This window comes from Lagenorhynchus albirostris, chromosome 1 (genome assembly GCF_949774975.1).
Source record: "Lagenorhynchus albirostris chromosome 1, mLagAlb1.1, whole genome shotgun sequence".
Taxonomy (NCBI): Eukaryota; Metazoa; Chordata; class Mammalia; order Artiodactyla; family Delphinidae; genus Lagenorhynchus; species Lagenorhynchus albirostris.
Genome location: NC_083095.1, coordinates 100,797,736 through 100,869,824, shown reverse-complemented (window position 1 = coordinate 100,869,824; position 72,089 = coordinate 100,797,736).

Below are 72,089 nucleotides of genomic sequence, written 5' to 3'. Positions count from 1 at the left end.
CAGCTCACAAGAAAGCGAGTTGAACAAAGTAGCTCAGGGGCACTGTCATTCACAAACATGCAGAGTTATAAATGACAGCTATCGTCCAAAAATATATTGAAGTAAGGCTGCCAAGAGCACTTGAAAGCGGGGCAGAATTGCAGGAAACCAATTTCAGGAGGTAGACTGGAATTGCATGAAAAGCATAGGAAAAGAGGCAGAACGTCCACAATGATGCACTTGGCCAAAAAGGGCTTATGCGTTTTTTCCTGAATATATTCAGGAAAAAACGAATACGCACTTTTTGGCCAACCAAGCAAGCTTGCAAAGGAAATCTGCACTACAATGAAGTCTCACTGACCCCCGGGCAAAAGGGCCATCAGAAAAAAGTGTAAAATCCAGAAAGGCAGGACAGGCCATGGAGAACTGGGAGCCTTGTTATGCTGATGGGCGGGATGTAAATTGCCAACAGCCACTCTGGAGAAGTGTATGGTGTTTCCTGAAACATCTAAAAAACAAAGCAACAGAGCCTAGGGCACTTCCACTTATGGTCCTATAGCTTAGGGAAATTCAAATCAAAAAGTCACAGCCACCCCAAAGTTTGGGACGGCTCTGTTTACAAGATCCTCGTTTATGGTACAAGTTCAATATCACAGAAAGCGAAAAATGAATAAAGAATTTGTGGTATTTACGTACAATGCAATATCACTCAGCAATGAAATCTATGTCAACAGGCCCGTAGCACCATAATGAGTCGATTCAGATACGATGATTCTAAGTGAAATAAGTCACACAGAAAAGAAACATCATAAGATATCACTAATACACGGAATGTAAACTTGGCTACACAGGAACTGAATTACAAAACAGAACAGGGTCTGAAATGCAGAAAACCAACTTATGCTTGCTTAAGGGGAATGGTGAGATGGGGTGCTGCATAAAACCAGAGATTGAAATTAGCACAGATACCGTTCCATAAGCCAAATATGTAATAGACAAGAGCTACTCCTTGCTCAACGAAGTGGACTCAACACCCCTTATTAAACGCCTAAGAATATAACTGACTAGTAAGAATCTTAAAACCTATGGATTTATATGTCTCCGAAAAGGAATCAAGTATGTGTACAGCAGCATAAACGCAGCAGTGATAGGATTGGTGAGTTTCGGTGAGGAAATGCAGACCCTTTGAAGTCATATAGCATGGTACCCATTCCATGGGTCTCAACTCTCAAGCTTTAAGGGATTCTTCCTTCAGCTAAAACATGCATGTGGAACCCAGAGTATGATCCACCGTGTGATCGGGAAACGTGTTCAAATGTGTCTCAGTTTTCATCCCCTGGTACTCGGGTGCAACATTCCAGACGCTTTACTAACACTCTCCCCACTTGGAGAGTCAGTGCCTTTAACGTCGTGTTTGGACCAGTTTGCAATTTCTGCGGAAAATGAACAGGAATAGGGAGAACCAATGAGAGACTAGCTGGAGGTGTCTGGACGGGCAAATTTAACTCTCATTTCCCACCAGGAAGAGGAATTAACCAAAGGCTCAGCTTGCCGTGCCGGAACCACACTAGGGCCTGAAGCAATCCTGCGGTGTTGCGGCCAGCTCACAATAAAGAGAGTTGAAGAAAGGAGCTAAGGGGCACTGTCATTCACAAACCTGCAGAGTTATAAATGACAGCTATCGTCCAAAAATATATTGAAGTAAGGCTGCCAAGAGCACTTGAAAGCGGGGCAGAATTGCAGGAAACCGATTTCAGGAGGTAGACTGGAATTGCATGAAAAGCAGAGGAAAAGAGGCAGAACGTCCACAATGATGCACTTGGCCAAAAAGGGCGTATGCGTTTTTTCCTGAATATATTCAGGAAAAAACGCATACGCCCTTCTAGGCCAACCAAGCAAGCTGCAAAGGAAATCTGCACTACAATGAAGTCTCACAGCCCGCCGGGCAAAAGGGCCATCTGATAAAAGTGTAAAATCCAGAAAGGCAGGACAGGCCATGGAGAACTGGGAGCCTTGTTTTGCTGATGGGCGGGATGTAAATTGCCAACAGCCACTCTGGAGAAGTGTATGGTGTTTCCTGAAACATCTAAAAAACAAAGCAACAGAGCCTAGGGCACTTCCACTTATGCTCCTATAGCTTAGGGAAATTAAAATCAAAAAGACACAGCCACCCCAAAATTTGGGATGGCTCTGTTTACAAGAACCTCGTTTATGGTACAAGTTCATTATCACAGAAAGCGAAAAATGAATAAAGAATTTGTGGTACTTACGTACAATGCAATATCACTCAGCAATGAAATCTATGTCATCAGACCCGTAGCAGCATAATGAGTGGACTCAGGTACGATGATTCTAAGAGAAATAAGTCACACAGAAAAAGAAATATCATAAGGTATCACTAATACACGGAATGTAAACTTGGCTACCCAGGAACTGAATTACAAAACAGAACAGGGTCTCAAATGTAGAAAACCAACTTATGCTTGCTTAAGGGGAAAGGTGAGTTGGGGTGCTGCATAAAACCAGAGATTGAAATTAGCACAGATACCGTTCCATAAGCCAAATATGTAATAGACAAGAGCTACTCCTTGCTCAACGAAGTGGACACAACACCCCATATTAAACACCTAAGAATATACCTGACTAGTAAAAATCTTAAAACCTATGGATTTATATGTCTCCGAAAAAAAATCAAGCGTGTGTACAGCAGCATAAACGCAGCAGTGATAGCATTGGTGAGTTTCGGTGAGCAAATGCATACCCTTTGAAGTCATATTGCATGGTACCCATTCCATGGGTCTCAACTCTCCAGGTTTAATGGATTCCTCCTTCAGCTAAAACATGCATGTGGAAACCAGAGTATGATCCACCATGTGATCGGGAAACGTGTTCAAATGTGTCTCAGTTTTCGTCCCCTGGTACTCGGGTTCAACATTCCAGACGCTTTACTAACACTCTCCCCACTTGGAGAGTCAGTGCCTTTAACGTCGTGTTTGGCCCAGTTTGCAATTTCTGCGGGAAATGAACAGGAATAGGGAGAACCAATGAGAGACTAGCTGGAGGTGTCTGGACGGGCAAATTTAACTCTCATTTCCCACCAGGAAGAGGAATTAACCAAAGGCTCAGCTTGCCGTGCCGGAACCACACTAGGGCCTGAAGCAATCCTTCGGTGTTGCGGCCAGCTCACAATAAAGAGAGTTGAAGAAAGGATCTCAGGGGAACTGTCATTCACAAAACTGCAGAGATATAAATGACAGCTATCGTCCAAATATATTGAAGTAAGGCTGCCAAGAGCACTTGAAAGCGGGGCAGAATTGCAGGAAACCGATTTCAGGAGGCAGACTGGAATTGCATGAAAAGCATAGGAAAAGAGGCAGAACGTCCACAATGATGCACTTGGCCAAAAAGGGCGTATGCGTTTTTTCCTGAATATATTCAGGAAAAAACGCATACGCCCTTTTTGGTCAACCAAGCAAGCTTGCAAAGGAAATCTGCACTACAATGAAGTCTCACTGCCCCCCGGTCAAAAGGGCCATCTGAAAAAAGTGTAAAATCCAGAAAGGCAGGACAGGCCATGGAGAACTGGGAGCCTTGTTATGCTGATGGGCGGGATGTAAATTGCCAACAGCCACTCTGGAGAAGTGTATGGTGTTTCCTGAAACATCTAAAAAACAAAGCAACAGAGCCTAGGGCACTTCCACTTATGCTCCTATAGCTTTGGGAAATTAAAATCAAAAAGACACAGCCAACCCAAAATTTGGGACGGCTCTGTTTACAAGAACCTCGTTTATGATACAAGTTCATTATCACAGAAAGCGAAAAATGAATAAAGAATTTGTGGTACTTACGTACAATGCAATATCACTCAGCAATGAAATCTATGTCATCAGGCCCGTAGCAGCATAATGAGTGGATTCAGGTACGATGATTCTAAGTGAAATATGTCACACAGAAAAAGAAATATCATAAGGTATCACTAATACACGGAATGTAAACTTGGCTACCCAGGAACTGAATTACAAAACAGAACAGGGTCTCAAATGTAGAAAACCAACTTATGCTTGCTTAAGGGAAAGGTGAGTTGGGGTGCTGCATAAAACCAGAGATTGAAATTAGCACAGATACCATTCCATAAGCCAAATATGTAATAGACAAGAGCTACTCCTTACTCAACGAAGTGGACTCAACACCCCATATTAAACGCCTAAGAATATACCTGACTAGTAAGAATCTTAAAACCTATGGATTTACATGTCTCCGAAAAGTTATCAAGCGTGTGTACAGCAGCATAAACGCAGCAGTGATAGGATTGGTGAGTTTCGGTGAGCAAATGCAGACCCTTTGAAGTCATATTGCATGGTACCCATTTCATGGGTCACAACTCTCCAGGTTTAAGGGATTCCTCCTTCAGCTAAAACATGCATGTGGAACCCAGAGTATGATCCACCGTGTGATCGGGAAACGTGTTCAAATGTGTCTCAGTTTTCGTCCCCTGGTACTCGGGTGCAACATTCCAGACGCTTTACTAACACTCTCCCCACTTGGAGAGTCAGTGCCTTTAACCTCCTGTTTGGCCCAGTTTGCAATTTCTGCGGGAAATGAACAGGAATAGGGAGAACCAATGAGAGACTAGCTGGAGGTGTCTGGACGGGCAAATTTAACTCTCATTTCCCACCAGGAAGAGAAATTAACCAAAGGCTCAGCTTGCCGTGCCGGAACCACACTAGGGCCTGAAGCAATCCTGCGGTGTTGCGGCCAGCTCACAATAAAGAGAGTTGAAGAAAGGATCTCAGGGGCACTGTCATTCACAAACATGCAGAGTTATAAATGACAGCTATCGTCCAAAAATATATTGAAGTAAGGCTGCCAAGAGCACTTGTAAGCGGGGCAGAATTGCAGGAAACCGATTTCAGGAGGTAGACTGGAATTGCATGAAAAGCATAGGAAAAGAGGCAGAACGTCCACAATGATGCACTTGGCCAAAAAGGGCGTATGCGTTTTTTCCTGAATATATTCAGGAAAAAACGCATACGCCCTTTTTGGCCAACCAAGCAAGCTTGCAAAGGAAATCTGCACTACAATGAAGTCTCACTGCCCCACTGGCAAAAGGGCCATCTGAAAAAAGTGTAAAATCCAGAAAGGCAGGACAGGCCATGGAGAACTGGGAGCCTTGTTATGCTGATGGGCGGGATGTAAATTGCCAACAGCCAATCTGGAGAAGTGTATGGTGTTTCCTGAAACATCTAAAAAACAAAGCAACAGAGCCTAGGGCATTTCCACTTATGCTCCTATAGCTTAGGGAAATTAAAATCAAAAAGACACAGCCACCCCAAAATTTGGGACGGCTCTGTTTACAAGAACCTCGTTTATGATACAAGTTCATTATCACAGAAAGCGAAAAATGAATAAAGAATTTGTGGTACTTACGTACAATGCAATATCACTCAGCAATGAAATCTATGTCATCAGGCCCGTAGCAGCATAATGAGTGGATTCAGTTACGATGATTCTAAGTGAAATATGTCACACAGAAAAAGAAATATCATAAGGTATCACTAATACACGGAATGTAAACTTGGCTACACAGGAACTGAATTACAAAACAGAACAGGGTCTCAAATGTAGAAAACCAACTTATGCTTGCTTAAGGGAAAGGTGAGTTGGGGTGCTGCATAAAACCAGAGATTGAAATTAGCACAGATACCGTTCCATAAGCCAAATATGTAATAGAAAAGAGCTACTCCTTGCTCAACGAAGTGGACTCAACACCCCATATTAAACGCCTAAGAATATACCTGACTAGTAAGAATATTAAAACCTATGGATTTACATGTCTCCGAAAAGTTATCAAGCGTGTGTACAGCAGCATAAACGCAGCAGTGATAGGATTAGTGAGGTTCGGTGAGCAAATGCAGACCCTTTGATGTCATATTGCATGGTACCCATTTCATGGGTCACAACTCTCCAGGTTTAAGGGATTCCTCCTTCAGCTAAAACATGCATGTGGAACCCAGAGTATGATCCACCGTGTGATCGGGAAACGTGTTCAAATGTGTCTCAGTTTTCGTCCCCTGGTACTCGGGTGCAACATTCCAGACGCTTTACTAACACTCTCCCCACTTGGAGAGTCAGTGCCTTTAACCTCCTGTTTGGCCCAGTTTGCAATTTCTGCGGGAAATGAACAGGAATAGGGAGAACCAATGAGAGACTAGCTGGAGGTGTCTGGACGGGCAAATTTAACTCTCATTTCCCACCAGGAAGAGAAATTAACCAAAGGCTCAGCTTGCCGTGCCGGAACCACACTAGGGCCTGAAGCAATCCTGCGGTGTTGCGGCCAGCTCACAATAAAGAGAGTTGAAGAAAGGAGCTCAGGGGCACTGTCATTCACAAACCTGCAGAGTTATAAATGACAGCTATCGTCCAAAAATATATTGAAGTAAGGCTGCCAAGAGCACTTGTAAGCGGGGCAGAATTGCAGGAAACCGATTTCAGGAGGTAGACTGGAATTGCATGAAAAGCATAGGAAAAGAGGCAGAACGTCCACAATGATGCACTTGGCCAAAAAGGGCGTATGCGTTTTTTCCTGAATATATTCAGGAAAAAACGCATACGCCCTTGTTGGCCAACCAAGCAAGCTTGCAAAGAAATCTGCACTACAATGAAGTCTCACTGCCCCACTGGCAAAAGGGTCATCTGAAAAAAGTGTAAAATCCAGAAAGGCAGGACAGGCCATGGAGAACTGGGAGCCTTGTTATGCTGATGGGCGGGATGTAAATTGCCAACAGCCACTCTGGAGAAGTGTATGGTGTTTCCTGAAACATCTAAAAAACAAAGCAACAGAGCCTAGGGCACTTCCACTTATGCTCCTAGAGCTTAGGGAAATTCAAATCAAAAAGACACAGCCACCCAAAAGTTTGGGACGGCTCTGTTTACAAGATCCTCGTTATGGTACAAGTTCAATATCACAGAAAGCGAAAAATGAATAAAGAATTTGTGGTATTTACGTACAATGCAATACAACTCAGCAATGAAATCTATGTCATCAGGCCCGTAGCACCATAATGAGTGGATTCAGATTAGATGATTGTAAGAGAAATAAGTCACACAGAAAAAGAAACATCATAAGATATCACTAATACACGGAATGTAAACTTGGCTACCCAGGAACTGAATTACAAAACAGAACAGGGTCTCAAATGTAGAAAACCAACTTATGCTTGCTTAAGGGCAAAGGTGAGTTGGGGTGCTGCATAAACAAGAGATTGAAATTAGCACAGATACCGTTCCATAAGCCAAATATGTAATAGACAAGAGCTACTCCTTGCTCAACGAAGTGGACTCAACACCCCATATTAAACGCCTAAAAATATACCTGAATAGTAAGAATCTTAAAACCTATGGATTTACATGTCTCCAAAAGAGAATCAAGCGTGTGTACAGCAGCATAAACGCAGCAGTGATAGGATTAGTGAGGTTCGGTGAGCAAATGCAGACCCTTTGAAGTCATATTGCATGGTACCCATTCCATGGGTCTCAACTCTCCAGGTTTAAGGGATTCTTCCTTCAGCTAAAACATGCATGTGGAACCCAGAGTATGATCCACCGTGTGATTGGGAAACGTGTTCAAATATGTCTCAGTTTAAGTCCCCTGGTACTCGGGTGCAACATTCCAGACGCTTTACTAACACTCTCCCCACTTGGAGAGTCAGTGCCTTTAACGTCCTGTTTGGCCCAGCTTGCAATTTCTGCGGGAAATGAACAGGAATAGGGAGAACCAATGAGAGACTAGCTGGAGGTGTCTGGACGGGCAAATTTAACTCTCATTTCCCACCAGGAAGAGGAATTAACCAAAGGCTCAGCTTGCCGTGCCGGAACCACACTAGCGCCTGAAGCAATCCTGCGGTGTTGCGGCCAGCTCACAATAAAGAGAGTTGAAGAAAGGATCTCAGGGGCACTGTCATTAACAAACCTGCAGAGTTATAAATGACAGCTATTGTCCAAAAATATATTGAAGTAAGGCTGCCAAGAGCACTTGAAAGCGGGGCAGAATTGCAGGAAACCAATTTCAGGAGGTAGACTGGAATTGCATGAAAAGCATAGGAAAAGAGGGAGAACGTCCACAATGATGCACTTGGCCAAAAAGGGCGTATGCGTTTTTTCCTGAATATATTCAGGAAAAAACGCATACGCCCTTTTTGGCCAACCAAGCAAGCTTGCTAAGAAATCTGCACTACAATGAAGTCTCACTGCCCCACTGGCAAAGGGGTCATCTGAAAAAAGTGTAAAATCCAGAAAGGCAGGACAGGCCATGGAGAACTGGGAGCCTTGTTATGCTGATGGGCGGGATGTAAATTGCCAACAGCCACTCTGGAGAAGTGTATGGTGTTTCCTGAAACATCTAAAAAACAAAGCAACAGAGCCTAGGGCACTTCCACTTATGCTCCTATAGCTTAGGGAAATTCAAATCAAAAAGACACAGCCACCCCAAAGTTTGGGACGGCTCTGTTTACAAGATCCTCGTTTATGGTACAAGTTCAATATCACAGAAAGCGAAAAATGAATAATGAATTTGTGGTATTTACGTACAATGCAATACAACTCAGCAATGAAATCTATGTCATCAGGTCCGTAGCACCATAATGAGTGGATTCAGATATGACGATTCTAAGAGAAATAAGTCACACAGAAAAAGAAACATCATAAGATATCACTAATACACGGAATGTAAACTTGGCTACCCAGGAACTGAATTACAAAACAGAACAGGGTCTCAAATGTAGAAAACCAACTTATGCTTGCTTAAGGGCAAAGGTGAGTTGGGGTGCTGCATAAACAAGAGATTGAAATTAGCACAGATACCGTTCCATAAGCCAAATATGTAATAGACAAGAGCTACTCCTTGCTCAACGAAGTGGACTCAACACCCCATATTAAACGCCTAAAAATATACCTGAATAGTAAGAATCTTAAAACCTATGGATTTACATGTCTCCAAAAGAGAATCAAGCGTGTGTACAGCAGCATAAACGCAGCAGTGATAGGATTAGTGAGGTTCGGTGAGCAAATGCAGACCCTTTGAAGTCATATTGCATGGTACCCATTCCATGGGTCTCAACTCTCCAGGTTTAAGGGATTCTTCCTTCAGCTAAAACATGCATGTGGAACCCAGAGTATGATCCACCGTGTGATTGGGAAACGTGTTCAAATATGTCTCAGTTTAAGTCCCCTGGTACTCGGGTGCAACATTCCAGACGCTTTACTAACACTCTCCCCACTTGGAGAGTCAGTGCCTTTAACCTCCTGTTTGGCCCAGCTTGCAATTTCTGCGGGAAATGAACAGGAATAGGGAGAACCAATGGGAGACTAGCTGGAGGTGTCTGGACGGGCAAATTTAACTCTCATTTCCCACCAGGAAGAGGAATTAACCAAAGGCTCAGCTTGCCGTGCCGGAACCACACTAGGGCCTGAAGCAATCCTGCGGTGTTGCGGCCAGCTCACAATAAAGAGAGTTGAAGAAAGGATCTCAGGGGCACTGTCATTCACAAACCTGCAGAGTTATAAATGACAGCTATCGTCCAAAAATATATTGAAGTAAGGCTGCCAAGAGGACTTGAAAGCGGGGCAGAATTGCAGGAAACCGATTTCAGGAGGTAGACTGGAATTGCATGAAAAGCATAGGAAAAGAGGCAGAACGTCCACAATGATGCACTTGGCCAAAAAGGGTGTATGCGTTTTTTCCTGAATATATTCAGGAAAAAACGCATACGCCTTTTTGGCCAACCAAGCAAGCTTGCAAAGAAAATCTGCACTACAATGAAGTCTCACTGCCCCCCGGGCAAAAGGGCCATCTGAAAAAAGTGTAAAATCCAGAAAGGCAGGACAGGCCATGGAGAACTGGGAGCCTTGTTATGCTGATGGGCGGGATGTAAATTGCCAACAGCCACTCTGGAGAAGTGTATGGTGTTTCCTGAAACATCTAAAAAACAAAGCAACAGAGCCTAGGGCACTTCCACTTATGCTCCTATAGCTTAGGGAAATTAAAATCAAAAAGACACAGCCACCCCAAAGTTTGGGACGGCTCTGTTTACAAGAACCTCGTTTATGATACAAGTTCATTATCACAGAAAGCGAAAAATGAATAAAGAATTTGTGGTACTTACGTACAATGCCATATCACTCAGCAATGAAATCTATGTCATCAGGCCCATAGCAGCATAATGAGTGGATTCAGGAACGATGATTCTAAGTGAAATATGTCACACAGAAAAAGAAATATCATAAGGTATCACTAATACACGGAATGTAAACTTGGCTACCCAGGAACTGAATTACAAAACAGAACAGGGTCTCAAATGTAGAAAACCAACTTATGCTTGCTTAAGGGAAAGGTGAGTTGGGGTGCTGCATAAAACCAGAGATTGAAATTAGCACAGATACCATTCCATAAGCCAAATATGTAATAGACAAGAGCTACTCCTTCCTCAACGAAGTGGACTCAACACCCCATATTAAACGCCTAAAAATATACCTGACTAGTAAGAATCTTAAAACCTATGGATTTACATGTCTCCGAAAAGTTATCAAGCGTGTGTACAGCAGCATAAACGCAGCAGTGATAGGATTGGTGAGTTTCGGTGAGCAAATGCAGACCCTTTGAAGTCATATTGCATGGTACCCATTTCATGGGTCACAACTCTCCAGGTTTAAGGGATTCCTCCTTCAGCTAAAACATGCATGTGGAACCCAGAGTATGATCCACCGTGTGATCGGGAAACGTGTTCAAATGTGTCTCAGTTTTCGTCCCCTGGTACTCGGGTGCAACATTCCAGACGCTTTACTAACACTCTCCCCACTTGGAGAGTCAGTGCCTTTAACCTCCTGTTTGGCCCAGTTTGCAATTTCTGCGGGAAATGAACAGGAATAGGGAGAACCAATGAGAGACTAGCTGGAGGTGTCTGGACGGGCAAATTTAACTCTCATTTCCCACCAGGAAGAGAAATTAACCAAAGGCTCAGCTTGCCGTGCCGGAACCACACTAGGGCCTGAAGCAATCCTGCGGTGTTGCGGCCAGCTCACAATAAAGAGAGTTGAAGAAAGGATCTCAGGGGCACTGTCATTCACAAAACTGCAGAGTTATAAATGACAGCTATCGTCCAAAAATATATTGAAGTAAGGCTGCCAAGAGCACTTGAAAGCGGGGCAGAATTGCAGGAAACCGATTTCAGGAGGTAGACTGGAATTGCATGAAAAGCATAGGAAAAGAGGCAGAACGTCCACAATGATGCACTTGGCCAAAAAGGGCGTATGCGTTTTTTCCTGAATATATTCAGGAAAAAACGCATACGCCCTTTTTGGCCAACCAAGCAAGCTTGCAAAGGAAATCTGCACTACAATGAAGTCTCACTGCCCCCCGGGCAAAAGGGCCATCTGAAAAAAGTGTAAAATCCAGAAAGGCAGGACAGGCCATGGAGAACTGGGAGCCTTGTTATGCTGATGGGCGGGATGTAAATTGCCAACAGCCACTCTGGAGAAGTGTATGGTATTTCCTGAAACATCTAAAAACAAAGCAACAGAGCCTAGGGCACTTCCACTTATGCTCCTATAGCTTAGGGAAATTCAAATCAAAAAGACACAGCCACCCCAAAAGTTTGGGACGGCTCTGTTTACAAGATCCTCGTTTATGGTACAAGTTCAATATCACAGAAAGCGAAAAATGAATAAAGAATTTGTGGTACTTACGTACAATGCCATATCACTCAGCAATGAAATCTATGTCATCAGGCCCGTAGCAGCATAATGAGTGGATTCAGGTACGATGATTCTAAGTGAAATATGTCACACAGAAAAAGAAATATCATAAGGTATCACTAATACACGGAATGTAAACTTGGCTACACAGGAACTGAATTACAAAACAGAACAGGGTCTCAAATGTAGAAAACCAACTTATGCTTGCTTAAGGGAAAGGTGAGTTGGGGTGCTGCATAAAACCAGAGATTGAAATTAGCACAGATACCGTTCCATAAGCCAAATATGTAATAGACAAGAGCTACTCCTTGCTCAACGAAGTGGACTCAACACCCCATATTAAACGCCTAAGAATATACCTGACTGGTAAGAATCTTAAAACCTATGGACTTACATGTCTCTGAAAGAGAATCAAGCGTGTGTACAGCAGCATAAACGCAGCAGTGATAGGATTGGTGAGGTTCGGTGAGCAAATGCAGACCCTTTGAAGTCATATAGCATGGTACCCATTCCATGGGTCACAACTCTCCAGGTTTAAGGGATTCCTCCTTCAGCTAAAACATGCATGTGGAACCCAGAGTATGATCCACCGTGTGATCGGGAAACGTGTTCAAATGTGTCTCAGTTTTCGTCCCCTGGTACTCGGGTGCAACATTCCAGACGCTTTACTAACACTCTCCCCACTTGGAGAGTCAGTGCCTTTAACGTCCTGTTTGGCCCAGTTTGCAATTTCTGCGGGAAATGAACAGGAATAGGGAGAACCAATGAGAAACTAGCTGGAGGTGTCTGGACGGGCAAATTTAACTCTCATTTCCCACCAGGAAGAGGAATTAACCAAAGGCTCAGCTTGCCGTGCCGGAACCACACTAGGGCCTGAAGCAATCTTGCGGTGTTGCAGCCAGCTCACAATAAAGAGAGTTGAAGAAAGGATCTCAGGGGCACTGTCATTCACAAACCTGCAGAGTTATAAATGACAGCTATCGTCCAAAAATATATTGAAGTAAGGCTGCCAAGAGCACTTGAAAGCGGGGCAGAATTGCAGGACACCGATTTCAGGAGGTAGACTGGAATTGCATGAAAAGCATAGGAAAAGAGGCAGAACGTCCACAATGATGCACTGGGCCAAAAAGGGCGTATGCGTTTTTCCTGAATATATTCAGGAAAAAACGCATGCGCCCTTATTGGCCAACCAAGCAAGCTTGCAAAGGAAATCTGCACTACAATGAAGTCTCACTGCCCCCCGGGCAAAAGGGCCATCTGAAAAAAGTGTAAAATCCAGAAAGGCAGGACAGGCCATGGAGAACTGGGAGCCTTGTTATGCTGATGGGCGGGATGTAAATTGCCAACAGCCACTCTGGAGAAGTGTATGGTGTTTCCTGAAACATCTAAAAAACAAAGCAACAGAGCCTAGGGCACTTCCACTTATGCTCCTATAGCTTAGGGAAATTAAAATCAAAAAGACACAGCCACCCCAAAGTTTGGGACGGCTCTGTTTACAAGATCCTCGTTTATGGTACAAGTTCAATATCACAGAAAGCGAAAAATGAATAAAGAATTTGTGGTATTTACGTACAATGCAATATCACTCAGCAATGAAATCTATGTCATCAGGCCCGTAGCACCATAATGAGTGGATTAAGATTCGATGATTCTAAGTGAAATAAGTCACACAGAAAAAGAAACATCATAAGATATCACTAATACACGGAATGTAAACTTGGCTACACAGGACCTGAATTACAAAACAGAACATGGTCTCAAATGTAGAAAACCAACTTATGCTTACTTAAGGGGAAAGGTGAGTTGGGGTGCTGCATAAAACCAGAGATTGAAATTAGCACAGATACCGTTCCATAAGCCAAATATGTAATAGACAGGAGCTACTCCTTGCTCAACGAAGTGGACTCCACACCCCATATTAAACGCCTGAGAATATACCTGACTGGTAAGAATCTTAAAACCTATGGATTTATATGTCTCCGAAAAGGAATCAAGCGTGTGTACAGCAACATAAACGCAGCAGTGATAGGATTGGTGAGTTTCAGTGAGCAAATGCAGACCCTTTGAAGTCATATTGCATGGTACCCATTCCATGGGTCACAACTCTCCAGGTAAGGGATTCTTCCTTCAGCTAAAACATGCATGTGGAACCCAGAGTATGATCCACTATGTGATCGGGAAACGTGTTCAAATGTGTCTCAGTTTTCGTCCCCTGCTACACAGGTGCAACATTCCAGACGCTTTACTAACACTCTCCCCACTTGGAGAGTCAGTGCCTTTAACGTCCTGTTGGCCCAGTTTGCAATTTCTGCGGGAAATGAACAGGAATAGGGAGAACCAATGAGAGACTAGCTGGAGGTGTCTGGACGGGCAAATTTAACTCTCATTTCCCACCAGGAAGAGGAATTAACCAAAGGCTCAGCTTGCCGTGCCGGAACCACACTAGGGCCTGAAGCAATCCTGCGGCTTTGCGGCCAGCTCACAATAAAGAGAGTTGAAGAAAGGAGCTCAGGGGCACTGTAATTCACAAACCTGCAGAGTTATAAATGACAGCTATCGTCGAAAAATATATTGAAGTAAGGCTGCCAAGAGCACTTGAAAGCGGGGCAGAATTGCAGGAAACCGATTTCAGGAGGTAGACTGGAATTGCATGAAAAGCATAGGAAAAGAGGCAGAATGTCCACAATGATGCACTTGGCCAAAAAGGGCGTATGCGTTTTTTCCTGAATATATTCAGGAAAAAACGCATACGCCCTTTTTGGCCAACCAAGCAAGCTTGCAAATGAAATCTGCACTACAATGAAGTCTCACTGCCCCACAGGCAAAAGGGCCATCTGAAAAAAGTGTAAAATCCAGAAAGGCAGGACAGGCCTGGAGAACTGGGAGCCTTGTTATGCTGATGGGTGGGATGTAAATTGCCAACAGCCACTCTGGAGAAGTGTATGGTGTTTCCTGAAACATCTAAAAAACAAAGCAACAGAGCCTAGGGCACTTCCACTTATGCTCCTATAGCTTAGGGAAATTAAAATCAAAAAGACACAGCCACCCCAACGTTTGGGACGGCTCTGTTTACAAGATCCTCGTTTACGGTACAAGTTCAATATCACAGAAAGCGAAAAATGAATAAAGAATTTGTGGTATTTACGTACAATGCAATATCACTCAGCAATGAAATCTATGTCATCAGGCCCATAGCAGCATAATGAGTGGATTCAGGTACGATGATTCTAAGTGAAATATGTCACACAGAAAAAGAAATATCATAAGGTATCACTAATACACGGAATGTAAACTTGGCTACACAGGAACTGAATTACAAAACAGAACAGGGTCTCAAATGTAGAAAACCAACTTATGCTTGCTTAAGGGAAAGGTGAGTTGGGGTGCTGCATAAAACCAGAGATTGAAATTAGCACAGATACCGTTCCATAAGCCAATTATGTAATAGACAAGAGCTACTCCTTGCTCAACGAAGTGGACTCAACACCCCATATTAAACGCCTAAGAATATACCTGACTGGTAAGAATCTTAAAACCTATGGACTTACATGTCTCTGAAAGAGAATCAAGCGTGTGTACAGCAGCATAAACGCAGCAGTGATAGGATTGGTGAGGTTCGGTGAGCAAATGCAGACCCTTTGAAGTCATATAGCATGGTACCCATTCCATGGGTCACAACTCTCCAGGTTTAAGGGATTCCTCCTTCAGCTAAAACATGCATGTGGAACCCAGAGTATGATCCACCGTGTGATCGGGAAACGTGTTCAAATGTGTCTCAGTTTTCGTCCCCTGGTACTCGGGTGCAACATTCCAGACGCTTTACTAACACTCTCCCCACTTGGAGAGTCAGTGCCTTTAACGTCCTGTTTGGCCCAGTTTGCAATTTCTGCGGGAAATGAACAGGAATAGGGAGAACCAATGAGAAACTAGCTGGAGGTGTCTGGACGGGCAAATTTAACTCTCATTTCCCACCAGGAAGAGGAATTAACCAAAGGCTCAGCTTGCCGTGCCGGAACCACACTAGGGCCTGAAGCAATCTTGCGGTGTTGCAGCCAGCTCACAATAAAGAGAGTTGAAGAAAGGATCTCAGGGGCACTGTCATTCACAAACCTGCAGAGTTATAAATGACAGCTATCGTCCAAAAATATATTGAAGTAAGGCTGCCAAGAGGACTTGAAAGCGGGGCAGAATTGCAGGAAACCGATTTCAGGAGGTAGACTGGAATTGCATGAAAAGCATAGGAAAAGAGGCAGAACGTCCACAATGATGCACTTGGCCAAAAAGGGCGTATGCGTTTTTTCCTGAATATATTCAGGAAAAAACGCATACGCCCTTTTTGGCCAACCAAGCAAGCTTGCAAAGGAAATCTGCACTACAATGAAGTCTCACTGCCCCACGGGCAAAAGGGCCATCTGAAAAAAGTGTAAAATCCAGAAAGGCAGGACAGGCCATGGAGAACTGGGAGCCTTGTTATGCTGATGGGCGGGATGTAAATTGCCAACAGCCACTCTGGAGAACTGTATGGTGTTTCCTGAAACATCTAAAAAACAAAGCAACAGAGCCTAGGGCACTTCCACTTATGCTCCTATAGCTTAGGGAAATTCAAATCAAAAAGACACAGCCACCCCAACGTTTGGGACGGCTCTGTTTACAAGATCCTCGTTTATGGTACAAGTTCAATATCACAAGAAAGCAAAAAATGAATAAAGAATTTGTGGTATTTACATACAATGCAATATCACTCAGCAATGAAATCTATGTCACCAGGCCCATAGCAGCATAATGAGTGGACTCAGGTACGATGATTCTAAGAGAAATAAGTCACACAGAAAAAGAAATATCATAAGGTATCACTAAAACACGGAATGTAAACTTGGCTACCCAGGAACTGAATTACAAAACAGAACAGGGTCTCAAATGTAGAAAACCAACTTATGCTTGCTTAAGGGAAAGGTGAGTTGGGGTGCTGCATAAAACCAGAGATTGAAATTAGCACAGATACCATTCCATAAGCCAAATATGTAATAGACAAGAGCTACTCCTTCCTCAACGAAGTGGACTCAACACACCATATTAAACGCCTAAGAATATACCTGACTAGTAAGAATCTTAAAACCTATGGATTTACATGTCTCCGAAAGAGAATCAAGCGTGTGTACAGCAGCATAAACGCAGCAGTGATAGGATTAGTGAGGTTCTGAGCAAATGCAGACCCTTTGAAGTCATATTGCATGGTACCCATTCCATGGGTCTCAACTCTCCAGGTTTAAGGGATTCTTCATTCAGCTAAAACATGCATGTGGAACCCAGAGTATGACCCACCGTGTGATCGGGAAACGTGTTCTAATATGTCTCAGTGTAAGTCCCCTGGTACTCGGGTGCAACATTCCAGACGCTTTACTAACACTCTCCCCACTTGGAGAGTCAGTGCCTTTAACCTCCTGTTTGGCCCAGTTTGCAATTTCTGCGGGAAATGAACAGGAATAGGGAGAACCAATGAGAGACTAGCTGGAGGTGTCTGGACGGGCAAATTTAACTCTCATTTCCCACCAGGAAGAGGAATTAACCAAAGGCTCAGCTTGCCGTGCCGGAACCACACTAGGGCCTGAAGCAATCCTGCGGTGTTGCGGCCAGCTCACAATAAAGAGAGTTGAAGAAAGGATCTCAGGGGCACTGTCATTCACAAAACTGCAGAGTTATAAATGACAGCTATCGTCCAAAAATATATTGAAGTAAGGCTGCCAAGAGGACTTGAAAGCGGGGCAGAATTGCAGGACACCGATTTCAGGAGGTAGACTGGAATTGCATGAAAAGCATAGGAAAAGAGGCAGAACGTCCACAATGATGCACTTGGCCAAAAAGTGCGTATGCGTTTTTTCCTGAATATATTCAGGAAAAAACGCATACGCCCTTTTTGGCCAATCAAGCAAGCTTGCAAAGGAAATCTGCACTACAATGACGTCTCACTGCCCCACGGGCAAAAGGGCCATCTGAAAAAAGTGTAAAATCCAGAAAGGCAGGACAGGCCATGGAGAACAGGGAGCCTTGTTATGCTGATGGGCGGGATGTAAATTGCCAAAAGCCACTCTGGAGAACTGTATGGTGTTTCCTGAAACATCTAAAAAACAAAGCAACAGAGCCTAGGGCACTTCCACTTATGCTCCTATAGCTTAGGGAAATTCAAATCAAAAAGACACAGCCACCCCAACGTTTGGGACGGCTCTGTTTACAAGATCCTCGTTTACGGTACAAGTTCAATATCACAGAAAGCGAAAAATGAATAAAGAATTTGTGGTATTTACGTACAATGCAATATCACTCAGCAATGAAATCTATGTCATCAGGCCCGTAGCAGCATAATGAGTGGATTCAGATACAATGATTCTAAGTGAAATAAGTCACACAGAAAAAGAAACATCATAAGATATCACTAATACACGGAATGTAAACTTGGCTACACAGGAACTGAATTACAAAACAGAACAGGGTCTCAAATGTAGAAAACCAACTTATGCTTGCTTAAGGGGAAAGGTGAGTTGGGGTGCTGCATAAAACCAGATATTGAAATTAACACAGATACCGTTCCATAAGCCAAATATGTAATAGACAACAACTACACCTTGCTCAACGAAGTGGACTCAACACCTCATATTAAACGCCTAAAAATATACCTGAATAGTAAGAATCTTAAAACCTATGGATTTATATGTCTCCGAAAAGGAATCAAGCGTGTGTACAGCAACATAAACGCAGCAGTGATAGGATTGGTGAGTTTCAGTGAGCAAATGCAGACCCTTTGAAGTCATATTGCATGGTACCCATTCCATGGGTCACAACTCTCCAGGTAAGGGATTCTTCCTTCAGCTAAAACATGCATTTGGAACCCAGATAATGATCCACCATGTGATCGGGAAACGTGTTCAAATGTGTCTCAGTTTTCGTCCCCTGGTACTCGGGTGCAACATTCCAGACGCTTTACTAACACTCTCCCCACTTGGAGAGTCAGTGCCTTTAACGTCCTGTTTGGCCCAGTTTGCAATTTCTGCGGGAAATGAACAGGAATAGGGAGAACCAATGAGAGACTAGCTGGAGGTGTCTGGACGGGCAAATTTAACTCTCATTTCCCACCAGGAAGAGGAATTAACCAAAGGCTCATCTTGCCGTGCCGGAACCACACTAGGGCCTGAAGCAATCCTGCGGTGTTGCGGCCAGCTCACAATAAAGAGAGTTGAAGAAAGGATCTCAGGGGCACTGTCATTCACAAACCTGCAGAGTTATAAATGACAGCTATCGTCCAAAAATATATGGAAGTAAGGCTGCCAAGAGGACTTGAAAGCGGGGCAGAATTGCAGGAAACCGATTTCAGGAGGTAGACTGGAATTGCATGAAAAGCATAGGAAAAGAGGCAGAACGTCCACAATGATGCACTTGGCCAAAAAGGGCGTATGCGTTTTTTCCTGAATATATTCAGGGAAAAACGCATACGCCCTTTTTGGCCAACCAAGCAAGCTTGCAAAGGAAATCTGCACTACTATGAAGTCTCACAGCCTTCTGGTCAAAAGGGCCATCTGAAAAAAGTGTAAAATCCAGAAAGGCAGGACAGGCCATGGAGAACTGGGAGCCTTGTTATGCTGATGGGCGGGATGTAAATTGCCAACAGCCACTCTGGAGAAATGTATGGTGTTTCCTGAAACATCTAAAAAACAAAGCAACAGAGCCTAGGGCACTTCCACTTATGCTCCTATAGCTTAGGGAAATTCAAATCAAAAAGACACAGCCACCCCAACGTTTGGGACGGCTCTGTTTACAAGATCCTCGTTTACGGTACAAGTTCAATATCACAGAAAGCAAAAAATGAATAAAGAATTTGTGGTATTTACGTACAATGCAATATCACTCAGCAATGAAATCTATGTCATCAGGCCCGTAGCACCATAATGAGTGGATTCAGATACAATGATTCTAAGTGAAATAAGTCACACAGAAAAAGAAACATCATAACATATCACTAATACACGGAATGTAAACTTGGCTACCCAGGAACTGAATTACAAAACAGAACAGGGTCTCAAATGTAGAAAACCAGCTTATGCTTGCTTAAGGGGAAAGGTGAGTTGGGGTGCTGCATAAAACAAGAGATTGAAATTAGCACAGATACCGTTCAATAAGCCAAATATGTAATAGACAAGAGCTACTCCTTGCTCAACGAAGTGGACTCAACACCCCATATTAAACGCCTAAAAATATACCTGAATAGTAAGAATCTTAAAACCTATGGATTTATATGTCTCCGAAAAGGAATCAAGCGTGTGTACAGCAGCATAAACGCAGCAGTGATAGGATTGGTGAGTTTTGGTGAGCAAATGCAGACCCTTTGAAGTCATATTGCATGGTACCCATTCCATGGGTCACAACTCTCCAGGTTTAAGGGATTCCTCCTTCAGCTAAAACATGCATGTGGAACCCAGAGTATGATCCACCGTGTGATCGGGAAACGTGTTCAAATGTGTCTCAGTTTTCGTCCCCTGGTACTCGGGTGCAACATTCCAGACGCTTTACTAACACTCTCCCCACTTGGAGAGTGAGTGCCTTTAACCTCCTGTTTGGCCCAGTTTGCAATTTCTGTGGGAAATGAACATGAATAGGGAGAACAAATGAGAGACTAGCTGGAGGTGTCTGGACGGGCAAATTTAACTCTCATTTCCCACCAGGAAGAGGAATTAACCAAAGGCTCAGCTTGCCGTCCGGGAACCACACTAGGGCCTGAAGCAATCCTGCGGTGTTGCGGCCAGCTCACAATAAAGAGAGTTGAAGAAAGGTTCTCAGGGGCCCTGTCATTCACAAACCTGCAGAGTTATAAATGACAGCTATCGTCCAAAAATATATTGAAGTAAGGCTGCCAAGAGGACTTGAAAGCGGGGCAGAATTGCAGGAAACAGATTTCAGGAGGTAGACTGGAATTGCATGAAAAGCATAGGAAAAGAGGCAGAACGTCCACAATGATGCACTTGGCCAAAAAGGGCGTATGCGTTTTTTCCTGAATATATTCAGGAGAAAACGCATACGCCCTTTTTGGCCAACCAAGCAAGCTTGCAAAGGAAATCTGCACTACAATGAAGTCTCACTGCCCCACAGGCAAAAGGGCCATCTGAAAAAAGTGTAAAATCCAGAAAGGCAGGACAGGCCATGGAGAATTGGGAGCCTTGTTATGCTGATGGGCGGGATGTAAATTGCCAACAGCCACTCTGGAGAACTGTATGGTGTTTCCTGAAACATCTAAAAAACAAAGCAACAGAGCCTAGGGCACTTCCACTTATGCTCCTATAGCTTAGGGAAATTAAAATAAAAAAGACACAGCCACCCCAAAGTTTGGGACGGCTCTGTTTACAAGAACCTCGTTTATGGTACAAATTCAATATCACAGAAAGCGAAAAATGAATAAAGAATTTGTGGTACTTACGTACAATGCAATATCACTCAGCAATGAAATCTATGTCATCAGACCCGTAGCAGCATAATGAGTGGACTCAGGTACGATGATTCTAAGAGAAATAAGTCACACAGAAAAAGAAATATCATAAGGTATCACTAATACACGGAATGTAAACTTGGCTACCCAGGAACTGAATTACAAAACACAACAGGGTCTCAAATGTAGAAAACCAACTTATGCTTGCTTTAGGGGAAAGGTGAGTTGGGGTGCTGCATAAAACCAGAGATTGAAATTAGCACAGATACCATTCCATAAGCCAAATATGTAATAGACAAGAGCTACTCCTTCCTCAACGAAGTGGACTCAACACACCATATTAAACGCCTAAGAATATACCTGACTAGTAAGAATCTTAAAACCTATGGATTTACATATCTCCGAAAGAGAATCAAGCGTGTGTACAGCAGCATAAACGCAGCAGTGATAGGATTAGTGAGGTTCTGAGCAAATACAGACCCTTTGAAGTCATATTGCATGGTACCCATTCCATGGGTCTCAACTCTCCAGGTTTAAGGAATTGTACCTTCAGCTAAAACATGCATGTGGAACCCAGAGTATGATCCACCATGTGATTGGGAAACGTGTTCAAATGTGTCTCAGTTTTCGTCCCCTGGTACTCGGGTGCAACATTCCAGACGCTTTACTAACACTCTCCCCACTTGGAGAGTCAGTGCCTTTAACCTCCTGTTTGGCCCAGTTTGCAATTTCTGCGGGAAATGAACAGGAATAGGGAGAACCAATGAGAGACTAGCTGGAGGTGTCTGGACGTGCAAATTTAACTCTCATTTCCCACCAGGAAGAGGAATTAACCAAAGGCTCAGCTTGCCGTGCTGGAACCACACTAGGGCCTGAAGCAATCCTGCGGTGTTGCGGCCAGCTCACAATAAAGAGAGTTGAAGAAAGGATCTCAGGGGCACTGTCATTCACAAACCTGCAGAGTTATAAATGACAGCTATCGTCCAAAAATATATTGAAGTAAGGCTGCCAAGAGGACTTGAAAGCGGGGCAGAATTGCAGGAAACCGATTTCAGGAGGTAGACTGGAATTGCATGAAAAGCATAGGAAAAGAGGCAGAACGTCCACAATGATGCACTTGGCCAAAAAGTGCGTATGCGTTTTTTCCTGAATATATTCAGGAAAAAACGCATACGCCCTTTTTGGCCAACCAAGCAAGCTTGCAAAGGAAATCTGCACTACAATGAAGTCTCACTGCCTTCTGGTCAAAAGGGCCATCTGAAAAAAGTGTAAAATCCAGAAAGGCAGGACAGGCCATGGAGAACTGGGAGCCTTGTTATGCTGATGGGCGGGATGTAAATTGCCAACAGCCACTCTGGAGAAATGTATGGTGTTTCCTGAAACATCTGAAAAACAAAGCAACAGAGCCTAGGGCACTTCCACTTATGCTCCGATAGCTTAGGGAAATTCAAATCAAAAAGACACAGCCACCCCAATGTTTGGGACGGCTCTGTTTACAAGATCCTCGTTTACGGTACAAGTTCAATATCACAGAAAGCGAAAAATGGATAAAGAAGTTTTGGTACTTACGTACAATGCAATATCACTCAGCAATGAAATCTATGTCATCAGGCCCGTAGCACCATAATGAGTGGATTCAGATACAATGATTCTAAGTGAAATAAGTCACACAGAAAAAGAAACATCATAAGATATCACTAATACACGGAATGTAAACTTGGCTACACAGGAACTGAATTACAAAACAGAACAGGGTCTCAAATGTAGAAAACCAGCTTATGCTTGCTTAAGGGGAAAGGTGAGTTGGGGTGCTGCATAAAACAAGAGATTGAAATTAGCACAGATACCGTTCCATAAGCCAAATATGTAATAGACAAGAGCTACTCCTTGCTCAACGAAGTGGACTCAACACCCCATATTAAACGCCTAAAAATATACCTGAATAGTAAGAATCTTAAAACCTATGGATTTATATGTCTCCGAAAAGGAATCAAGCGTGTGTACAGCAGCATAAACGCAGCAGTGATAGGATTGGTGAGTTTCGGTGAGCAAATGCATACCCTTTGAAGTCATATTGCATGGTACCCATTCCATGGGTCACAACTCTCCAGGTTTAAGGGATTCCTCCTTCAGCTAAAACATGCATGTGGAACCCAGAGTATGATCCACCATGTGATCGGGAAACGTGTTCAAATGTGTCTCAGTTTTCGTCCCCTGGTACTCGGGTGCAACATTCCAGACGCTTTACTAACACTCTCCCCACTTGGAGAGTCAGTGCCTTTAACGTCCTGTATGGCCCAGTTTGCAATTTCTGCGGGAAATGAACAGGAATAGGGAGAACCAATGAGAGACTAGCTGGAGGTGTCTGGACGTGCAAATTTAACTCTCATTTCCCACCAGGAAGAGGAATTAAACAAAGGCTCAGCTTGCCGTGCTGGAACCACACTAGGGCCTGAAGCAATCCTGCGGTGTTGCGGCCAGCTCACAATAAAGAGAGTTGAAGAAAGGATCTCAGGGGCACTGTCATTCACAAACCTGCAGAGTTATAAATGACAGCTATCGTCCAAAAATATATTGAAGTAAGGCTGCCAAGAGGACTTGAAAGCGGGGCAGAATTGTAGGAAACCGATTTCAGGAGGTAGACTGGAATTGCATGAAAAGCATAGGAAAAGAGGCAGAACGTCCACAATGATGCACTTGGCCAAAAAGGGCATATGCGATTTTTCCTGAATATATTCAGGAAAAAACGCATACGCCCTTTTTGGCCAACCAAGCAAGCTTGCAAAGGAAATCTGCACTACAATGAAGTCTCACTGCCTTCTGGTCAAAAGGGCCATCTGCAAAAAGTGTAAAATCCAGAAAGGCAGGACAGGCCATGGAGAACTGGGAGCCTTGTTATGCTGATGGGCGGGATGTAAATTGCCAACAGCCACTCTGGAGAAATGTATGGTGTTTCCTGAAACATCTAAAAAACAAAGCAACAGAGCCTAGGGCACTTCCACTTATGCTCCTATAGCTTAGGGAAATTAAAATCAAAAAGACACAGCCACCCCAACGTTTGGGACGGCTCTGTTTACAAGATCCTCGTTTATGGTACAAGTTCAATATCACAGAAAGCGAAAAATGAATAAAGAATTTGTGGTATTTACGTACAATGCAATATCACTCAGCAATGAAATCTATGTCATCAGGCCCGTAGCAGCCTAATGAGTGGATTCAGGTACGATGATTCTAAGTGAAATAAGTCACACAGAAAAAGAAACATCATAAGATATCACTAATACACGGAATGTAAACTTGGCTACACAGGAACTGAATTACAAAACAGAACAGGGTCTCAAATTTAGAAAACCAACTTATGCTTGCTTAAGGGGAAAGGTGAGTTGGGGTGCTGCATAAAACCAGAGATTGAAATTAGTACAGATACCGTTCCATAAGCCAAATATGTAATAGACAAGAGCTACTCCTTCCTCAACGAAGTGGACTCAACACCCCATATTCAACGCCTAAGGATATACCTGACTAGTAAGAATCTTAAAACCTATGGATTTACATGTCTCCAAAAGAGAATCAAGCGTGTGTACAGCAGCATAAACGCAGCAGTGATAGGATTAGTGAGATTCGGTGAGCAAATGCAGACCCTTTGAAGTCATATTGCATGGTACCCATTCCATGGGTCTCAACTCTCCAGGTTTAAGGGATTCTTCCTTCAGCTAAAACATGCATGTGGAACCCAGAGTATGATCCACCGTGTGATCGGGAAACGTGTTCAAATATGTCTCAGTTTTCGTTCCCTGGTACTCGGGTGCAACATTCCAGACGCTTTACTAACACTCTCCCCACTTGGAGAGTCAGTGCCTTTAACGTCCTGTTTGGCCCAGTTTGCAATTTCTGCGGGAAATGAACAGGAATAGGGAGAACCAATGAGAGACTAGCTGGAGGTGTCTGGACGGGCAAATTTAACTCTCATTTCCCACCAGGAAGAGGAATTAACCAAAGGCTCAGCTTGCCGTGCCGGAACCACACTAGGGCCTGAAGCAATCCTGCGGTGTTGCGGCCAGCTCACAATAAAGAGAGTTGAAGAAAGGATCTCAGTGGCCCTGTCATTCACAAAACTGCAGAGTTATAAATGACAGCTATCGTCCAAAAATATATTGAAGTAAGTCTGCCAAGAGGACTTGAAAGCGGGGCAGAATTGAAGGAAACCGATTTCAAGAGGTAGACTGGAATTGCATGAAAAGCATAGGAAAAGAGGCAGAACGTCCACAATGATGCACTTGGCCAAAAAGGGCGTATGCGTTTTTTCCTGAATATATTCAGGAAAAAACGCATACGCCCTTTTTGGCCAACCAAGCAAGCTTGCAAAGGAAATCTGCACTACAATGAAGTCTCACTGCCCCACGGGCAAAAGGGCAATCTGAAAAAAGTGTAAAATCCAGAAAGGCAGGACAGGCCATGGAGAACTGGGAGCCTTGTTATGCTGATGGGCGGGATGTAAATTGCCAACAGCCACTCTGGAGAAGTGTATGGTGTTTCCTGAAACATCTAAAAAACAAAGCAACAGAGCCTAGGGCACTTCCACTTATGCTCCTATAGCTTAGGGAAATTCAAATCAAAAAGACACAGCCACCCCAACGTTTGGGAAGGCTCTGTTTACAAGATCCTCGTTTACGGTACAAGTTCAATATCACAGAAAGCGAAAAATGAATAAAGAATTTGTGGTATTTACGTACAATGCAATATCACTCAGCAATGAAATCTATGTCATCAGGCCCGTAGCAGCATAATGAGTGGATTCAGATACAATGATTCTAAGTGAAATAAGTCACACAGAAAAAGAAACATCATAAGATATCACTAATACACGGAATGTAAACTTGGCTACCCAGGAACTGAATTACAAAACAGAACAGGGTCTCAAATGTAGAAAACCAACTTATGCTTGCTTAAGGGGAAAGGTGAGTTGGGGTGCTGCATAAAACCAGATATTGAAATTAACACAGATACCGTTCCATAAGCCAAATATGTAATAGACAAGAGCTACTCCTTGCTCAACGAAGTGGACTCAACACCCCATATTAAACGCCTAAAAATATACCTGAATAGTAAGAATCTTAAAACCTATGGATTTATATGTCTCCGAAAAGGAATCAAGCGTGTGTACAGCAACATAAACGCAGCAGTGATAGGATTGGTGAGTTTCAGTGAGCAAATGCAGACCCTTTGAAGTCATATTGCATGGTACCCATTCCATGGGTCACAACTCTCCAGGTAAGGGATTCTTCCTTCAGCTAAAACATGCATGTGGAACCCAGAGTATGATCCACCATGTGATCGGGAAACGTGTTCAAATGTGTCTCAGTTTTCGTCCCCTGGTACTCGGGTGCAACATTCCAGACGCTTTACTAACACTCTCCCCACTTGGAGAGTGAGTGCCTTTAACCTCCTGTTTGGCCCAGTTTGCAATTTCTGTGGGAAATGAACAGGAATAGAGAGAACCAATGAGAGACTAGCTGGAGGTTTCTGGACGTGAAAATTTAACTCTCATTTCCCACCAGGAAGAGGAATTAACCAAAGGCTCAGCTTGCCGTGCCGGAACCACACTAGGGCCTGAAGCAATCCTGCGGTGTTGCGGCCAGCTCACAATAAAGAGAGTTGAAGAAAGGATCTCAGGGGCCCTGTCATTCACAAACCTGCAGAGTTATAAATGACAGCTATCGTCCAAAAATATATTGAAGTAAGGCTGCCAAGAGCACTTGAAAGCGGGGCAGAATTGCAGGAAACCGATTTCAGGAGGTAGACTGGAATTGCATGAAAAGCATAGGAAAAGAGGCAGAACGTCCACAATGATGCACTTGGCCAAAAAGGGTGTATGCGTTTTTTCCTGAATATATTCAGGTGAAAACGCATACGCCCTTTTTGGCCAACCAAGCAAGCTTGCAAAGGAAATCTGCACTACAATGAAGTCTCACTGCCCCACGGGTAAAAGGGCCATCTGAAAAAAGTGTAAAATCCAGAAAGGCAGGACAGGCCATGGAGAACTGGGAGCCTTGTTATGCTGATGGGCGGGATGTAAATTGCCAACAGCCACTCTGGAGAAGTGTATGGTGTTTCCTGAAACATCTAAAAAACAAAGCAACAGAGCCTAGGGCACTTCCACTTATGCTCCTATAGCTTAGGGAAATTAAAATCAAAAAGACACAGCCACCCCAAAGTTTGGGACGGCTCTGTTTACAAGAACCTCGTTTATGGTACAAGTTCAATATCACAGAAAGCGAAAAATGAATAAAGAATTTGTGGTACTTACGTACAATGCAATATCACTCAGCAATGAAATCTATGTCATCAGACCCGTAGCAGCATAATGAGTGGACTCAGGTACGATGATTCTAAAAGAAATAAGTCACACAGAAAAAGAAATATCAGAAGGTATCACTAATACACGGAATGTAAACTTGGCTACCCAGGAACTGAATTACAAAACAGAACAGGGTCTCAAATGTAGAAAACCAACTTATGCTTGCTTAAGGGGAAAGGTGAGTTGGGGTGCTGCATAAAACCAGAGATTGAAATTAGCACAGATACCGTTCCATAAGCCAAATATGTAATAGACAAGAGCTACTCCTTCCTCAACGAAGTGGACTCAACACCCCATATTAAACGCCTAAGGATATACCTGACTAGTAAGAATCTTAAAACCTATGGATTTACATGTCTCCAAAAGAGAATCAAGCGTGTGTACAGCAGCATAAATGCAGCAGTGATAGGATTAGTGAGGTTCAGTGAGCAAATGCAGAGCCTTTGAAGTCATATTGCATGGTACCCATTCCATGGGTCTCAACCCTCCAGGTTTAAGGGATTCTTCCTTCAGCTAAATCATGCATGTGGAACCCAGAGTATGATCCACCGTGTGATCGGGAAACGTGTTCAAATGTGTCTCAGTTTTCGTCCCCTGCTACTCGGGTGCAACATTCCAGACGCTTTACTAACACTCTCTCCACTTGGAGAGTCAGTGCCTTTAACCTCCTGTTTGGCCCAGTTTGCAATTTCTGCGGGAAATGAACAGGAATAGGGAGAACCAATGAGAGACTAGCTGGAGGTGTCTGGACGTGCAAATTTAACTCTCATTTCCCACCAGGAAGAGGAATTAACCAAAGGCTCAGCTTTCCGTGCCGGAACCACACTAGGGCCTGAATCAATCTTGCGGTGTTGCGGCCAGCTCACAAGAAAGCGAGTTGAACAAAGGAGCTCAGGGGCACTGTCATTCACAAACCTGCAGAGTTATAAATGACAGCTATCGTCCAAAAATATATTGAAGTAAGGCTGCCAAGAGGACTTGAAAGCGGGGCAGAATTGCAGGAAACCGATTTCAGGAGGTAGACTGGAATTGCATGAAAAGCATAGGAAAAGAGGCAGAACGTCCACAATGATGCACTTGGCCAAAAAGGGCGTATGCGTTTTTTCCTGAATATATTCAGGAAAAAACGCATACGCCCTTTTTGGCCAACCAAGCAAGCTTGCAAAGGAAATCTGCACTACAATGAAGTCTCACTGCCCCACGGGCAAAAGGGCAATCTGAAAAAAGTGTAAAATCCAGAAGGCAGGACAGGCCATGGAGAACTGGGAGCCTTGTTATGCTGATGGGCGGGATGTAAATTGCCAACAGCCACTCTGGAGAAGTGTATGGTGTTTCCTGAAACATCTAAAAAACAAAGCAACAGAGCCTAGGGCACTTCCACTTATGCTCCTATAGCTTAGGGAAATTCAAATCAAAAAGACACAGCCACCCCAACGTTTGGGAAGGCTCTGTTTACAAGATCCTCGTTTACGATACAAGTTCAATATCACAGAAAGCGAAAAATGAATAAAGAATTTGTGGTATTTACGTACAATGCAATATCACTCAGCAATGAAATCTATGTCATCAGGCCCGTAGCAGCATAATGAGTGGATTCAGATACAATGATTCTAAGTGAAATAAGTCACACAGAAAAAGAAACATCATAAGATATCACTAATACACGGAATGTAAACTTGGCTACCCAGGAACTGAATTACAAAACAGAACAGGGTCTCAAATGTAGAAAACCAACTTATGCTTGCTTAAGGGGAAAGGTGAGTTGGGGTGCTGCATAAAACCAGATATTGAAATTAACACAGATACCGTTCCATAAGCCAAATATGTAATAGACAAGAGCTACTCCTTGCTCAACGAAGTGGACTCAACACCCCATATTAAACGCCTAAAAATATACCTGAATAGTAAGAATCTTAAAACCTATGGATTTATATGTCTCCGAAAAGGAATCAAGCGTGTGTACAGCAACATAAACGCAGCAGTGATAGGATTGGTGAGTTTCAGTGAGCAAATGCAGACCCTTTGAAGTCATATTGCATGGTACCCATTCCATGGGTCACAACTCTCCAGGTAAGGGATTCTTCCTTCAGCTAAAACATGCATGTGGAACCCAGAGTATGATCCACCATGTGATCGGGAAACGTGTTCAAATGTGTCTCAGTTTTCGTCCCCTGGTACTCGGGTGCAACATTCCAGACGCTTTACTAACACTCTCCCCACTTGGAGAGTGAGTGCCTTTAACCTCCTGTTTGGCCCAGTTTGCAATTTCTGTGGGAAATGAACAGGAATAGAGAGAACCAATGAGAGACTAGCTGGAGGTTTCTGGACGTGAAAATTTAACTCTCATTTCCCACCAGGAAGAGGAATTAACCAAAGGCTCAGCTTGCCGTGCCGGAACCACACTAGGGCCTGAAGCAATCCTGCGGTGTTGCGGCCAGCTCACAATAAAGAGAGTTGAAGAAAGGATCTCAGGGGCCCTGTCATTCACAAACCTGCAGAGTTATAAATGACAGCTATCGTCCAAAAATATATTGAAGTAAGGCTGCCAAGAGCACTTGAAAGCGGGGCAGAATTGCAGGAAACCGATTTCAGGAGGTAGACTGGAATTGCATGAAAAGCATAGGAAAAGAGGCAGAACGTCCACAATGATGCACTTGGCCAAAAAGGGTGTATGCGTTTTTTCCTGAATATATTCAGGTGAAAACGCATACGCCCTTTTTGGCCAACCAAGCAAGCTTGCAAAGGAAATCTGCACTACAATGAAGTCTCACTGCCCCACGGGTAAAAGGGCCATCTGAAAAAAGTGTAAAATCCAGAAAGGCAGGACAGGCCATGGAGAACTGGGAGCCTTGTTATGCTGACGGGCGGGATGTAAATTGCCAACAGCCACTCTGGAGAAGTGTATGGTGTTTCCTGAAACATCTAAAAAACAAAGCAACAGAGCCTAGGGCACTTCCACTTATGCTCCTATAGCTTAGGGAAATTAAAATCAAAAAGACACAGCCACCCCAAAGTTTGGGACGGCTCTGTTTACAAGATCCTCGTTTATGGTACAAGTTCAATATCACAGAAAGCGAAAAATGAATAAAGAATTTGTGGTATTTACGTACAATGCAATATCACTCAGCAATGAAATCTATGTCGTCAGACCCATAGCAGCATAATGAGTGCACTCAGGTACGATGATTCTAAGAGAAATAAGTCACACAGAAAAAGAAATATCAGAAGGTATCACTAATACACGGAATGTAAACTTGGCTACCCAGGAACTGAATTACAAAACAGAACAGGGTCTCAAATTTAGAAAACCAACTTATGCTTGCTTAAGGGGAAAGGTGAGTTGGGGTGCTGCATAAAACCAGAGATTGAAATTAGTACAGATACCGTTCCATAAGCCAAATATGTAATAGACAAGAGCTACTCCTTCCTCAACGAAGTAGACTCAACACCCCATATTAAACGCCTAAGGATATACCTGACTAGTAAGAATCTTAAAACCTATGGATTTACATGTCTCCAAAAGAGAATCAAGCGTGTGTACAGCAGCATAAACGCAGCAGTGATAGGATTGGTGAGATTCGGTGAGCAAATGCAGACCCTTTGAAGTCATATTGCATGGTACCCATTCCATGGGTCTCAACTCTCCAGGTTTAAGGGATTCTTCCTTCAGCTAAAACATGCATGTGGAACCCAGAGTATGATCCACCGTGTGATCGGGAAACGTGTTCAAATATGTCTCAGTTTTCGTCCCCTGGTACTCGGGTGCAACATTCCAGACGCTTTACTAACACTCTCCCCACTTGGAGAGTCAGTGCCTTTAACGTCCTGTTTGGCCCAGTTTGCAATTTCTGCGGGAAATGAACAGGAATAGGGAGAACCAATGAGAGACTAGCTGGAGGTGTCTGGACGTGCAAATTTAACTCTCATTTCCCACCAGGAAGAGGAATTAACCAAAGGCTCAGCTTGCCGTGCCGGAACCACACTAGGGCCTGAAGCAATCCTGCGGTGTTGCGGCCAGCTCACAATAAAGAGAGTTGAAGAAAGGATCTCAGTGGCCCTGTCATTCACAAAACTGCAGAGTTATAAATGACAGCTATCGTCCAAAAATATATTGAAGTAAGGCTGCCAAGAGGACTTGAAAGCGGGGCAGAATTGCAGGAAACCGATTTCAAGAGGTAGACTGGAATTGCATGAAAAGCATAGGAAAAGAGGCAGAACGTCCACAATGATGCACTTGGCCAAAAAGGGCGTATGCGTTTTTTCCTGAATATATTCAGGAAAAAACGCATACGCCCTTTTTGGCCAACCAAGCAAGCTTGCAAAGGAAATCTGCACTACAATGAAGTCTCACTGCCCCACGGGCAAAAGGGCAATCTGAAAAAAGTGTAAAATCCAGAAAGGCAGAACAGGCCATGGAGAATTGGGAGCCTTGTTATGCTAATGGGCGGGATGTAAATTGCTAACAGCCACTCTGGAGAACTGTATGGTGTTTCCTGAAATATCTAAAAAACAAAGCAACAGAGCCTAGGGCACTTCCACTTATGCTCCTATAGCTTAGGGAAATTCAAATCAAAAAGACACAGCCACCCCAAAGTTTGGGACGGCTCTGTTTACAAGATCCTCGTTTACGGTACAAGTTCAATATCACAGAAAGCGAAAAATGAATAAAGAATTTGTGGTATTTACGTACAATGCAATATCACTCAGCAATGAAATCTATGTCATCAGGCCCGTAGCAGCATAATGAGTGGATTCAGATACAATGATTCTAAGTGAAATAAGTCACACAGAAAAAGAAACATCATAAGATATCACTAATACACGGAATGTAAACTTGGCTACACAGGAACTGAATTACAAAACAGAACAGGGTCTCAAATGTAGAAAACCAACTTATGCTTGCTTAAGGGGAAAGGTGAGTTGGGGTGCTGCATAAAACCAGATATTGAAATTAACACAGATACCGTTCCATAAGCCAAATATGTAATAGACAAGAGCTACTCCTTGCTCAACGAAGTGGACTCAACACCCCATATTAAACGCCTAAAAATATACCTGAATAGTAAGAATCTTAAAACCTATGGATTTATATGTCTCCGAAAAGGAATCAAGCGTGTGTACAGCAACATAAACGCAGCAGTGATAGGATTGGTGAGTTTCAGTGAGCAAATGCAGACCCTTTGAAGTCATATTGCATGGTACCCATTCCATGGGTCACAACTCACCAGGTAAGGGATTCTTCCTTCAGCTAAAACATGCATGTGGAACCCAGAGTATGATCCACCATGTGATCGGGAAACGTGTTCAAATGTGTCTCAGTTTTCGTCCCCTGGTACTCGGGTGCAACATTCCAGACGCTTTACTAACACTCTCCCCACTTGGAGAGTGAGTGCCTTTAACCTCCTGTTTGGCCCAGTTTGCAATTTCTGTGGGACATGAACAGGAATAGAGAGAACCAATGAGAGACTAGCTGGAGGTTTCTGGACGTGAAAATTTAACTCTCATTTCCCACCAGGAAGAGGAATTAACCAAAGGCTCAGCTTGCCGTGCCGGAACCACACTAGGGCCTGAAGCAATCCTGCGGTGTTGCGGCCAGCTCACAATAAAGAGAGTTGAAGAAAGGATCTCAGGGGTCCTGTCATTCACAAACCTGCAGAGTTATAAATGACAGCTATCGTCCAAAAATATATTGAAGTAAGGCTGCCAAGAGCACTTGAAAGCGGGGCAGAATTGCAGGAAACCGATTTCAGGAGGTAGACTGGAATTGCATGAAAAGCATAGGAAAAGAGGCAGAACGTCCACAATGATGCACTTGGCCAAAAAGGGTGTATGCGTTTTTTCCTGAATATATTCAGGTGAAACGCATACGCCCTTTTTGGCCAACCAAGCAAGCTTGCAAAGGAAATCTGCACTACAATGAAGTCTCACTGCCCCACGGGTAAAAGGGCCATCTGAAAAAAGTGTAAAATCCAGAAAGGCAGGACAGGCCATGGAGAACTGGGAGCCTTGTTATGCTGATGGGCGGGATGTAAATTGCCAACAGCCACTCTGGAGAAGTGTATGGTGTTTCCTGAAACATCTAAAAAACAAAGCAACAGAGCCTAGGGCACTTCCACTTATGCTCCTATAGCTTAGGGAAATTAAAATCAAAAAGACACAGCCACCCCAAAGTTTGGGACGGCTCTGTTTACAAGAACCTCGTTTATGGTACAAGTTCAATATCACAGAAAGCGAAAAATGAATAAAGAATTTGTGGTACTTACGTACAATGCAATATCACTCAGCAATGAAATCTATGTCATCAGACCCGTAGCAGCATAATGAGTGGACTCAGGTACGATGATTCTAAAAGAAATAAGTCACACAGAAAAAGAAATATCAGAAGGTATCACTAATACACGGAATGTAAACTTGGCTACCCAGGAACTGAATTACAAAACAGAACAGGGTCTCAAATGTAGAAAACCAACTTATGCTTGCTTAAGGGGAAAGGTGAGTTGGGGTGCAGCATAAAACCAGAGATTGAAATTAGCACAGATACCGTTCCATAAGCCAAATATGTAATAGACAAGAGCTACTCCTTGCTCAACGAAGTGGACTCAACACCCCATATTAAACGCCTAAGTATATACCTGACTAGTAAGAATCTTAAAACCTATGGATTTACATGTCTCCAAAAGAGAATCAAGCGTGTGTACAGCAGCATAAATGCAGCAGTGATAGGATTAGTGAGTTTCGGTGAGCAAATGCAGAGCCTTTGAAGTCATATTGCATGGTACCCATTCCATGGGTCTCAACCCTCCAGGTTTAAGGGATTCTTCCTTCAGCTAAATCATGCATGTGGAACCCAGAGTATGATCCACCGTGTGATCGGGAAACGTGTTCAAATGTGTCTCAGTTTTCGTCCCCTGCTACTCGGGTGCAACATTCCAGACGCTTTACTAACACTCTCTCCACTTGGAGAGTCAGTGCCTTTAACCTCCTGTTTGGCCCAGTTTGCAATTTCTGCGGGAAATGAACAGGAATAGGGAGAACCAATGAGAGACTAGCTGGAGGTGTCTGGACGTGCAAATTTAACTCTCATTTCCCACCAGGAAGAGGAATTAACCAAAGGCTCAGCTTGCCGTGCCGGAACCACACTAGGGCCTGAAGCAATCTTGCGGTGTTGCGGCCAGCTCACAAGAAAGCGAGTTGAACAAAGGAGCTCAGGGGCACTGTCATTCACAAACCTGCAGAGTTATAAATGACAGCTATCGTCCAAAAATATATTGAAGTAAGGCTGCCAAGAGGACTTGAAAGCGGGGCAGAATTGCAGGAAACCGATTTCAGGAGGTAGACAGGAATTGCATGAAAAGCATAGGAAAAGAGGCAGAACGTCCACAATGATGCACTTGGCCAAAAAGGGCGTATGCGTTTTTTCCTGAATATATTCAGGAAAAAACGCATATGCACTTTTTGGCCAACCAAGCAAGCTTGAAAAGGAAATCTGCACTACAATGAAGTCTCACTGCTCTCCGGGCAAAAGGGCCATCTGAAAAAAGTGTAAAATCCAGAAAGGCAGGACAGGCCATGGAGAACTGGGAGCCTTGTTATGCTGATGGGCGGGATGTAAATTGCCAAGAGCCACTCTGGAGAAGTGTATGGTGTTTCCTGAAACATCTAAAAAACAAAGCAACAGAGCCTAGGGCACTTCCACTTATGCTCCTATAGCTTAGGGAAATTAAAATCAAAAAGACACAGCCACCCCAACGTTTGGGACGGCTCTGTTTACAAGATCCTCGTTTATGGTACAAGTTCAATATCACAGAAAGCGAAAAATGAATAAAGAATTTGTGGTATTTACGTACAATGCAATATCACTCAGCAATGAAATCTATGTCATCAGGCCCGTAGCAGCATAATGAGTGGATTCAGATACAATGATTCTAAGTGAAATAAGTCACACAGAAAAAGAAACATCATAAGATATCACTAATACACGGAATGTAAACTTGGCTACACAGGAACTGAATTACAAAACAGAACAGGGTCTCAAATGTAGAAAACCAACTTATGCTTGCTTAAGGGGAAAGGTGAGTTGGGGTGCTGCATAAAACCAGATATTGAAATTAACACAGATACCGTTCCATAAGCCAAATATGTAATAGACAAGAGCTACTCCTTGCTCAACGAAGTGGACTCAACACCCCATATTAAACGTCTAAAAATATACCTGAATATTAAGAATCTTAAAACCTATGGATTTATATGTCTCCAAAAAGGAATCAAGCGTGTGTACAGCAGCATAAACGCAGCAGTGATAGGATTGGTGAGTTTCGGTGAGCAAATGCAGACCCTTTGAAGTCATATTGCATGGTACCCATTCCATGGGTCACAACTCTCCAGGTAAGGGATTCTTCCTTCAGCTAAAACATGCATGTGGAACCCAGAGTATGATCCACCATGTGATCGAGAAACGTGTTCAAATGTGTCTCAGTTTTCGTCCCCTGGTACTCGGGTGCAACATTCCAGACGCTTTACTAACACTCTCCCCACTTGGAGAGTGAGTGCCTTTAACCTCCTGTTTGGCCCAGTTTGCAATTTCTGTGGGAAATGAACAGGAATAGGGAGAACCAATGAGAGACTAGCTGGAGGTTTCTGGATGTGAAAATTTAACTCTCATTTCCCACCAGGAAGAGGAATTAACCAAAGGCTCAGCTTGCCGTGCCGGAACCACACTAGGGCCTGAAGCAATCCTGCGGTGTTGCGGCCAGCTCACAATAAAGAGAGTTGAAGAAAGGATCTCAGGGGCCCTGTCATTCACAAACCTGCAGAGTTATAAATGACAGCTATCGTCCAAAAATATATTGAAGTAAGGCTGCCAAGAGCACTTGAAAGCGGGGCAGAATTGCAGGAAACCGATTTCAGGAGGTAGACTGGAATTGCATGAAAAGCATAGGAAAAGAGGCAGAACGTCCACAATGATGCACTTGGCCAAAAACGGTGTATGCGTTTTTTCCTGAATATATTCAGGTGAAAACACATACGCCCTTTTTGGCCAACCAAGCAAGCTTGCAAAGGAAATCTGCACTACAATGAAGTCTCACTGCCCCACGGGCAAAAGGGCCATCTGAAAAAAGTGTAAAATCCAGAAAGGCAGGACAGGCCATGGAGAACTGGGAGCCTTGTTATGCTGATGGGCGGGATGTAAATTGCCAAGAGCCACTCTGGAGAAGTGTATGGTGTTTCCTGAAACATCTAAAAAACAAAGCAACAGAGCCTAGGGCACTTCCACTTATGCTCCTATAGCTTAGGGAAATTAAAATAAAAAAGACACAGCCACCCCAAAGTTTGGGACGGCTCTGTTTACAAGAACCTCGTTTATGGTACAAGTTCAATATCACAGAAAGCAAAAAATGAATAAAGAATTTGTGGTATTTACGTACAATGCAATATCACTCAGCAATGAAATCTATGTCATCAGACCCGTAGCAGCATAATGAGTGGACTCAGGTACGATGATTCTAAGAGAAATAAGTCACACAGAAAAAGAAATATCAGAAGGTATCACTAATACACGGAATGTAAACTTGGCTACCCAGGAACTGAATTACAAAACAGAACAGGGTCTCAAATGTAGAAAACCAACTTATGCTTGCTTAAGGGGAAAGGTGAGTTGGGGTGCTGCATAAAACAAGAGATTGAAATTAGCACAGATACCGTTCCATAAGCCAAATATGTAATAGACAAGAGCTACTCCTTCCTCAACGAAGTGGACTCAACACCCCATATTAAACGCCTAAGGATATACCTGACTAGTAAGAATCTTAAAACCTATGGATTTACATGTCTCCAAAAGAGAATCAAGTGTGTGTACAGCAGCATAAACGCAGCAGTGATAGGATTAGTGAGATTCGGTGAGCAAATGCAGACCCTTTGAAGTCATATTGCATGGTACCCATTCCATGGGTCTCAACTCTCCAGGTTTAAGGGATTCTTCCTTCACCTAAAACATGCATGTGGAACCCAGAGTATGATCCACCATGTGATCGGGAAACGTGTTCAAATGTGTCTCAGTTTTCGTCCCCTGGTACTCGGGTGCAACATTCCAGACGCTTTACTAACACTCTCCCCACTTGGAGAGTCAGTGCCTTTAACGTCCTGTTTGGTCCAGTTTGCAATTTCTGCGGGAAATGAACAGGAATAGGTAGAAGCAATGAGAGACTAGCTGGAGGTGTCTGGACGTGCAAATTTAACTCTCATTTCCCACCAGGAAGAGGAATTAACCAAAGGCTCAGCTTGCCGTGCCGGAACCACAATAAGGCCTGAAGCAATCCTGCTGTGTTGCGGCCAGCTCACAATAAAGAGAGTTGAAGAAAGGATCTCAGGGGCCCTGTCATTCACAAACCTGCAGAGTTATAAATGACAGCAATCGTCCAAAAATATATTGAAGTAAGGCTGCCAAGAGGACTTGAAAGCGGGGCAGAATTGCAGGAAACCGATTTCAGGAGGTAGACTGGAATTGCATGAAAAGCATAGGAAAAGAGGCAGAACGTCCACAATGATGCACTTGGCCAAAAAGGGCGTATGCGTTTTTTCCTGAATATATTCAGGAAAAAACGCATACGCCCTTTTTGGCCAACCAAGCAAGCTTGCAAAGGACATCTGCACTACAATGAAGTCTCACTGCCCCACGGGCAAATGGGCCATCTGAAAAAAGTGTAAAATCCAGAAAGGCAGGTCAGGCCATGGAGAATTGGGAGCCTTGTTATGCTGATGGGCGGGATGTAAATTGCCAACAGCCACTCTGGAGAAGTGTATGGTGTTTCCTGAAACATCTAAAAAACAAAGCAACAGAGCCTAGGGCACTTCCACTTATGCTCCTATAGCTTAGGGAAATTAAAATCAAAAAGACACAGCCACCCCAAAGTTTGGGAAGGCTCTGTTTACAAGAACCTCGTTTATGGTACAAGTTCAATATCACAGAAGGCGAAAAATGAATAAAGAATTTGTGGTATTTACGTACAATGCAATATCACTCAGCAATGAAATCTATGTCATCAGACCCGTAGCAGCATAATGAGTGCACTCAGGTACGATGATTCTAAGAGAAATAAGTCACACAGAAAAAGAAATATCAGAAGGTATCACTAATACACGGAATGTAAACTTGGCTACCCAGGAACTGAATTACAAAACAGAACAGGGCCTCAAATGTAGAAAACCAACTTATGCTTGCTTAAGGGGAAAGGTGAGTTGGGGTGCTGCATAAAACCAGAGATTGAAATTAGCACAGATACCGTTCCATAAGCCAAATATGTAATAGACAAGAGCTACTCCTTCCTCAACGAAGTGGACTCAACACCCCATATTAAACGCCTAAGGATATACCTGACTAGTAAGAATCTTAAAACCTATGGATTTACATGTCTCAAAAAGAGAATCAAGCGTGTGTACAACAGCATAAACGTAGCAGTGATAGGATTAGTGAGATTCGGTGAGCAAATGCAGACCCTTTGAAGTCATATTGCATGGTACCCATTCCATGGGTCTCAACTCTCCAGGTTTAAGGGATTCTTCCTTCAGCTAAAACATGCATGTGGAACCCAGAGTATGATCCACCGTGTGATCGGGAAACGTTTTCAAATATGTCTCAGTTTTCGTCCCCTGGTACTCGGGTGCAACATTCCAGACGCTTTACTAACACTCTCCCCACTTGGAGAGTCAGTGCCTTTAACGTCCTGTTTGGCCCAGTTTGCAATTTCTCCGGGAAATGAACAGGAATAGGGAGAACCAATGAGAGACTAGCTGGAGGTGTCTGGACGTGCAAATTTAACTCTCATTTCCCACCAGGAAGAGGAATTAACCAAAGGCTCAGCTTGCCGTGCCGGAACCACACTAGGGCCTGAAGCAATCCTGCGGTGTTGCGACCAGCTCACAATAAAGAGAGTTGAAGAAAGGATCTCAGGGGCCCTGTCATTCACAAACCTGCAGAGTTATAAATGACAGCTATCGTCCAAAAATATATTGAAGTAAGGCTGCCAAGAGCACTTGAAAGCGGGGCAGAATTGCAGGAAACCGATTTCAGGAGGTAGACTGGATTTGCATGAAAAGCATAGGAAAAGAGGCAGAACGTCCACAATGATGCACTTGGCCAAGAAGGGCATATGCGTTTTTTCCTGAATATATTCAGGTGAAAACGCATACGCCCATTTTGGCTAACCAAGCAAGCTTGCAAAGTAAATCTGCACTACAATGAAGTCTCACTGCCCCACGGGCAAAAGGGCCATCTGAAAAAAGTGTAAAATCCAGAAAGGCAGGACAGGCCATGGAGAACTGGGAGCCTTGTTATGCTGATGGGCGGGATGTAAATTGCCAACAGCCACTCTGGAGAAGTGTATGGTGTTTCCTGAAACATCTAAAAAACAAAGCAACAGAGCCTAGGGCACTTCCACTTATGCTCCTATAGCTTAGGGAAATTAAAATAAAAAAGACACAGCCACCCCAAAGTTTGGGACGGCTCTGTTTACAAGAACCTCGTTTATGGTACAAGTTCAATATCACAGAAAGCGAAAAATGAATAAAGAATTTGTGGTATTTACGTACAATGCAATATCACTCAGCAATGAAATCTATGTCATCAGACCCGTAGCAGCATAATGAGTGGATTCAGATACAATGATTCTAAGTGAAATAAGTCACACAGAAAAAGAAACATCATAAGATATCACTAATACACGGAATGTAAACTTGGCTACACAGGAACTGAATTACAAAACAGAACAGGGTCTCAAATGTAGAAAACCAACTTATGCTTGCTTAAGGGGAAAGGTGAGTTGGGGTGCTGCATAAAACCAGAGATTGAAATTAGCACAGATACCGTTCCATAAGCCAAATATGTAATAGACAAGAGCTACTCCTTGCTCAACGAAGTGGACTCAACACCCCATATTAAACGCCTAAAAATATACCTGAATAGTAAGAATCTTAAAACCTATGGATTTACATGTCTCTGAAAGAGAATCAAGCGTGTGTACAGCAGCATAAACGCAGAAGTGATAGGATTGGTGAGTTTCGGTGAGCAAATGCAGACCCTTTGAAGTCATATTGCATGGTACCCATTCCATGGGTCACAACTCTCCAGGTAAGGGATTCTTCCTTCAGCTAAAACATGCATTTGGAACCCAGAGTATGATCCACCATGTGATCGGGAAACGTGTTCAAATGTGTCTCAGTTTTCGTCCCCTGGTACTCGGGTGCAACATTCCAGACGCTTTACTAACACTCTCCCCACTTGGAGAGTCAGTGCCTTTAACCTCCTGTTTGGCCCAGTTTGCAATTTTTTGAGGGAAATGAACAGGAATAGGGAGAACCAATGAGAGACTAGCTGGAGGTGTCTGGACGTGCAAATTTAACTCTCATTTCCCACCAGGAAGAGGAATTAACCAAAGGCTCAGCTTGCCGTGCCGGAACCACACTAGGGCCTGAAGCAATCCTGCGGTGTTGCGGCCAGCTCACAATAAAGAGAGTTGAAGAAAGGATCTCAGGGGCCCTGTCATTCACAAACCTGCAGAGTTATAAATGACAGCTATCGTCCAAAAATATATTGAAGTAAGGCTGCCAAGAGCACTTGAAAGCGGGGCAGAATTGCAGGAAACCGATTTCAGGAGGTAGACTGGATTTGCATGAAAAACATAGGAAAAGAGGCAGAACGGCCACAATGATGCACTTGGTCAAAAAGGGCGTATGCGTTTTTTCCTGAATATATTCAGGGAAAAACGCATACGCCCTTTGTGGCCAATCAAGCAAGCTTGCAAAGGAAATCTGCACTACAATGAAGTCTCACTGCCCCACGGGCAAAAGGGCCATCTGAAAAAAGTGTAAAATCCAGAAAGGCAGGACAGGCCATGGAGAACAGGGAGCCTTGTTATGCTGATGGGCGGGATGTAAATTGCCAACAGCCACTCTGGAGAAATGTATGGTGTTTCCTGAAACATCTAAAAAACAAAGCAACAGAGCCTAGGGCACTTCCACTTATGCTCCTATAGCTTAGGGAAATTCAAATCAAAAAGACACAGCCACCCCAACGTTTGGGACGGCTCTGTTTACAAGATCCTCGTTTACGGTACAAGTTCAATATCACAGAAAGCGAAAAATGAATAAAGAATTTGTGGTATTTACGTACAATGCAATATCACTCAGCAATGAAATCTATGTCATCAGGCCCGTAGCAGCATAATGAGTGGATTCAGATACAATGATTCTAAGTGAAATAAGTCACACAGAAAAAGAAACATCATAAGATATCACTAATACACGGAATGTAAACTTGGCTACACAGGACCTGAATTACAAAACAGAACAGGGTCTCAAATGTAGAAAACCAACTTATGCTTGCTTAAGGGGAAAGGTGAGTTGGGGTGCTGCATAAAACAAGAGATTGAAATTAGCACAGATACCGTTCCATAAGCCAAATATGTAATAGACAAGAGCTACTCCTTGCTCAACGAAGTGGACTCAACACCCCATATTAAACGCCTAAAAATATACCTGAATAGTAAGAATCTTAAAACCTATGGATTTATATGTCTCCGAAAAGGAATCAAGCGTGTGTACAGCAGCATAAACGCAGCAGTGATAGGATTGGTGAGTTTTGGTGAGCAAATGCAGACCCTTTGAAGTCATATTGCATGGTACCCATTCCATGGGTCACAACTCTCCAGGTTTAAGGGATTCCTCCTTCAGCTAAAACATGCATGTGGAACCCAGAGTATGATCCACCGTGTGATCGGGAAACGTGTTCAAATGTGTCTCAGTTTTCGTCCCCTGGTACTCGGGTGCAACATTCCAGACGCTTTACTAACACTCTCCCCACTTGGAGAGTGAGTGCCTTTAACCTCCTGTTTGGCCCAGTTTGCAATTTCTGTGGGAAATGAACATGAATAGGGAGAACCAATGAGAGACTAGCTGGAGGTGTCTGGACGGGCAAATTTAACTCTCATTTCCCACCAGGAAGAGGAATTAACCAAAGGCTCAGCTTGCCGTCCGGGAACCACACTAGGGCCTGAAGCAATCCTGCAGTGTTGCGGCCAGCTCACAATAAAGAGAGTTGAAGAAAGGTTCTCAGGGGCCCTGTCATTCACAAACCTGCAGAGTTATAAATGACAGCTATCGTCCAAAAATATATTGAAGTAAGGCTGCCAAGAGGACTTGAAAGCGGGGCAGAATTGCAGGAAACAGATTTCAGGAGGTAGACTGGAATTGCATGAAAAGCATAGGAAAAGAGGCAGAACGTCCACAATGATGCACTTGGCCAAAAAGGGCGTATGCGTTTTTTCCTGAATATATTCAGGAGAAAACGCATACGCCCTTTTTGGCCAACCAAGCAAGCTTGCAAAGGAAATCTGCACTACAATGAAGTCTCACTGCCCCACGGGCAAAAGGGCCATCTGAAAAAAGTGTAAAATCCAGAAAGGCAGGACAGGCCATGGAGAACTGGGAGCCTTGTTATGCTGATGGGCGGGATGTAAATTGCCAACAGCCACTCTGGAGAAATGTATGGTGTTTCCTGAAACATCTAAAAAACAAAGCAACAGAGCCTAGGGCACTTCCACTTATGCTCCTATAGCTTAGGGAAATTCAAATCAAAAAGACACAGCCACCCCAACGTTTGGGACGGCTCTGTTTACAAGATCCTCGTTTACGGTACAAGTTCAATATCACAGAAAGCAAAAAATGAATAAAGAATTTGTGGTATTTACGTACAATGCAATATCACTCAGCAATGAAATCTATGTCATCAGGCCCGTAGCACCATAATGAGTGGATTCAGATACAATGATTCTAAGTGAAATAAGTCACACAGAAAAAGAAACATCATAAGATATCACTAATACACGGAATGTAAACTTGGCTACCCAGGAACTGAATTACAAAACAGAACAGGGTCTCAAATGTAGAAAACCAGCTTATGCTTGCTTAAGGGGAAAGGTGAGTTGGGGTGCTGCATAAAACAAGAGATTGAAATTAGCACAGATACCGTTCCATAAGCCAAATATGTAATAGACAAGAGCTACTCCTTGCTCAACGAAGTGGACTCAACACCCCATATTAAACGCCTAAGAATATACCTGACTAGTAAGAATCTTAAAACCTATGGATTTATATGTCTCCGAAAAGGAATCAAACCTGTGCACAGCAGCATAAACGCAGCAGTGATAGGATTGGTGAGTTTCGGTGAGCAAATGCAGACCCTTTGAAGTCATATTGCATGGTACCCATTCCATGGGTCACAGCTCTCCAGGTTTAAGGGATTCCTCCTTCAGCTAAAACATGCATGTGGCACCCAGAGTATGATCCAACGTGTGATCGGGAAACGTGTTCAAATGTGTCTCAGTTTTCATCCCCTGCTACTCGGGTGCAACATTCCAGACGCTTTACTTACACTCTCCCCACTTGGAGAGTCAGTGCCTTTAACGTCCTGTTTGGCCCAGTTTGCAATTTCTGCGGGAAATGAACAGGAATAGGGAGAACCAATGAGAGACTAGCTGGAGGTGTCTGGACGTGAAAATTTAACTCTCATTTCCCACCAAGAAGAGGAATTCACCAAAGGCTCAGCTTGCCATGCCGGAACCACACTAGGGCCTGAAGCAATCCTGCGGTGTTGCGGCCAGCTCACAATAAAGAGAGTTGAAGAAAGGATCTCAGGGGCCCTGTCATTCACAAACCTGCAGAGTTATAAATGACAGCTATCATCCAAAAATATATTGAAGTAAGGCTGCCAAGAGGACTTGAAAGCGGGGCAGAATTGCAGGACACCGATTTCAGAAGGTAGACTGGAATTGCATGAAAAGCATAGGAAAAGAGGCAGAACGTCCACAATGATGCACTTGGCCAAAAAGGGCGTATGCGTTTTTTCCTGAATATATTCAGGAAAAAACGCATACGCCCTTTTTGGCCAACCAAGCAAGCTTGCAAAGGAAATCTGCACTACAATGAAGTCTCACTGCCCCACCGGCAAAAGGGCCATCTGATAGAAGTATAAATCCAGAAAGACAGGACAGGCCATGGAGAATTGGGAGCCTTGTTATGCTGATGGGCGGGATGTAAATTGCCAACAGCCACTCTGGAGAAGTGTATGGTGTTTCCTGAAACATCTAAAAAACAAAGCAACAGAGCCTAGGGCACTTCCACTTATGCTCCTATAGCTTAGGGAAATTAAAATCAAAAAGACACAGCCACCCCAAAATTTGGGATGGCTCTGTTTACAAGAACCTCGTTTATGGTACAAGTTCATTATCACAGAAAGCGAAAAATGAATAAAGAATTTGTGGTACTTACGTACAATGCAATATCACTCAGCAATGAAATCTATGTCATCAGGCCCGTAGCAGCATAATGAGTGGATTCAGGTACGATGATTCTAAGTGAAATATGTCACACAGAAAAAGAAATATCATAAGGTATCACTAATACACGGAATGTAAACTTGGCTACACAGGAACTGAATTACAAATCAGAACAGGGTCTCAAATGTAGAAAACCAACTTATGCTTGCTTAAGGGAAAGGTGAGTTGGGGTGCTGCATAAAACCAGAGATTGAAATTAGCACAGATACCGTTCCATAAGCCAAATATGTACTAGACAAGAGCTACTCCTTGCTCAACGAAGTGGACTCAACACCCCTTATTAAACGCCTAAGTATATACCTGAATAGTAAGAATCTTAAAACCTATGGATTTACATGTCTCTGAAAGAGAATCAAGCGTGTGTACAGTAGCATAAACGCAGCAGTGATAGGATTGTTGAGGTTCGGTGAGCAAATGCAGACCCTTTGAAGTCATATAGCATGGTACCCATTCCATGGGTCTCAACTCTCCAGGTTTAAGGGATTCTTACTTCAGCTAAAACATGCATGTGGACCCCAGAGTATGATCCACCGTGTGATCGGGAAACGTGTTCAAATGTGTCTCAGTTTAAGTCCCCTGGTACTCGGTTGCAACATTCCAGACGCTTTACTAACACTCTCCCCACTTGGAGAGTCAGTGCCTTTAACCTCCTGTTTGGCCCAGTTTGCAATTTCTGCGGGAAATGAACAGGAATAGGGAGAACCAATGAGAGACTAGCTGGAGGTGTCTGGACGGGCAAATTTAACTCTCATTTCCCACCAGGATGAGGAATTAACCAAAGGCTCAGCTTGCCGTGCCGGAACCACACTAGGGCCTGAAGCAATCTTGCGGTGTTGCGGCCAGCTCACAAGAAAGTGAGTTGAACAAAGGAGCTCAGGGGCACTGTCATTCACAAACCTGCAGAGTTATAAATGACAGCTATCGTCCAAAAATATATTGAAGTAAGGCTGCCAAGAGGACTTGAAAGCGGGTCACAATTGCAGGAAACCGATTTCAGGAGGTAGACTGGAATTGCATGAAAAGCATAGGAGAAGAGGCAGAACGTCCACAATGATGCACTTGGCCAAAAAGGGCGTATGCGTTTTTTCCTGAATATATTCAGGAAAAAACGCATACGCCCTTTTTGGCCAACCAAGCAAGCTTGCAAAGGAAATCTGCACTACAATGAAGTCTCACTGCCCCCCGGGCAAAAGGGCCATCTGAAAAAAGTGTAAAATCCAGAAAGGCAGGACAGGCCATGGAGAACTGGGAGCCTTGTTATGCTGATGGGCGGGATGTAAATTGCCAACAGCCACTCTGGAGAAGTGTATGGTGTTTCCTGAAACATCTAAAAAACAAAGCAACAGAGCCTAGGGCACTTCCACTTATGCTCCTATAGCTCAGGAAAATTAAAATCAAAAAGACACAGCCACCCCAAAGTTTGGGACGGCTCTGTTTACAAGAACCTCGTTTATGGTACAAGTTCAATATCACAGAAAGCGAAAAATGAATAAAGAATTTGTGGTACTTACGTACAATGCAATATCACTCAGCAATGAAATCTATGTCATCAGACCCGTAGCAGCATAATGAGTGCACTCAGGTACGATGATTCTAAGAGAAATAAGTCACACAGAAAAAGAAATATCAGAAGGTATCACTAATACACGGAATGTAAACTTGGCTACCCAGGAACTGAATTACAAAACAGAACAGGGTCTCAAATGTAGAAAACCAACTTATGCTTGCTTAAGGGGAAAGGTGAGTTGGGGTGCTGCATAAAACAAGAGATTGAAATTAGCACAGATACCGTTCCATAAGCCAAATATGTAATAGACAAGAGCTACTCCTTCCTCAACGAAGTGGACTCAACACCCCATATTAAACGCCTAAGGATATACCTGACTAGTAAGAATCTTAAAACCTATGGATTTACATGTCTCCAAAAGAGAATCAAGCGTGTGTACAGCAGCATAAACGCAGCAGTGATAGGATTAGTGAGATTCGGTGAGCAAATGCAGACCCTTTGAAGTCATATTGCATGGTACCCATTCCATGGGTCTCAACTCTCCAGGTTTAAGGGATTCTTCCTTCAGCTAAAACATGCATGTGGAACCCAGAGTATGATCCACCGTGTGATCGGGAAACGTGTTCAAATATGTCTCAGTTTTCGTCCCCTGGTACTCGGGTGCAACATTCCAGACGCTATACTAACACTCTCCCCACTTGGAGAGTCAGTGCCTTTAACGTCCTGTTTGGCCCAGTTTGCAATTTCTGCGGGAAATGAACAGGAATAGGGAGAACCAATGAGAGACTAGCTGGAGGTGTCTGGACGGGCAAATTTAACTCTCATTTCCCACCAGGAAGAGGAATTAACCAAAGGCTCAGCTTGCCATGCCTGAACCACACTAGGGCCTGAAGCAATCCTGCAGTGTTGCGGCCAGCTCACAATAAAGAGAGTTGAAGAAAGGATCTCAGTGGCCCTGTCATTCACAAAACTGCAGAGTTATAAATGACAGCTATCGTCCAAAAATATATTGAAGTAAGGCTGCCAAGAGGACTTGAAAGCGGGGCAGAATTGCAGGAAACCGATTTCAAGAGGTAGACTGGAATTGCATGAAAAGCATAGGAAAAGAGGCAGAACGTCCACAATGATGCACTTGGCCAAAAAGGGCGTATGCGTTTTTTCCTGAATATATTCAGGAAAAAACGCATACGCCCTTTTTGGCCAACCAAGCAAGCTTGCAAAGGAAATCTGCACTACAATGAAGTCTCACTGCCCCACGGGCAAAAGGGCAATCTGAAAAAAGTGTAAAATCCAGAAAGGCAGGACAGGCCATGGAGAACTGGGAGCCTTGTTATGCTGATGGGCGGGATGTAAATTGCCAACAGCCACTCTGGAGAAGTGTATGGTGTTTCCTGAAACATCTAAAAAACAAAGCAACAGAGCCTAGGGCACTTCCACTTATGCTCCTATACCTTAGGGAAATTAAAATCAAAAAGACACAGCCACCCCAAAGTTTGGGACGGCTCTGTTTACAAGAACCTCGTTTATGGTACAAGTTCAATATCACAGAAAGCGAAAAATGAATAAAGAATTTGTGGTACTTACGTACAATGCAATATCACTCAGCAATGAAATCTATGTCATCAGGCCCGTAGCAGCATAATGAGTGCACTCAGGTACGATGATTCTAAGAGAAATAAGTCACACAGAAAAAGAAATATCATAAGGTATCACTAATACACGGTATGTAAACTTGGCTACACAGGAACTGAATTACAAAACAGAACAGGGTCTCAAATGTAGAAAACCAACTTATGCTTGCTTAAGGGGAAAGGTGAGTTGGGGTGCTGCATAAAACCAGAGATTGAAATTAGCACAGATACCGTTCCATAAGCCAAATATGTAATAGACAAGAGCTACTCCTTGCTCAACGAAGTGGACTCAACACCCCATATTAAACGCCTAAAAATATACCTGAATAGTAAGAATCTTAAAACCTATGGATTTACATGTCTCCAAAAGAGAATCAAGCGTGTGTACAGCAGCATAAACGCAGCAGTGATAGGATTAGTGAGATTCGGTGAGCAAATGCAGACCCTTTGAAGTCATATTGCATGGTACCCATTCCATGGGTCTCAACTCTCCAGGTTTAAGGGATTCTTCCTTCAGCTAAAACATGCATGTGGAACCCAGAGTATGATCCACCGTGTGATCGGGAAACGTGTTCAAATATGTCTCAGTTTTCGTCCCCTGGTACTCGGGTGCAACATTCCAGACGCTTTACTAACACTCTCCCCACTTGGAGAGTCAGTGCCTTTAACGTCCTGTTTGGCCCAGTTTGCAATTTCTGCGGGAAATGAACAGGAATAGGGAGAACCAATGAGAGACTAGCTGGAGGTGTCTGGACGGGCAAATTTAACTCTCATTTCCCACCAGGAAGAGGAATTAACCAAAGGCTCAGCTTGCCATGCCGGAACCACACTAGGGCCTGAAGCAATCCTGCAGTGTTGCGGCCAGCTCACAATAAAGAGAGTTGAAGAAAGGATCTCAGTGGCCCTGTCATTCACAAAACTGCAGAGTTATAAATGACAGCTATCGTCCAAAAATATATTGAAGTAAGGCTGCCAAGAGGACTTGAAAGCGGGGCAGAATTGCAGGAAACCGATTTCAAGAGGTAGACTGGAATTGCATGAAAAGCATAGGAAAAGAGGCAGAACGTCCACAATGATGCACTTGGCCAAAAAGGGCGTATGCGTTTTTTCCTGAATATATTCAGGAAAAAACGCATACGCCCTTTTTGGCCAACCAAGCAAGCTTGCAAAGGAAATCTGCACTACAATGAAGTCTCACTGCCCCACGGGCAAAAGGGCAATCTGAAAAAAGTGTAAAATCCAGAAAGGCAGGACAGGCCATGGAGAACTGGGAGCCTTGTTATGCTGATGGGCGGGATGTAAATTGCCAACAGCCACTCTGGAGAAGTGTATGGTGTTTCCTGAAACATCTAAAAAACAAAGCAACAGAGCCTAGGGCACTTCCACTTATGCTCCTATAGCTTAGGGAAATTCAAATCAAAAAGACACAGCCACCCCAACGTTTGGGAAGGCTCTGTTTACAAGATCCTCGTTTACGGTACAAGTTCAATATCACAGAAAGCGAAAAATGAATAAAGAATTTGTGGTATTTACGTACAATGCAATATCACTCAGCAATGAAATCTATGTCATCAGGCCCGTAGCAGCATAATGAGTGGATTCAGATACAATGATTCTAAGTGAAATAAGTCACACAGAAAAAGAAACATCATAAGATATCACTAATACACGGAATGTAAACTTGGCTACACAGGAACTGAATTACAAAACAGAACAGGGTCTCAAATGTAGAAAACCAACTTATGCTTGCTTAAGGGGAAAGGTGAGTTGGGGTGCTGCATAAAACCAGATATTGAAATTAACACAGATACCGTTCCATAAGCCAAATATGTAATAGACAAGAGCTACTCCTTGCTCAACGAAGTGGACTCAACACCCCATATTAAACGCCTAAAAATATACCTGAATAGTAAGAATCTTAAAACCTATGGATTTATATGTCTCCGAAAAGGAATCAAGCGTGTGTACAGCAACATAAACGCAGCAGTGATAGGATTGGTGAGTTTCAGTGAGCAAATGCAGACCCTTTGAAGTCATATTGCATGGTACCCATTCCATGGGTCACAACTCTCCAGGTAAGGGATTCTTCCTTCAGCTAAAACATGCATGTGGAACCCAGAGTATGATCCACCATGTGATCGGGAAACGTGTTCAAATGTGTCTCAGTTTTCGTCCCCTGGTACTCGGGTGCAACATTCCAGACGCTTTACTAACACTCTCCCCACTTGGAGAGTGAGTGCCTTTAACCTCCTGTTTGGCCCAGTTTGCAATTTCTGTGGGAAATGAACAGGAATAGAGAGAACCAATGAGAGACTAGCTGGAGGTTTCTGGACGTGAAAATTTAACTCTCATTTCCCACCAGGAAGAGGAATTAACCAAAGGCTCAGCTTGCCGTGCCGGAACCACACTAGGGCCTGAAGCAATCCTGCGGTGTTGCGGCCAGCTCACAATAAAGAGAGTTGAAGAAAGGATCTCAGGGGCCCTGTCATTCACAAACCTGCAGAGTTATAAATGACAGCTATCGTCCAAAAATATATTGAAGTAAGGCTGCCAAGAGCACTTGAAAGCGGGGCAGAATTGCAGGAAACCGATTTCAGGAGGTAGACTGGAATTGCATGAAAAGCATAGGAAAAGAGGCAGAACGTCCACAATGATGCACTTGGCCAAAAAGGGCCTATGCGTTTTTTCCTGAATATATTCAGGGAAAAACGCATACGCCCTTTTTGGCCAACCAAGCAAGCTTGCAAAGGAAATCTGCACTACAATGAAGTCTCACTGCCCCACGGGTAAAAGGGCCATCTGAAAAAAGTGTAAAATCCAGAAAGGCAGGACAGGCCATGGAGAACTGGGAGCCTTGTTATGCTGATGGGCGGGATGTAAATTGCCAACAGCCACTCTGGAGAAGTGTATGGTGTTTCCTGAAACATCTAAAAAACAAAGCAACAGAGCCTAGGGCACTTCCACTTATGCTCCTATAGCTTAGGGAAATTAAAATCAAAAAGACACAGCCACCCCAAAGTTTGGGACGGCTCTGTTTACAAGAACCTCGTTTATGGTACAAGTTCAATATCACAGAAAGCGAAAAATGAATAAAGAATTTGTGGTACTTACGTACAATGCAATATCACTCAGCAATGAAATCTATGTCATCAGACCCGTAGCAGCATAATGAGTGGACTCAGGTACGATGATTCTAAAAGAAATAAGTCACACAGAAAAAGAAATATCAGAAGGTATCACTAATACACGGAATGTAAACTTGGCTACCCAGGAACTGAATTACAAAACAGAACAGGGTCTCAAATGTAGAAAACCAACTTATGCTTGCTTAAGGGGAAAGGTGAGTTGGGGTGCTGCATAAAACCAGAGATTGAAATTAGCACAGATACCGTTCCATAAGCCAAATATGTAATAGACAAGAGCTACTCCTTCCTCAACGAAGTGGACTCAACACCCCATATTAAACGCCTAAGGATATACCTGACTAGTAAGAATCTTAAAACCTATGGATTTACATGTCTCCAAAAGAGAATCAAGCGTGTGTACAGCAGCATAAATGCAGCAGTGATAGGATTAGTGAGGTTCGGTGAGCAAATGCAGAGCCTTTGAAGTCATATTGCATGGTACCCATTCCATGGGTCTCAACCCTCCAGGTTTAAGGGATTCTTCCTTCAGCTAAATCATGCATGTGGAACCCAGAGTATGATCCACCGTGTGATCGGGAAACGTGTTCAAATGTGTCTCAGTTTTCGTCCCCTGGTACTCGGGTGCAACATTCCAGACGCTTTACTAACACTCTCCCCACTTGGAGAGTCAGTGCCTTTAACGTCCTGTTTGGCCCAGTTTGCAATTTCTGCGGGAAATGAACAGGAATAGGGAGAACCAATGAGAGACTAGCTGGAGGTGTCTGGACGTGAAAATTTAACTCTCATTTCCCACCAGGAAGAGGAATTAACCAAAGGCTCAGCTTGCCGTGCCGGAACCACACTAGGGCCTGAAGCAATCCTGCGGTGTTGCGGCCAGCTCACAATAAAGAGAGTTGAAGAAAGGATCTCAGGGGCCCTGTCATTCACAAACCTGCAGAGTTATAAATGACAGCTATCGTCCAAAAATATATTGAAGTAAGGCTGCCAAGAGCACTTGAAAGCGGGGCAGAATTGCAGGAAACCGATTTCAGGAGGTAGACTGGAATTGCATGAAAAGCATAGGAAAAGAGGCAGAACGTCCACAATGATGCACTTGGCCAAAAAGGGCGTATGCGTTTTTTCCTGAATATATTCAGGAAAAAACGCATACGCCCTTTTTGGCCAACCAAGCAAGCTTGCAAAGGAAATCTGCACTACAATGAAGTCTCACTGCCCCACGGGCAAAAGGGCCATCTGAAAAATGTGTAAAATCCAGAAAGGCAGGACAGGCCATGGAGAACTGGGAGCCTTGTTATGCTGATGGGCGGGATGTAAATTGCCAACAGCCACTCTGGAGAAGTGTATGGTGTTTCCTGAAACATCTAAAAAACAAAGCAATAGAGCCTAGGGCACTTCCACTTATGCTCCTATAGCTTAGGGAAATTCAAATCAAAAAGACACAGCCACCCCAAAGTTTGGGACGGCTCTGTTTACAAGAACCTCGTTTATGGTACAAGCTCAATATCACAGAAAGCGAAAAATGAATAAAGAATTTGTGGTACTTACGTACAATGCAATATCACTCAGCAATGAAATCTATTTCATCAGACCCGTAGCAGCATAATGAGTGGACTCAGGTACGATGATTCTAAGAGAAATAAGTCACACAGAAAAAGGAATATCAGAAGGTATCACTAATACACGGAATGTAAACTTGGCTACCCAGGAACTGAATTACAAAACAGAACAGGGTCTCAAATGTAGAAAACCAACTTATGCTTGCTTAAGGGGAAAGGTGAGTTGGGGTGCTGCATAAAACCAGAGATTGAAATTAGCACAGATACCGTTCCATAAGCCAAATATGTAATAGACAAGAGCTACTCCTTCCTCAACGAAGTGGACTGAACACCCCATATTAAACGCCTAAGGATATACCTGACTAGTAAGAATCTTAAAACCTATGGATTTACATGTCTCCAAAAGAGAATCAAGCGTGTGTACAGCAGCATAAATGCAGCAGTGATAGGATTAGTGAGGTTCGGTGAGCAAATGCAGAGCCTTTGAAGTCATATTGCATGGTACCCATTCCATGGGTCTCAACTCTCCAGGTTTAAGGGATTCTTCCTTCAGCTAAAACATGCATGTGGAACCCAGAGTATGATCCACCGTGTGATCGGGAAACGTGTTCAAGTATGTCTCAGTTTTCGTCCCCTGGTACTCGGGTGCAACATTCCAGACGCTTTACTAACACTCTCTCCACTTGGAGAGTCAGTGCCTTTAACCTCCTGTTTGGCCCAGTTTGCAATTTCTGCGGGAAATGAACAGGAATAGGGAGAACCAATGAGAGACTAGCTGGAGGTGTCTGGACGTGCAAATTTAACTCTCATTTCCCACCAGGAAGAGGAATTAACCAAAGGCTCAGCTTGCCGTGCCGGAACCACACTAGGGCCTGAAGCAATCTTGCGGTGTTGCGGCCAGCTCACAAGAAAGCGAGTTGAACAAAGGAGCTCAGGGGCACTGTCATTCACAAACCTGCAGAGGTATAAATGACAGCTATCGTCCAAAAATATATTGAAGTAAGGCTGCCAAGAGGACTTGAAAGCGGGGCAGAATTGCAGGAAACCGATTTCAGGAGGTAGACAGGAATTGCATGAAAAGCATAGGAAAAGAGGCAGAACGTCCACAATGATGCACTTGGCCAAAAAGGGCGTATGCGTTTTTTCCTGAATATATTCAGGAAAAAACGCATATGCACTTTTTGGCCAAGCAAGCAAGCTTGAAAAGGAAATCTGCACTACAATGAAGTCTCTCTGCCCCCTGGTCAAAAGGGCCATCTGCAAAAAGTGTAAAATCCAGAAAGGCAGTACAGGCCATGGAGAACTGGGAGCCTTGTTATGCTGATGGGCGGGATGTAAATTGCCAACAGCCACTCTGGAGAAGTGTATGGTGTTTCCTGAAACATCTAAAAAACAAAGCAACAGAGCCTAGGGCACTTCCACTTATGGTCCTATAGCTTAGGGAAATTAAAATAAAAAAGACACAGCCACCCCAACGTTTGGGACGGCTCTGTTTACAAGATCCTCGTTTATGGTACAAGTTCAATATCACAGAAAGCGAAAAATGAATAAAGAATTTGTGGTACTTACGTACAATGCAATATCACTCAGCAATGAAATCTATGTCATCAGGCCCGTAGCAGCATAATGAGTGGATTCAGATACAATGATTCTAAGTGAAATAAGTCACACAGAAAAAGAAACATCATAAGATATCACTAATACACGGAATGTAAACTTGGCTACACAGGAACTGAATTACAAAACAGAACAGGGTCTCAAATGTAGAAAACCAACTTATGCTTGCTTAAGGGGAAAGGTGAGTTGGGGTGCTGCATAAAACCAGATATTGAAATTAACACAGATACCGTTCCATAAGCCAAATATGTAATAGACAAGAGCTACTCCTTGCTCAACGAAGTGGACTCAACACCCCATATTAAACGTCTAAAAATATACCTGAATATTAAGAATCTTAAAACCTATGGATTTATATGTCTCCAAAAAGGAATCAAGCGTGTGTACAGCAGCATAAACGCAGCAGTGATAGGATTGGTGAGTTTCGGTGAGCAAATGCAGACCCTTTGAAGTCATATTGCATGGTACCCATTCCATGGGTCACAACTCTCCAGGTAAGGGATTCTTCCTTCAGCTAAAACATGCATGTGGAACCCAGAGTATGATCCACCATGTGATCGAGAAACGTGTTCAAATGTGTCTCAGTTTTCGTCCCCTGGTACTCGGGTGCAACATTCCAGACGCTTTACTAACACTCTCCCCACTTGGAGAGTGAGTGCCTTTAACCTCCTGTTTGGCCCAGTTTGCAATTTCTGTGGGAAATGAACAGGAATAGGGAGAACCAATGAGAGACTAGCTGGAGGTTTCTGGACGTGAAAATTTAACTCTCATTTCCCACCAGGAAGAGGAATTAACCAAAGGCTCAGCTTGCCGTGCCGGAACCACACTAGGGCCTGAAGCAATCCTGCGGTGTTGCGGCCAGCTCACAATAAAGAGAGTTGAAGAAAGGATCTCAGGGGCCCTGTCATTCACAAACCTGCAGAGTTATAAATGACAGCTATCGTCCAAAAATATATTGAAGTAAGGCTGCCAAGAGCACTTGAAAGCGGGGCAGAATTGCAGGAAACCGATTTCAGGAGGTAGACTGGAATTGCATGAAAAGCATAGGAAAAGAGGCAGAACGTCCACAATGATGCACTTGGCCAAAAACGGTGTATGCGTTTTTTCTTGAATATATTCAGGAAAAAACGCATACGCCCTTTTTGGCCAACCAAGCAAGCTTGCAAAGGAAATCTGCACTACAATGAAGTCTCACTGCCCCACGGGCAAAAGGGCCATCTGAAAAAAGTGTAAAATCCAGAAAGGCAGGACAGGCCATGGAGAACTGGGAGCCTTGTTATGCTGATGGGCGGGATGTAAATTGCCAAGAGCCACTCTGGAGAAGTGTATGGTGTTTCCTGAAACATCTAAAAAACAAAGCAACAGAGCCTAGGGCACTTCCACTTATGCTCCTATAGCTTAGGGAAATTAAAATAAAAAAGACACAGCCACCCCAAAGTTTGGGACGGCTCTGTTTACAAGAACCTCGTTTATGGTACAAGTTCAATATCACAGAAAGCAAAAAATGAATAAAGAATTTGTGGTATTTACGTACAATGCAATATCACTCAGCAATGAAATCTATGTCATCAGACCCGTAGCAGCATAATGAGTGCACTCAGGTACGATGATTCTAAGAGAAATAAGTCACACAGAAAAAGAAATATCAGAAGGTATCACTAATACACGGAATGTAAACTTGGCTACCCAGGAACTGAATTACAAAACAGAACAGGGTCTCAAATGTAGAAAACCAACTTATGCTTGCTTAAGGGGAAAGGTGAGTTGGGGTGCTGCATAAAACAAGAGATTGAAATTAGCACAGATACCGTTCCATAAGCCAAATATGTAATAGACAAGAGCTACTCCTTCCTCAACGAAGTGGACTCAACACCCCATATTAAACGCCTAAGGATATACCTGACTAGTAAGAATCTTAAAACCTATGGATTTACATGTCTCCAAAAGAGAATCAAGTGTGTGTACAGCAGCATAAACGCAGCAGTGATAGGATTAGTGAGATTCGGTGAGCAAATGCAGACCCTTTGAAGTCATATTGCATGGTACCCATTCCATGGGTCTCAACTCTCCAGGTTTAAGGGATTCTTCCTTCACCTAAAACATGCATGTGGAACCCAGAGTATGATCCACCATGTGATCGGGAAACGTGTTCAAATGTGTCTCAGTTTTCGTCCCCTGGTACTCGGGTGCAACATTCCAGACGCTTTACTAACACTCTCCCCACTTGGAGAGTCAGTGCCTTTAACGTCCTGTTTGGCCCAGTTTGCAATTTCTGCGGGAAATGAACAGGAATAGGGAGAACCAATGAGAGACTAGCTGGAGGTGTCTGGACGTGCAAATTTAACTCTCATTTCCCACCAGGAAGAGGAATTAACAAAAGGCTCAGCTTGCCGTGCCGGAACCACAATAGGGCCTGAAGCAATCCTGCTGTGTTGCGGCCAGCTCACAATAAAGAGAGTTGAAGAAAGGATCTCAGGGGCCCTGTCATTCACAAACCTGCAGAGGTATAAATGACAGCTATCGTCCAAAAATATATTGAAGTAAGGCTGCCAAGAGGACTTGAAAGCGGGGCAGAATTGCAGGAAACCGATTTCAGGAGGTAGACAGGAATTGCATGAAAAGCATAGGAAAAGAGGCAGAACGTCCACAATGATGCACTTGGCCAAAAAGGGCGTATGCGTTTTTTCCTGAATATATTCAGGAAAAAACGCATATGCACTTTTTGGCCAAGCAAGCAAGCTTGAAAAGGAAATCTGCACTACAATGAAGTCTCTCTGCCCCCTGGTCAAAAGGGCCATCTGCAAAAAGTGTAAAATCCAGAAAGGCAGTACAGGCCATGGAGAACTGGGAGCCTTGTTATGCTGATGGGCGGGATGTAAATTGCCAACAGCCACTCTGGAGAAGTGTATGGTGTTTCCTGAAACATCTAAAAAACAAAGCAACAGAGCCTAGGGCACTTCCACTTATGGTCCTATAGCTTAGGGAAATTAAAATAAAAAAGACACAGCCACCCCAACGTTTGGGACGGCTCTGTTTACAAGATCCTCGTTTATGGTACAAGTTCAATATCACAGAAAGCGAAAAATGAATAAAGAATTTGTGGTATTTACGTACAATGCAATATCACTCAGCAATGAAATCTATGTCATCAGGCCCGTAGCAGCATAATGAGTGGATTCAGATACAATGATTCTAAGTGAAATAAGTCACACAGAAAAAGAAACATCATAAGATATCACTAATACACGGAATGTAAACTTGGCTACACAGGAACTGAATTACAAAACAGAACAGGGTCTCAAATGTAGAAAACCAACTTATGCTTGCTTAAGGGGAAAGGTGAGTTGGGGTGCTGCATAAAACCAGATATTGAAATTAACACAGATACCGTTCCATAAGGCAAATATGTAATAGACAAGAGCTACTCCTTGCTCAACGAAGTGGACTCAACACCCCATATTAAACGTCTAAAAATATACCTGAATATTAAGAATCTTAAAACCTATGGATTTATATGTCTCCAAAAAGGAATCAAGCGTGTGTACAGCAGCATAAACGCAGCAGTGATAGGATTGGTGAGTTTCGGTGAGCAAATGCAGACCCTTTGAAGTCATATTGCATGGTACCCATTCCATGGGTCACAACTCTCCAGGTAAGGGATTCTTCCTTCAGCTAAAACATGCATGTGGAACCCAGAGTATGATCCACCATGTGATCGAGAAACGTGTTCAAATGTGTCTCAGTTTTCGTCCCCTGGTACTCGGGTGCAACATTCCAGACGCTTTACTAACACTCTCCCCACTTGGAGAGTGAGTGCCTTTAACCTCCTGTTTGGCCCAGTTTGCAATTTCTGTGGGAAATGAACAGGAATAGGGAGAACCAATGAGAGACTAGCTGGAGGTTTCTGGACGTGAAAATTTAACTCTCATTTCCCACCAGGAAGAGGAATTAACCAAAGGCTCAGCTTGCCGTGCCGGAACCACACTAGGGCCTGAAGCAATCCTGCGGTGTTGCGGCCAGCTCACAATAAAGAGAGTTGAAGAAAGGATCTCAGGGGCCCTGTCATTCACAAACCTGCAGAGTTATAAATGACAGCTATCGTCCAAAAATATATTGAAGTAAGGCTGCCAAGAGCACTTGAAAGCGGGGCAGAATTGCAGGAAACCGATTTCAGGAGGTAGACTGGAATTGCATGAAAAGCATAGGAAAAGAGGCAGAACGTCCACAATGATGCACTTGGCCAAAAACGGTGTATGCGTTTTTTCTTGAATATATTCAGGAAAAAACGCATACGCCCTTTTTGGCCAACCAAGCAAGCTTGCAAAGGAAATCTGCACTACAATGAAGTCTCACTGCCCCACGGGCAAAAGGGCCATCTGAAAAAAGTGTAAAATCCAGAAAGGCAGGACAGGCCATGGAGAACTGGGAGCCTTGTTATGCTGATGGGCGGGATGTAAATTGCCAAGAGCCACTCTGGAGAAGTGTATGGTGTTTCCTGAAACATCTAAAAAACAAAGCAACAGAGCCTAGGGCACTTCCACTTATGCTCCTATAGCTTAGGGAAATTAAAATAAAAAAGACACAGCCACCCCAAAGTTTGGGACGGCTCTGTTTACAAGAACCTCGTTTATGGTACAAGTTCAATATCACAGAAAGCAAAAAATGAATAAAGAATTTGTGGTATTTACGTACAATGCAATATCACTCAGCAATGAAATCTATGTCATCAGACCCGTAGCAGCATAATGAGTGCACTCAGGTACGATGATTCTAAGAGAAATAAGTCACACAGAAAAAGAAATATCAGAAGGTATCACTAATACACGGAATGTAAACTTGGCTACCCAGGAACTGAATTACAAAACAGAACAGGGTCTCAAATGTAGAAAACCAACTTATGCTTGCTTAAGGGGAAAGGTGAGTTGGGGTGCTGCATAAAACAAGAGATTGAAATTAGCACAGATACCGTTCCATAAGCCAAATATGTAATAGACAAGAGCTACTCCTTCCTCAACGAAGTGGACTCAACACCCCATATTAAACGCCTAAGGATATACCTGACTAGTAAGAATCTTAAAACCTATGGATTTACATGTCTCCAAAAGAGAATCAAGTGTGTGTACAGCAGCATAAACGCAGCAGTGATAGGATTAGTGAGATTCGGTGAGCAAATGCAGACCCTTTGAAGTCATATTGCATGGTACCCATTCCATGGGTCTCAACTCTCCAGGTTTAAGGGATTCTTCCTTCACCTAAAACATGCATGTGGAACCCAGAGTATGATCCACCATGTGATCGGGAAACGTGTTCAAATGTGTCTCAGTTTTCGTCCCCTGGTACTCGGGTGCAACATTCCAGACGCTTTACTAACACTCTCCCCACTTGGAGAGTCAGTGCCTTTAACGTCCTGTTTGGCCCAGTTTGCAATTTCTGCGGGAAATGAACAGGAATAGGGAGAACCAATGAGAGACTAGCTGGAGGTGTCTGGACGTGCAAATTTAACTCTCATTTCCCACCAGGAAGAGGAATTAACCAAAGGCTCAGCTTGCCGTGCCGGAACCACAATAGGGCCTGAAGCAATCCTGCTGTGTTGCGGCCAGCTCACAATAAAGAGAGTTGAAGAAAGGATCTCAGGGGCCCTGTCATTCACAAACCTGCAGAGTTATAAATGACAGCTATCGTCCAAAAATATATTGAAGTAAGGCTGCCAAGAGGACTTGAAAGCGGGGCAGAATTGCAGGAAACCGATTTCAGGAGGTAGACTGGAATTGCATGAAAAGCATAGGAAAAGAGGCAGAACGTCCACAATGATGCACTTGGCCAAAAAGGGCGTATGCGTTTTTTCCTGAATATATTCAGGAAAAAACGCATACGCCCTTTTTGGCCAACCAAGCAAGCTTGCAAAGACATCTGCACTACAATGAAGTCTCACTGCCCCACGGGCAAATGGGCCATCTGAAAAAAGTGTAAAATCCAGAAAGGCACGTCAGGCCATGGAGAATTGGGAGCCTTGTTATGCTGATGGGCGGGATGTAAATTGCCAACAGCCACTCTGGAGAAGTGTATGGTGTTTCCTGAAACATCTAAAAAACAAAGCAACAGAGCCTAGGGCACTTCCACTTATGCTCCTATAGCTTAGGGAAATTAAAATCAAAAAGACACAGCCACCCCAAAGTTTGGGAAGGCTCTTTTTACAAGAACCTCGTTTATGGTACAAGTTCAATATCACAGAAGGCGAAAAATGAATAAAGAATTTGTGGTATTTACGTACAATGCAATATCACTCAGCAATGAAATCTATGTCATCAGACCCGTAGCAGCATAATGAGTGCATTCAGGTACGATGATTCTAAGAGAAATAAGTCACACAGAAAAAGAAATATCAGAAGGTATCACTAATACACGGAATGTAAACTTGGCTACCCAGGAACTGAATTACAAAACAGAACAGGGTCTCAAATGTAGAAAACCAACTTATGCTTGCTTAAGGGGAAAGGTGAGTTGGGGTGCTGCATAAAACCAGAGATTGAAATTAGCACAGATACCGTTCCATAAGCCAAATATGTAATAGACAAGAGCTACTCCTTCCTCAACGAAGTGGACTCAACACCCCATATTAAACGCCTAAGGATATACCTGACTAGTAAGAATCTTAAAACCTATGGATTTACATGTCTCAAAAAGAGAATCAAGCGTGTGTACAACAGCATAAACGCAGCAGTGATAGGATTAGTGAGATTCGGTGAGCAAATGCAGACCCTTTGAAGTCATATTGCATGGTACCCATTCCATGGGTCTCAACTCTCCAGGTTTAAGGGATTCTTCCTTCAGCTAAAACATGCATGTGGAACCCAGAGTATGATCCACCGTGTGATCGGGAAACGTGTTCAAATATGTCTCAGTTTTCGTCCCCTGGTACTCGGGTGCAACATTCCAGACGCTTTACTAACACTCTCCCCACTTGGAGAGTCAGTGCCTTTAACCTCCTGTTTGGCCCAGTTTGCAATTTCTCCGGGAAATGAACAGGAATAGGGAGAACCAATGAGAGACTAGCTGGAGGTGTCTGGACGTGCAAATTTAACTCTCATTTCCCACCAGGAAGAGGAATTAACCAAAGGCTCAGCTTGCCGTGCCGGAACCACACTAGGGCCTGAAGCAATCCTGCGGTGTTGCGGCCAGCTCACAATAAAGAGAGTTGAAGAAAGGATCTCAGGGGCCCTGTCATTCACAAACCTGCAGAGTTATAAATGACAGCTATCGTCCAAAAATATATTGAAGTAAGGCTGCCAAGAGCACTTGAAAGCGGGGCAGAATTGCAGGAAACCGATTTCAGGAGGTAGACTGGATTTGCATGAAAAGCATAGGAAAAGAGGCAGAACGTCCACAATGATGCACTTGGCCAAAAAGGGTGTATGCGTTTTTTCCTGAATATATTCAGGTGAAAACGCATACGCCCTTTTTGGCCAACCAAGCAAGCTTGCAAAGGAAATCTGCACTACAATGAAGTCTCACTGCCCCACGGGCAAAAGGGCCATCTGAAAAAAGTGTAAAATCCAGAAAGGCAGGACAGGCCATGGAGAACTGGGAGCCTTGTTATGCTGATGGGCGGGATGTAAATTGCCAACAGCCACTCTGGAGAAGTGTATGGTGTTTCCTGAAACATCTAAAAAACAAAGCAACAGAGCCTAGGGCACTTCCACTTATGCTCCTATAGCTTAGGGAAATTAAAATCAAAAAGACACAGCCACCCCAAAGTTTGGGAAGGCTCTGTTTACAAGAACCTCGTTTATGGTACAAGTTCAATATCACAGAAGGCGAAAAATGAATAAAGAATTTGTGGTATTTACGTACAATGCAATATCACTCAGCAATGAAATCTATGTCATCAGACCCGTAGCAGCATAATGAGTGCACTCAGGTACGATGATTCTAAGAGAAATAAGTCACACAGAAAAAGAAATATCAGAAGGTATCACTAATACACGGAATGTAAACTTGGCTACCCAGGAACTGAATTACAAAACAGAACAGGGTCTCAAATGTAGAAAACCAACTTATGCTTGCTTAAGGGGAAAGGTGAGTTGGGGTGCTGCATAAAACCAGAGATTGAAATTAGCACAGATACCGTTCCATAAGCCAAATATGTAATAGACAAGAGCTACTCCTTCCTCAACGAAGTGGACTCAACACCCCATATTAAACGCCTAAGGATATACCTGACTAGTAAGAATCTTAAAACCTATGGATTTACATGTCTCAAAAAGAGAATCAAGCGTGTGTACAACAGCATAAACGCAGCAGTGATAGGATTAGTGAGATTCGGTGAGCAAATGCAGACCCTTTGAAGTCATATTGCATGGTACCCATTCCATGGGTCTCAACTCTCCAGGTTTAAGGGATTCTTCCTTCAGCTAAAACATGCATGTGGAACCCAGAGTATGATCCACCGTGTGATCGGGAAACGTGTTCAAATATGTCTCAGTTTTCGTCCCCTGGTACTCGGGTGCAACATTCCAGACGCTTTACTAACACTCTCCCCACTTGGAGAGTCAGTGCCTTTAACCTCCTGTTTGGCCCAGTTTGCAATTTCTCCGGGAAATGAACAGGAATAGGGAGAACCAATGAGAGACTAGCTGGAGGTGTCTGGACGTGAAAATTTAACTCTCATTTCCCACCAGGAAGAGGAATTAACCAAAGGCTCAGCTTGCCGTGCCGGAACCACACTAGGGCCTGAAGCAATCCTGCGGTGTTGCGGCCAGCTCACAATAAAGAGAGTTGAAGAAAGGATCTCAGGGGCCCTGTCATTCACAAACCTGCAGAGTTATAAATGACAGCTATCGTCCAAAAATATATTGAAGTAAGGCTGCCAAGAGCACTTGAAAGCGGGGCAGAATTGCAGGAAACCGATTTCAGGAGGTAGACTGGATTTGCATGAAAAGCATAGGAAAAGAGGCAGAACGTCCACAATGATGCACTTGGCCAAAAAGGGTGTATGCGTTTTTTCCTGAATATATTCAGGTGAAAACGCATACGCCCTTTTTGGCCAACCAAGCAAGCTTGCAAAGGAAATCTGCACTACAATGAAGTCTCACTGCCCCACGGGCAAAAGGGCCATCTGAAAAAAGTGTAAAATCCAGAAAGGCAGGACAGGCCATGGAGAACTGGGAGCCTTGTTATGCTGATGGGCGGGATGTAAATTGCCAACAGCCACTCTGGAGAAGTGTATGGTGTTTCCTGAAACATCTAAAAAACAAAGCAACAGAGCCTAGGGCACTTCCACTTATGCTCCTATAGCTTAGGGAAATTAAAATCAAAAAGACACAGCCACCCCAAAGTTTGGGAAGGCTCTGTTTACAAGAACCTCGTTTATGGTACAAGTTCAATATCACAGAAGGCGAAAAATGAATAAAGAATTTGTGGTATTTACGTACAATGCAATATCACTCAGCAATGAAATCTATGTCATCAGACCCGTAGCAGCATAATGAGTGCACTCAGGTACGATGATTCTAAGAGAAATAAGTCACACAGAAAAAGAAATATCAGAAGGTATCACTAATACACGGAATGTAAACTTGGCTACCCAGGAACTGAATTACAAAACAGAACAGGGTCTCAAATGTAGAAAACCAACTTATGCTTGCTTAAGGGGAAAGGTGAGTTGGGGTGCTGCATAAAACCAGAGATTGAAATTAGCACAGATACCGTTCCATAAGCCAAATATGTAATAGACAAGAGCTACTCCTTCCTCAACGAAGTGGACTCAACACCCCATATTAAACGCCTAAGGATATACCTGACTAGTAAGAATCTTAAAACCTATGGATTTACATGTCTCAAAAAGAGAATCAAGCGTGTGTACAACAGCATAAACGCAGCAGTGATAGGATTAGTGAGATTCGGTGAGCAAATGCAGACCCTTTGAAGTCATATTGCATGGTACCCATTCCATGGGTCTCAACTCTCCAGGTTTAAGGGATTCTTCCTTCAGCTAAAACATGCATGTGGAACCCAGAGTATGATCCACCGTGTGATCGGGAAACGTGTTCAAATATGTCTCAGTTTTCGTCCCCTGGTACTCGGGTGCAACATTCCAGACGCTTTACTAACACTCTCCCCACTTGGAGAGTCAGTGCCTTTAACCTCCTGTTTGGCCCAGTTTGCAATTTCTCCGGGAAATGAACAGGAATAGGGAGAACCAATGAGAGACTAGCTGGAGGTGTCTGGACGTGCAAATTTAACTCTCATTTCCCACCAGGAAGAGGAATTAACCAAAGGCTCAGCTTGCCGTGCAGGAACCACACTAGGGCCTGAAGCAATCCTGCGGTGTTGCGGCCAGCTCACAATAAAGAGAGTTGAAGAAAGGATCTCAGGGGCACTGTCATTCACAAACCTGCAGAGTTATAAATGACAGCTATCGTCCAAAAATATATGGAAGTAAGGCTGCCAAGAGCACTTGAAAGCGGGGCAGAATTGCAGGAAACCGATTTCAGGAGGTAGACAGGATTTGCATGAAAAACATAGGAAAAGAGGCAGAACGTCCACAATGATGCACTTGGCCAAAAAGGGTGTATGCGTTTTTTCCTGAATATATTCAGGTGAAAACGCATACGCCCTTTTTGGCCAACCAAGCAAGCTGGCAAAGGAAATCTGCACTACAATGAAGTCTCACTGCCCCACGGGCAAAAGGGCCATCTGAAAAAAGTGTAAAATCCAGAAAGGCAGGACAGGCCATGGAGAACTGGGAGCCTTGTTATGCTGATGGGCGGGATGTAAATTGCCAACAGCCACTCTGGAGAAGTGTATGGTGTTTCCTGAAACATCTAAAAAACAAAGCAACAGAGCCTAGGGCACTTCCACTTATGCTCCTATAGCTTAGGGAAATTAAAATCAAAAAGACACAGCCACCCCAAAGTTTGGGACGGCTCTGTTTACAAGAACCTCGTTTATGGTACAAGTTCAATATCACAGAAAGCGAAAAATGAATAAAGAATTTGTGGTATTTACGTACAATGCAATATCACTCAGCAATGAAATCTATGTCATCAGACCCGTAGCAGCATAATGAGTGCACTCAGGTACGATGATTCTAAGAGAAATAAGTCACACAGAAAAAGAAATATCAGAAGGTATCACTAATACACGGAATGTAAACTTGGCTACCCAGGAACTGAATTACAAAACAGAACAGGGTCTCAAATGTAGAAAACCAACTTATTCTTGCTTAAGGGGAAAGGTGAGTTGGGGTGCTGCATAAAACCAGAGATTGAAATTAGCACAGATACCATTCCATAAGCCAATTATGTAATAGACAAGAGCTACTCCTTGCTCAACGAAGTGGACTCAACACCCCATATTAAACGCCTAAAAATATACCTGAATAGTAAGAATCTTAAAACCTATGGATTTACATGTCTCTGAAAGAGAATCAAGCGTGTGTACAGCAGCATAAACGCAGAAGTGATAGGATTGGTGAGTTTCGGTGAGCAAATGCAGACCCTTTGAAGTCATATTGCATGGTACCCATTCCATGGGTCACAACTCTCCAGGTAAGGGATTCTTCCTTCAGCTAAAACATGCATTTGGAACCCAGAGTATGATCCACCATGTGATCGGGAAACGTGTTCAAATGTGTCTCAGTTTTCGTCCCCTGGTACTCGGGTGCAACATTCCAGACGCTTTACTAACACTCTCCCCACTTGGAGAGTCAGTGCCTTTAACCTCCTGTTTGGCCCAGTTTGCAATTTTTTGAGAGAAATGAACAGGAATAGGGAGAACCAATGAGAGACTAGCTGGAGGTGTCTGGACGTGCAAATTTAACTCTCATTTCCCACCAGGAAGAGGAATTAACCAAAGGCTCAGCTTGCCGTGCTGGAACCACACTAGGGCCTGAAGCAATCCTGCGGTGTTGCGGCCAGCTCACAATAAAGAGAGTTGAAGAAAGGATCTCAGGGGCCCTGTCATTCACAAACCTGCAGAGTTATAAATGACAGCTATCGTCCAAAAATATATTGAAGTAAGGCTGCCAAGAGCACTTGAAAGCGGGGCAGAATTGCAGGAAACCGATTTCAGGAGGTAGACTGGATTTGCATGAAAAGCATAGGAAAAGAGGCAGAACGTCCACAATGATGCACTTGACCAAAAAGTGTGTATGCGTTTTTTCCTGAATATATTCAGGTGAAAACGCATACGCCCTTTTTGGCCAACCAAGCAAGCTTGCAAAGGAAATCTGCACTACAATGAAGTCTCACTGCCCCACGGGCAAAAGGGCCATCTGAAAAAAGTGTAAAATCCAGAAAGGCAGGACAGGCCATGGAGAACTGGGAGCCTTGTTATGCTGATGGGCGGGATGTAAATTGCCAACAGCCACTCTGGAGAAGTGTATGGTGTTTCCTGAAACATCTAAAAAACAAAGCAACAGAGTCTAGGGCACTTCCACTTATGCTCCTATAGATTAGGGAAATTAAAATCAAAAAGACACAGCCACCCCAAAGTTTGGGACGGCTCTGTTTACAAGAACCTCGTTTATGGTACAAGTTCAATATCACAGAAAGCGAAAAATGAATAAAGAATTTGTGGTATTTACGTACAATGCAATATCACTCAGCAATGAAATCTATGTCATCAGACCCGTAGCAGCATAATGAGTGGACTCAGGTACGATGATTCTAAGAGAAATAAGTCACACAGAAAAAGAAATATCAGAAGGTATCACTAATACACGGAATGTAAACTTGGCTACACAGGAACTGAATTACAAAACAGAACAGGGTCTCAAATGTAGAAAACCAACTTATGCTTGCTTAAGGGGAAAGGTGAGTTGGGGTGCTGCATAAAACCAGAGATTGAAATTATCACAGATACCATTCCATAAGCCAAATATATAATAGACAAGAGCTACTCCTTGCTCAACGAAGTGGACTCAACACCCCATATTAAACGCCTAAGAATATACCTGACTAGTAAGAATCTTAAAACCTATGGATTTACATGTCTCCAAAAGAGAATCAAGCGTGTGTACAGCAGCATAAACGCAGCAGTGATAGGATTTGTGAGATTCGGTGAGCAAATGCAGAGCCTTTGAAGTCATATTGCATGGTACCCATTCCATGGGTCTCAACTCTCCAGGTTTAAGGGATTCTTCCTTCAGCTAAAACATGCATGTGGAACCCAGAGTATGATCCACCGTGTGATCGGGAAACGTGTTCAAATGTGTCTCAGTTTTCGTCCCCTGGTACTCGGGTGCAACATTCCAGACGCTTTACTAACACTCTCCCCACTTGGAGAGTCAGTGCCTTTAACGTCCTGTTTGGCCCAGTTTGCAATTTCTGCGGGAAATGAACAGGAATAGGGAGAACCAATGAGAGACTAGCTGGAGGTGTCTGGACGTGCAAATTTAACTCTCATTTCCCACCAGGAAGAGGAATTAACCAAAGGCTCAGCTTTCCGTGCCGGAACCACACTAGGGCCTGAATCAATCTTGCGGTGTTGCGGCCAGCTCACAAGAAAGCGAGTTGAACAAAGGAGCTCAGGGGCACTGTCATTCACAAACCTGCAGAGTTATAAATGACAGCTATCGTCCAAAAATATATTGAAGTAAGGCTGCCAAGAGGACTTGAAAGCGGGGCAGAATTGCAGGAAACCGATTTCAGGAGGTAGACTGGAATTGCATGAAAAGCATAGGAAAAGAGGCAGAACGTCCACAATGATGCACTTGGCCAAAAAGGGCGTATGCGTTTTTTCCTGAATATATTCAGGAAAAAACGCATACGCCCTTTTTGGCCAACCAAGCAAGCTTGCAAAGGAAATCTGCACTACAATGAAGTCTCACTGCCCCCCGGGCAAAAGGGCCATCTGAAAAAAGTGTAAAATCCAGAAAGGCAGGACAGGCCATGGAGAACTGGGAGCCTTGTTATGCTGATGGGCGGGATGTAAATTGCCAACAGCCACTCTGGAGAAGTGTATGGTGTTTCCTGAAACATCTAAAAAACAAAGCAACAGAGCCTAGGGCACTTCCACTTATGCTCCTATAGCTTAGGGAAATTAAAATCAAAAAGACACAGCCACCCCAAAGTTTGGGAAGGCTCTGTTTACAAGAACCTCGTTTATGGTACAAGTTCAATATCACAGAAGGCGAAAAATGAATAAAGAATTTGTGGTATTTACGTACAATGCAATATCACTCAGCAATGAAATCTATGTCATCAGACCCGTAGCAGCATAATGAGTGCACTCAGGTACGATGATTCTAAGAGAAATAAGTCACACAGAAAAAGAAATATCAGAAGGTATCACTAATACACGGAATGTAAACTTGGCTACCCAGGAACTGAATTACAAAACAGAACAGGGTCTCAAATGTAGAAAACCAACTTATGCTTGCTTAAGGGGAAAGGTGAGTTGGGGTGCTGCATAAAACCAGAGATTGAAATTAGCACAGATACCGTTCCATAAGCCAAATATGTAATAGACAAGAGCTACTCCTTCCTCAACGAAGTGGACTCAACACCCCATATTAAACGCCTAAGGATATACCTGACTAGTAAGAATCTTAAAACCTATGGATTTACATGTCTCAAAAAGAGAATCAAGCGTGTGTACAACAGCATAAACGCAGCAGTGATAGGATTAGTGAGATTCGGTGAGCAAATGCAGACCCTTTGAAGTCATATTGCATGGTACCCATTCCATGGGTCTCAACTCTCCAGGTTTAAGGGATTCTTCCTTCAGCTAAAACATGCATGTGGATCCCAGAGTATGATCCACCGTGTGATCGGGAAACGTGTTCAAATATGTCTCAGTTTTCGTCCCCTGGTACTCGGGTGCAACATTCCAGACGCTTTACTAACACTCTCCCCACTTGGAGAGTCAGTGCCTTTAACCTCCTGTTTGGCCCAGTTTGCAATTTCTCCGGGAAATGAACAGGAATAGGGAGAACCAATGAGAGACTAGCTGGAGGTGTCTGGACGTGCAAATTTAACTCTCATTTCCCACCAGGAAGAGGAATTAACCAAAGGCTCAGCTTGCCGTGCCGGAACCACACTAGGGCCTGAAGCAATCCTGCGGTGTTGCGGCCAGCTCACAATAAAGAGAGTTGAAGAAAGGATCTCAGGGGCCCTGTCATTCACAAACCTGCAGAGTTATAAATGACAGCTATCGTCCAAAAATATATTGAAGTAAGGCTGCCAAGAGCACTTGAAAGCGGGGCAGAATTGCAGGAAACCGATTTCAGGAGGTAGACTGGATTTGCATGAAAAGCATAGGAAAAGAGGCAGAACGTCCACAATGATGCACTTGGCCAAAAAGGGTGTATGCGTTTTTTCCTGAATATATTCAGGTGAAAACGCATACGCCCTTTTTGGCCAACCAAGCAAGCTTGCAAAGGAAATCTGCACTACAATGAAGTCTCACTGCCCCACGGGCAAAAGGGCCATCTGAAAAAAGTGTAAAATCCAGAAAGGCAGGTCAGGCCATGGAGAACTGGGAGCCTTGTTATGCTGATGGGCGGGATGTAAATTGCCAACAGCCACTCTGGAGAAGTGTATGGTGTTTCCTGAAACATCTAAAAAACAAAGCAACAGAGCCTAGGGCACTTCCACTTATGCTCCTATAGCTTAGGGAAATTAAAATAAAAAAGACACAGCCACCCCAAAGTTTGGGACGGCTCTGTTTACAAGAACCTCGTTTATGGTACAAGTTCAATATCACAGAAAGCGAAAAATGAATAAAGAATTTGTGGTATTTACGTACAATGCAATATCACTCAGCAATGAAATCTATGTCATCAGACCCGTAGCAGCATAATGAGTGGATTCAGATACAATGATTCTAAGTGAAATAAGTCACACAGAAAAAGAAACATCATAAGATATCACTAATACACGGAATGTAAACTTGGCTACACAGGAACTGAATTACAAAACAGAACAGGGTCTCAAATGTAGAAAACCAACTTATGCTTGCTTAAGGGGAAAGGTGAGTTGGGGTGCTGCATAAAACCAGAGATTGAAATTAGCACAGATACCGTTCCATAAGCCAATTATGTAATAGACAAGAGCTACTCCTTGCTCAACGAAGTGGACTCAACACCCCATATTAAACGCCTAAAAATATACCTGAATAGTAAGAATCTTAAAACCTATGGATTTACATGTCTCTGAAAGAGAATCAAGCGTGTGTACAGCAGCATAAATGCAGAAGTGATAGGATTGGTGAGTTTCGGTGAGCAAATGCAGACCCTTTGAAGTCATATTGCATGGTACCCATTCCATGGGTCACAACTCTCCAGGTAAGGGATTCTTCCTTCAGCTAAAACATGCATTTGGAACCCAGAGTATGATCCACCATGTGATCGGGAAACGTGTTCAAATGTGTCTCAGTTTTCGTCCCCTGGTACTCGGGTGCAACATTCCAGACGCTTTACTAACACTCTCCCCACTTGGAGAGTCAGTGCCTTTAACCTCCTGTTTGGCCCAGTTTGCAATTTTTTGAGGGAAATGAACAGGAATAGGGAGAACCAATGAGAGACTAGCTGGAGGTGTCTGGACGTGCAAATTTAACTCTCATTTCCCACCAGGAAGAGGAATTAACCAAAGGCTCAGCTTGCCGTGCAGGAACCACACTAGGGCCTGAAGCAATCCTGCGGTGTTGCGGCCAGCTCACAATAAAGAGAGTTGAAGAAAGGATCTCAGGGGCACTGTCATTCACAAACCTGCAGAGTTATAAATGACAGCTATCGTCCAAAAATATATGGAAGTAAGGCTGCCAAGAGCACTTGAAAGCGGGGCAGAATTGCAGGAAACCGATTTCAGGAGGTAGACAGGATTTGCATGAAAAACATAGGAAAAGAGGCAGAACGTCCACAATGATGCACTTGGCCAAAAAGGGTGTATGCGTTTTTTCCTGAATATATTCAGGTGAAAACGCATACGCCCTTTTTGGCCAACCAAGCAAGCTGGCAAAGGAAATCTGCACTACAATGAAGTCTCACTGCCCCACGGGCAAAAGGGCCATCTGAAAAAAGTGTAAAATCCAGAAAGGCAGGACAGGCCATGGAGAACTGGGAGCCTTGTTATGCTGATGGGCGGGATGTAAATTGCCAACAGCCACTCTGGAGAAGTGTATGGTGTTTCCTGAAACATCTAAAAAACAAAGCAACAGAGCCTAGGGCACTTCCACTTATGCTCCTATAGCTTAGGGAAATTAAAATAAAAAAGACACAGCCACCCCAAAGTTTGGGACGGCTCTGTTTACAAGAACCTCGTTTATGGTACAAGTTCAATATCACAGAAAGCGAAAAATGAATAAAGAATTTGTGGTATTTACGTACAATGCAATATCACTCAGCAATGAAATCTATGTCATCAGACCCGTAGCAGCATAATGAGTGCACTCAGGTACGATGATTCTAAGAGAAATAAGTCACACAGAAAAAGAAATATCAGAAGGTATCACTAATACACGGAATGTAAACTTGGCTACCCAGGAACTGAATTACAAAACAGAACAGGGTCTCAAATGTAGAAAACCAACTTATTCTTGCTTAAGGGGAAAGGTGAGTTGGGGTGCTGCATAAAACCAGAGATTGAAATTAGCACAGATACCATTCCATAAGCCAATTATGTAATAGACAAGAGCTACTCCTTGCTCAACGAAGTGGACTCAACACCCCATATTAAACGCCTAAAAATA